This window comes from Carya illinoinensis, chromosome 13 (assembly GCF_018687715.1).
Source record: "Carya illinoinensis cultivar Pawnee chromosome 13, C.illinoinensisPawnee_v1, whole genome shotgun sequence".
Taxonomy (NCBI): domain Eukaryota; kingdom Viridiplantae; phylum Streptophyta; class Magnoliopsida; order Fagales; family Juglandaceae; genus Carya; species Carya illinoinensis.
In genome coordinates this window covers 12,438,358-12,510,446 of record NC_056764.1, presented here as the reverse complement: position 1 = coordinate 12,510,446, position 72,089 = coordinate 12,438,358, and the positions used below count along the sequence as shown (strand labels likewise).

Genomic DNA, 72,089 nt, shown 5'->3' with positions numbered 1-72,089 from the left:
CTTACATTGGCTGCATTTTCATTCTAATTGTCTTCAATGATTGTACTAATTTGATCCTTTTTGCCAAAAATTTCCAGCGGGACCATTTTCCTTTGGCAATTGACAAATTGAAGGTGGAGGAATTGAAGACAAATTGAGTTTTGATTATTTGCAAAACTACAAAATGGAACAACAAAAGTCACCAAAGAATTTGGATCAGCAATCAAGAATGCTACCAAGGAAAATAGAAAAATGAAAACGCATTTAACCTCATCGGAGTAAATAATGAAAAGGAACCATTAATGGAATGTCTCCTGTTAGATTGTTATTTGACAGATTTCTGCATTTGACATGGAGTGAAGACAATGTCACGTTTTTGTAATGTGCTCGATACTGAGGAAACCCATAACCAAATCCCCCAAAAAAAATAAAAATCAAAATCAAAAATCAAAACGCAAATGCAAGAGCTTCATGTTGTCATTGAAGAACTCTGTTTTCGTGGGTTGAATCTTCACATACTGGTGATGAGGATGTAATGCAACACTGGAGAACACAAAAGAATCTTCACTTACAGGCGATGAGGGAAACTTGTGCTGCTCCTGAAGGCTTTTGCCTTTTTTTACTCTTATGAAAGATAGAACAGGTGAACAGATGCCCTTATTAATTTCTTTTCTTTCTTTTTTTCGCTTAAGTCAACACAACGTACACGCTGGCGAGTGGCCAGAGTGTTAAAAACTAAGGCTGAAGCGTAGCACTCATCTTATTTCCTTATGCATGAATGATAAGCCAATCTACGACAAGTTCCCTTTGGTAATCAAAAAAGGAATAGGATGTATCTTACGAACAGGCCCACAAAACTCTCAGTCCTAAAAATGGTAGGTCAATCCATAACAATGAGCCCCTAAGGGCCCGGTCCCCATAGTTAGAGCAGGGATAAAAATTGCAATTGTACAGTTAATCCTACAAAGCCAGCATAAAGTATTAGATTAGGGTTAAACCTATTAATATAAGATGGGCAATCTAAAAGACGGAAGAATTCATCAACCTTCCCCACTTAAAAACTCCCTACTCATCATGCAAAGTCTATTAGAATTCCTCTTCCAAACTCGTCCCAAAAAATGGACCTTGTGTTGTCCTTAGACTCCACAATATTGTTTCGTCTTTCCTCCAATTCGGAAAATTAGATTCTGTTTATTATGGCAGGTTTAGAAGTAAGATAGTCGTTATAATTTTTTTAAATTCTCCCATAATATCTCATAAATAATTTAATTTTTTTAAATTTTAATTTAATTTTTTTAAAATTTTAAAATAATAATAATATTAAAAAATTAATATTTTAAACTTTTTATTTTAAATTTAAAATTCTCATCCTACTTTCAAACTTGTTAGTGTTTGGCAAGGGTGGAAGATAAAATAAAGCAATTGTCCCAACTCTTTAGACTCATTTATTTTTTAAAATAAGATAAGGTAAATTAAAATTAAAGATACAAATTAAATAAAATGTTACTAAAATATATTATTTTAATATTATTTTTATATTAAGATTTAAAAATTTTGAATTATTTTTTATTTTGTGTAAAAATTTTAAAAAATTATAATGATTAAATAAAACAAAAAAAATTTATGAAAGTGAGAGGCATACCAAAGGAAAATAGAATCATAATTATTCATTTGAAATGTGACATAAGATAAATCTATTGTTTACCGATGATTTAATTGTATTTAAATGACTAGAAAATAATACATATTATTTTAAAAAAAAAATTAGGTCTAGCTCATGTTGAAATAATGAGCACCTGTATGGCCCGACAAACAAATAGAAACGGGTAAATTGCTGAATCAAACACTGGAAATCATATTCCGAACTCAAGACTTGCATACTCTATTCTATTTACTATTTAGGCAGGTTTAGGAGGATGCGAGCATATTTCGGGGAGGGCCGATGAGAACGTCGAGGACATCGTTTCCTGATATCGCCACAAATCGTACAACACCAGGCTTATAAATATATATATATATATGCGCTTAGTTGTAAAAGGCCAAATTCTCAAGGATGATAAAATATTCGTAATGGCCTAGGGGACAATTAAATAGCTTAACATCACTGCCACAAAATCATGCAGTGTGGGAGTTTTGAGAGAGAGAGAATCATACACACAACGACTAATACTTGAATATTATTTCATTGAAGGATCAGTACCACAGAGCATTCTTTCTACCTACCGTTGATCATGTCCAACAAAACAAAGCAATAAACTAACCCCACTTTCATGAATCAACAACTTCCCGAAACCAAGTCTTTCATGAAATCAAAAACAAATAGGATAAGCAAGATGGTGCTGTCACCATCCTTTAGGTCCCATTCTTCCCAATTGCTTAGGCTTCAGCAAATCTGCAAACCAGGGCCAAGATTTCGGTCATACAACTTCACAGTTGCAGAAAATCTTCGAAGGAAACACCCACAATATCCCATAATATCTAAAAACCTGGACACTTACCCGAGCTCGGAGAGCCTCAAGTGGGCCTCTGTATAATCGGCAAAGAATGCATCTTCATCCTGAGAGCAAGTCCAACAGGAATTAGCAAATTGGCAACTATAGTACCATGAGAAATCTAATTGGCAACCTCATAAAACACATGTAGAAGTACATACCGCAGCATATTTATCAACAAGTGGACGGAAGACAGTATCACTGAGAAGTGCCTTGTCAGATGGCAACTGCAGGAGACCTTCCTTCTCACCACTCAGGAGCTCCCTAATAAAATTCAAGAGCAATTTCTAAGATGGATCCTTAGCTTTTTCAAAAATATCATCGTGAACGATACAATGCAATACATTAGACAAACGGAAGAGTCTGGCAGTGTAACTCACGTGAAGTATGTGTTATCAAAGATGAGAGGGTTGATAGTCCAGGGTCCCTCAAAGCCAGATCGCTCCTTGTGGGCCCTTCCCTACAAAAGGAACAAATCCAAAACAGGCAACAATTGAAAATCTTAACATGATAGTTCCGAAGGATAACTAAGGAAACCTCAGGGATCATCCTAACCAAAGTGTGTCCACCAGAAAGCGCAACAATGTCCTGATCACAGAGGCCCATTTGTTGCCCAAATACCACCCTCAAGTGGTCAGAACCTGTATCAATTGAAGAAGAGTCAAGAAACATCCTTCACCCCCAAAACCATATCGCTGAGCTGTGTATGTGTGTTTCTGCAATATATTACCCGATAAAATCTCAATCAGATCATCAAACAGAATACTAACCCAAAGTAGCATTTGGAAGACGTCCTTCAGGAGGCGGTTTGGGCTTGTCCTGAAAATCGGAGAGAGCAACTATCAGTTTCCAAGGAGGACCACATAATTTTACAGTAAAGACTCAATATAGTAAACATGGACTAAATCAAAATCTACATCGACAAATAGTACATAAGAATAAAAATAAACCACCAGAACAACTCATCTAAATTGATGGTTTATTCTGTCTCAGATAAAATACAAAAGGTAATGTTTCGTTTTTCTAATACGAAATACAAAAAGTTGACGTCCTGGGAAATTAACAATACATGCGATGAGCAGCTACTACAAACTATTTCCTCATTCAAGACCAATAAGAAATTCAAACTATAATGAACATGACTAGTTATTGATGTGGACAAACGATAGCTCAACAGTGAAAACATTCCAAGGAACGACAATAAACAGAGCACTAGTACTTCCATAGGCTCCTGACAAGATGCTTTGCCGAGAGTGAAGGGACATTGGCTTAAAATACAAAGGTCCACAAAGCTGCCTAAAAGCTCAATAGTTCACACTTCACACCACAAAGCCGGCCATATCAAATTGAAAACAATTCTTTCGTAGAAAAGCAGAGCTAGTCAAATCCCGTATCAAATATACATGGTTAAACATATCCAACGCGGTCTAGAAAATAATAAAACTCAATACGACACTCTTGACAAGACTATAATAGTCCCGACTAGATAGGTTTGGTGCACACAAGAAATCAATCATGTCAAAAGGAATGAACCATAACCATGAAACAATGGCATGGTAACTAGCATCTCAGGCAGACGAATCAGACTTATAAGACCGAAATATGTAAATGAAAACTCAAATAAACTCCAAAAAATGAAACTAGACCGACCTCCCGTCCAGGGTGGAAGGGGATCTCGGGCCCACCGGTGACTTCAACAGCAACAACGCCGGCTAACTGCATTGAACAAGATAAAAGAAATTAAAAAATTATTTGAGTAAAACAAACAACCAAAATTAGGTTACAGCAAAACAGTGAGAAATAATTAATCATTAATATAAAAAAGAACTTTGTACCTGGTAGAAATCAGCGTAAGAGAGGATGGGGAATTGTTGCTTAATAGGCTCCAAGAGCCTGACGGCGATGTCGAGGCCATTGTTGGCCGCGTGTTCGAGCTCGGCCTCTAGCTTCATCGTACCGAAGGGACCCCCCGTTTTTGTCTTAACGTCAAAGGTCCCAGCAGAGTGCCATCTGCACAAAGGATCATTTTACATACAGAGGTACACAGTTTATGGAGAGAGAAATAAAGAATGCGATCTCAAGAATTATAGAGCTCCTGTTTGAGTTCTTAGCGATAAAAATCAAGCGTCATAATCGAAAGTTGAAGGGACAGATCGTACGCGAGACGGAGCATGAGGGGAGCGCACTTCTTGTCCGCGATGAGGCCCCTCAGTTTTCTCTTGGCCTTCTCGACGGCCTTCTGGTATTCAGCGCTCACGGTGGGGTACTTCTTCACCATTTTCACGACTATTACAACGAAAAAAAATGGATCCGGTTATCGTCAAGACGAGACCAAAATGATTTTAAAAAGAAAACAAAAAACATGATCGGCGTTTGAATCTGCGATCCAAATACGCAAGCAAGAGTGAATCGATCGGAGTCTCCGAGATCCCCAAAAAATAAAAAAAGAGTAAGAAACGAACCTTGGAAGCAGAGAAGCTGAAGGATAAAAGTAAGATGGAGAGAGAAACCCTAGTTGGAGAGAGTGGCACGAGGAGGCCACAGGCTGGGATGCACAGAGAGCTTATAAAGGGGTGAAAGATAAAATGGGTGAGCTTTGTGGAGGAACAGAAAGTTCTAGTAATTCAATTTTGGGGCGTTGGATTAGTGAGGGCGTGTGGACATTGACGGTTGTGTGGACAGCTTTTTTTCTATTTAATTTTAGGGCGACAAGTCCTTCTTCACTGCTTCTGCTTCGCGGGGTAGGTGGAAGATTTTAAAGAAAATGATGGGCGACTAAAAAGTAAGCACGAATGAAGGTCAGGATGGTGCGTGGGTGACGATAACGATTCCACACACACAACATATTCTCGGATTTGCATTTCGGTTTTCGAGGAGTGCTATACGGTTCCTATGAAATGCCCAAAATAACCTCTTAATTCTGGATAAAAATTAAGGGATTGCAATTTTTTAATTCAACCAAAATCCGCATATTTCTTTGTTTTAAGTGATCACACTAGTGAACAATAGGAAAATTAGGGAAAGAATGGGAATAACACATCTAATTTTTATAGGGCTGGTTGTTCACGAATTATTAACTTCTGACATTTTTTTATTTTAATTTATGGAAAATTATATTATAAGTTTTAAAGTGTGCAACTTTTGTATATATTTTTTTAAAAATAAATTTAAAATTTATATAAAAAAATTTATTTAATAATAAATTCTATTTTTCTTCAAAATTGATGCACGTAACTTATCTATCCTAATATTGTATATGATATTATTTTTAATTTATTTGAAATTTTTATAATTTTCCTTATGTAGAAAGAGAGAAAATAATAAAAATCTTACAATATTAATGTTACCTCGAGTATTTACACCAACCACATTCATAATTTTTTAAAATTAAATTAAATCTCTAAAAATATTTTCCTTGAATATTGGGGTGGGATGGCTGGAAACATCATGCCAAACGTAAGGTTACTTTAGTCCTTTTATCTCCAGCCAAGTGAGGAAACTTTTCTAGAGTTCCAAAAATAGGCCGCTCGCCATGGTGTGAACGCGTTCGGCGTCAGAAGATTCGCTTCGAGCTTTGATTGAATCACATGCATACCATACCCATGTTTGTCACCGCTTCTAATTTGATTGGTCCACGAAGATACCTAGGTCGTTCAACAATCACGGGCCAGCCTATATTATCATCGGCTATTAGACAGATAGTCCAATAAAGACGTCCCACGTGCGTGGTGACTATTGACGAAGCTGTTACATTTCTCTCTTTTTTTTCTTTTTTTCTTTTTTCAGTTCCCACGTTGACATGGTTAGCAACGCACTTCGCGCCAGATTTATGCCGCTCCATACGTTGATTCGTTCAACTTCAATTAAATTCTCTCTTAAAACATAAAAATAACATAAACACAAAAATATTACTGTTCTCTTTATGTTTTTTTTAATTCTCAATTACATTGATTATTATAAATAAAAGATTTTACTTACATCTCCTCTACTATATATTAATATATAATTTATTATTTATTATTTTTTTATTTAAACATATATTTTTACACATCAATATATATTTAAATAAAATAATAAATATAATAGATTTTTCTCATCATCATTATCTGAGACTAAAAGTAGCACCAGAAATATAATTTATTAGGAATATTTTATATATTATATTATTATTTTATTTATATTTTATTAAATAAGATGTGATATATTTATTATTATTAAATAATTATTTATTAAATATTTTTTATTATTAAATAGTAATAAATATATAATATTATATATAATAAAATATTAATAATATAATAATATAGTGCATAGTATTAATATATTTATTAATAACCAAAGCAAATAAGCATATTTGTAAATGAAAGGAATATACGAAAAGCCGAAAAGGAAAGTTTGAATCGCTTTTATTATATTTATTGTCATCTGAAAGAGCCAGCAGAAAAAAAGCGTGGGATCCACCTGACTTGGCCTTTCGATTTTCGAAACCTAGTGACTAGTGAGACTTGAAAAAGTCTTTGTACTCCTCTAAAGAAAAAGGTATGTGGACCCTCGAGGCGGCCAAGGAGAAAGAAAACGAAAAAAAAAAAATATTTGATTTCCTTTCTTTTTTGTTAAAGTATAATAAATAATTTAATTTTTTAAATTTTTTTAAATAAAATTAGTATTAAAAAATTATATTATAATAATATTTTATTTAATTTTTAATAAAATATCTTATCTTATCTGAATTTTATAATCAAATAAAATGTAAAAACTAATCAATTTGAAGTAGGTAAAAAAATTAAAAATTATCTGGATATAATTTTCTTTTAGAAGTATTCTAAGAATCTATATTATGACTTTTGAAAGAATGCAAGCAGATGATATTGTGTAGATAAAGTTTGCTCGAGAGAAAAATTATTATGGTTTGTCTCGTTAAAAGAAAATTTGATAATTTTTTGTAGTTGTATTGGTTATTGGATTTTTTAAAAATGTTTTGTACGTAAATTTAAGAAAGTGGGTAAATGTTAGGTAGAATTTAAAAAAGTTATATATAATTTTTTAGGATAGTTTTTCTTTTCTTCTTTTTTATTTTTGTAAAAATTCTTTTAGTCTTTGTGTTTTTTACTTTTCACTTAAACTTAGGCAACTAATCAAATGAGAAATTGAAATCGAATTTTTTTTTATATGAAAAGATGTTTAGATGTTTATATTAATGTTGAATGTTTTGAGAAAAATAAAAAAATAAAACTTACTTTAGAGGTGAAAAAAAGGATAAATCGGACTAAACTAATGGATTAGATCTGGTTTCGGTTCTTTTTTTTTTTTTAAATTGGTCAAAATTGAACTGGTTCTAATTTTTTTTCTTCTAATCTCGGACCAGACCTGGCCGATTTATATATATATTTTAATTTTTTATATTGTATAAAATATTTTTATATGATTTTTTATATTAATATATATAATTATATATAAAATAATTTTGTATATTATGCTAAATTACTAATTAATATAATATGAAATTTTTAAAATCCTATATAAATAACTATATATCTTCATTATAGTCTATAATATAATTATAATATATAGAACACTCCCAATGGATTCTCCATCCTATCCTTTAAAATATATCACCAAAACTCATTTTTTATATTTTACATACTGACTTTTACAATATATTATCTATCAACTTATATTTTTTTTCTCTATATCATTTAAATATTATTTTTTATTCTTTTCAAATATTTCCTTTCTACCAATAAATTTATAATATCCATATATTTTTTTATATTTTAAATTTATTTTTATATATAATGTAAAATAATTCAGTCCTATACACGTAAAACAAAAATATATAAGCCAAATTAAAAATAAAAAATAAAATCAAAACATGAAAAAATTGGTTTAAAAATATTTCCAATATATTTTTTTAGAAGAAAATGAAATATATACATATATATATATATATATGTATATATGTGTGTGTGTTTTAAATTATGAACAATAAAAAGAATTTGCTTACATGGTAAAAATCAAAATAAAAGAAAATGAGAGAATAAATAAAATATAAATAATAATAATAATAATTTACAGGATAAACAGTAATTGCTACATGTAGTGAGTTATCGTAGCTAATTGTATTTTATAATTCATTTTACATAATCGGATGGAACTCCTTTTTAGAGTAATTCTTCAAATAATTTATATTTTTTGTATAATACAAAAGCCATTAAGAGTATTCTAATATATTACAATATATTATTATATAATATAATATATACTATATATATAATATACCGAAAAAACCGAACCGAAATTAGTAAAACTGAAAGTACCAGGTTAAATGTGTAACCAGTGCAGTATCGATTTTTTAAATCTCAATACCGATAGATACCGATTCAATTATAAAATATGTCCAAAACCAAATTGAATCAATCCTATTACACCCCTAATTGACTTAGCCAAACAAGAACTTCATAGTCTTGCAAAAATTATATAATTAATATTCATATTCTATCACAAAATATCATACCATTAAAACTATTTAAATCATTTTTACAATTAGGGGTGTACATAAACTAACGCAACCGGTCGCCACTAATAGGAATCGATCGGCTGGGTTAGGACCCGGCGGGAACCTATGATGAATCGATCGGCGTACAATGGCATTTCTTCAAAACTGACCTACATCGATTTTGCAATAGTTTGACCTTGGTTCAAACTGTTGAATTGGCCGATCCCATAAATCTTTTTTTTAATATAAATTTTCAAAACGACGTCGTTTCACTTAAATTTAAATAAAATAACGTTGTTTTCTGCATATAGTATACAACAGATAATTGAAAGACGTCGCGTCGTTTCATGTAAGATGTATGGAAAAAAAAAAACTAAATGAGGTCATTTTTAGATGAGACCATCTTCAACTTCGAGTTTCTTCTTCCTCGCATCCATTGCACCAGCTCTCTCTTCCTCTTTCTTCCCTCTGCAACATTCTCTCTCTATTCTCTCAGGCGAACTAAGCCTCTAGGAAAATTGAAAACCGGCCAAGAATCGAGAGAGAACCGTCTGACTCGATACGATTGGTTTTCCTCCTCTCCATTAACCAGTTATAGTTGGTGGCTCCTCCCTCTTAAACGACATCAATTTTATTGTCTAAAAAACGTGTCGAGTACGTCAGTTTTTACCTTTAATTACAACAATAAGTGTTGAACCCAAGATTTCAAGTTTTGTGTAATTATATATTTACACATGAATTTTGATGATAACAAATGAATTCAAAGAATAAAGAAGTCTCAAACTCAAGTTGTCTACACAATGAAGTTAAGCACATCAAGGAAACAAGCATGAGCAAGAAAGGAACAAGTTCACATTAAAATTATAGAGTAATGTTGTAAATCTCTTCAAAATTCGAAATTAGGATTAATGCTCAAAATTAATATTTTATCATAAAGCATTAAAATAGATTTTCCACATGTGCATGAATATTTTTAAAAATTAAATTTGAAAATTTTGAAAGATGATTGATTGTCATCTTTTGCATGTGCATGCCTTGATTAAAGGGTTGAACTTTGAAAATATTAAAAATGATTGATTGTCATCTTTCACATGTGCATGTTTTATTTGAATATTTTCAAAAGTGATTGATACTTTTTTTTTGACTTATACAAAAAGTAGATGATTTTGTTTGAAAAATTTGAAAAATAAAGTGTGCTCATTTTGTCATATGCAAAAAGTAAAAGATTAGGTTTGAATTTTTTAAAAAGGAAAGTGTGCTCATTTTGTCATATGCCAAAAGTAAAAGATTAGGTTTGATTTTTTAAAAAAGTGAATGATGTTGTCTTTGACAATTGAAAAAGAAGAACCTTTTATTTGAATTTTTTGAAAAAGTGAATGATGTTGTCTTTGATATGTGAATCTTTTTAAATTTGAATATGATGTCTCATATGCCTATAAATATATCATTTGAGAGCTTCACATTCACAACACCAAGAACATACAACATTCATTCCAAACTTTCATTCTCTCTTCTTTAAGTATTGAGCCTTAATCCTTGTTCATTTTGAGAGATATAGTTTGCGCTGTATTGTTCTTATTTCACTCATTGAGGAGTGTTTTCTGATAACCTATCCACTATCAGCTTTTGTATCAGAAAAAGGGTGTGTATAACCCTTGTGCGTGTAGAAAGTATTCTATACGGAGAATAGTTGAATCACCACGTGTAAGGTGATTGCAAGTGTAGAGGGTGTTCTACATGGATCCTTTGTAGCGGTGTTGTTCAAAGATGTAATAGGTTTCTATCTCCATCTGAAGGAGGTTGAATAGTGAATTTGGAAATCTTCAAGGGGTAGCTTGAGGCGAGGACGTAGGCAGTGGGGTCGAATTTCGTTAACATACTGAGTTTGCTTCTCTCTTACCCTTACTCTTTATATTTATTGTTATTTCATATTTTGTTTATATTTTATATTATATATTTGATTTATAATTGTTATTTTTTTTAATACAACTCAATTCACCTCCCTTCTTGTGTTAGTCATCTGGGCAACAATAAGGATATGGAATAGTAACTAAAGAAAATTATTTATTTATTATCAATTTTTTTATATAAAAATAAATATTTTTTATCGAAATGAATATATACACGTAATAAATAGTCATTTTTGATTAACAAATGCTTCTTTTCTTGTACCGAGTGTTGGTTTAAACAACTACGAACTCTCTCCTAACAAAATCAACACCTTCTTAATTTGGTGAATCACCATTTGCAAAATCCAACTTGCATATGTCCATATTTCGAACCTATTTCATAATTGCTACATCAAAATAGATAAAACCAATTTCCAGTTAAAGACCGACAATGATAATAGATTGGACCAATTCCAAGACTAGTTATGGTATGTGGCCATTTCAGATTTTTCCGATATACATGAAACATTAAATGGAAATGAAAACAGCACTTAGTGGTCCTTCACAAGAAATAAAATCATGAATAAAAAAAACAGGAAGTTCCAATTTTTATGCACTAATTTATAGGTTAATTAGAAAGTGAAGAAATGTTTCAAGTATACATACAAAAAGGTCCTAGAAATTCGGAAGAGGGGAAGGGTCCATTCCCGACCCTCTGAGGTAGTCTTGAGACTAGATCGGTATTGTGTGAGCTTTCGGTAGTGGTTTGGTGCAGTCTTATGGTGCTCATTTGTATATCTATGGCAATAGATAGTAAATAAATGCAGGAGAATAAATAGAGGGAGATATACAGATTTACGTGGTTCGATAAGAGGAGAATTCACTATAATAAGTTTATTTTATAGTCTCTCATGGTCTTTTATCTTCATTATACAATAGATCCCGAATGTCTGTCTTCTGGTGAAGATCTCATTGCTAGAACCCTAGTCGTGAGATTGAATAAGCCTTTTTGGAGAAGTATGGCCAAAAGTTTCTGAAGTCGTATGTATCCGTACCTTTTATCTCCTGTTTTTCTTTTGCTTTACGTTATGTCACCCCTCTTTTATGTCTCTTCCCCTCTTTTCCTCCTAACACCCTGCATTCTCTTCTCTCTTTGTTTGTTTTATCCCTCTCTTCCTTTGTCTTCTAATGATGGCCCTTTGATGGGATAAGTCTTGATAACCATTTTAGACTTGGTGTATTTTAACCCCCTACACTAATCATGATAAATAAAAAGGAAATTAGTTGTTGTCATCTAATCTGTTATTTTGAGAAAATATTGTAAATGGTTGAAGCTTGTTATTAGATGCTGGTTGCTAATTAAATGGAAGCAAGAATATTTAGACCATTAAAGGGACACATGCATGTAACCTCAATGAGCCAGAAAGTATACAAAATTAGTGAAAAATGTCTCATATTGTTTAAAAACGAGAAATTCTTATTTCAATTATAATATTAACTAATTATTTTGAAATATAGGCATAGATGAGATTTGTGTAATCAATAACTTGTTATAAACAACATCAAAGCCAATCATATGGACTTACAAAATAATGGGAAGCGCTTATGTTAGTTAATGCATAGAGGCATGTAAATAAAAACTTGATAAAACTATTGACTTTGAAAGGGTTGTTCTATTTTCAAGTGGATGTGTAAAGCACAACATCAACACTATTTAAATAGTAAATTTTGATTTATAAGATTATTATTTATTTTTAAAATTAAATTATATCATATAATCACGTTACTAAATATGCTCTACACACCAGCTCCATAATAGAATTTTTCATTTGGATATCATAGACAACTCAAAACCAACGATTATAAGATAAGACCCATATACTAGGTTAAAGTTGTGAGGCCAATTGGTTGCATCGTTTGCTATAATTTCACAAGGAGTCATGCTACACTTATGGACAGTGTTGATTTTGGATGATCAATGCATTAAACAACTTTTTGAATTTAAAACAATATCATATATATATGAAATGTGAAAAACGAATATTGCTATATAAGTTTTGTACTAATTTTTTTGTAACAATTTGGAATCCATCAAGAAAAAATAAAATTTTCACTTTTCCGTTATAGAATCTTTTTTTTTTTTAATCACGAATCTTGTCCATTTGAGAGATATATATATATATATATATTTATATAATTTTTCTTTAGAAAAAAAAAAAAAAAATTCATGTACGCTGAGGCAACATTAAATGATGTTGCAGTTTATAGTCGGCCACAATTTTTGGGATGGAAAGCACAGGTTTTTATTATTTGTTTTGCCAAAAGAAGGGAACCACCTCCAACATTTTATTAAAGACTTTCTCATTTATAATAAAAGAAAATCGTGATTACAACCTAATATTTTTTTTTAAACCTTAAAAGAAATACATCAATGTCAAATATAAAGAATATATAACTTGTCCATGCGAATTAATCTCCAAATACATCCTTACAATGACTCTAATAGAATAAAATCTGAAACAGTAACTTGAGTTTCCTATTTGGCCAACTTTACAACCATATTAACTTCTATAAAGATATGTCAAAATCGAACATTTATAACCGAAAAAGTAATCAAATCATCATTTAATGCACACAGCACATATACAACTACCTTAATTATATTTAGACAGCAACCTAAATCTATTTGGCTAAAAATCAAGTCATATAGTATTGGGATCACCTCTGCTTATAATGCTTATCAAAAATTTTATGTAGAGTTATTCTTAAATAATTTTTATATATTCTATAAATGTAATTCATCATATTATTTTTTAATATAAAATAATTATTTTAATCAATCTATAAAAATATATTAAAAAATTGAGTATACATTTAATGTGTCGATTATATAGTCATTCCTCTAGAGTTCCTGAAAAGGGAGCCACGATTTTTTTATTTTTTTTGTTTTTAGGAAGGAATCTTTTTCTATTTAATTCCATTTTCAATAATCTTTAAGTGGCATGCGTTGACCAATTGGATAACGATCACCTCTATTTCATTGAAAATAATTTATTTTGGATATCACTTCCCATTTCTATTTTTTTTTTTTTTTACTCTCTTTTATTCATATAAGTTTAATATTTTCCCCTTTCAACATGGACAAGTAATAAAAACAAAAAAGTTAAAAATAAAACTAGATTTTTAAAATAATAATAATAAAAGAGGTGGAAGCAGTGGGTGAATCAAGAAGGAGTTAGACCATAGGGTCCCTCACTTTTTTTTTTTCTTTTGGAATAAGGAGAGTCCCTCATTTATTAAAGAGAAATATTTGAAATTCAGGCTTTTAAAATAAAATTTTAATTATGGGTCCACCATAAATGAGCTCAATGATTATATGCTTGGAACCTTATAAAGGAAAAAGGTAATGTCTCCTCTTTTCCGTGCTTCTCTCGACTTTCTATAAGTTTTATCTTTTTCCCTTATTCTATATTTTTCCCCCACTGATGATAATATATTGTAGACTTATCTCGGAGACTTTATGAGTAGGTTTAAAAAGTGAGATGGGATAAAAATTTTTATAAATAATAATAAAATAATTTTTAAATAATAATAAAATCTTTTGAATTGATTATTTTTTAAGTTTAGAAAATGAGAGAAAAATTTAATGAAAAATATTATAAAATTAAAAGATTGTAAAAATATAATTTTATAATATTATTTTTATTTAGAGATTGGAAAAAATTGAAATTAATTTTTATTTTTTATTTAAAAATTTGAAAAAGTTATAATGATTAGCTTCAAAATTTTGTATTTAAATTATATTTAAAAATAAGATGAGATAACATAAAATGAGATCAGACAAAAATTTTATATCTCATCTTATATCCCAAACCTACCCTATATTTTTTTGCAATATTCCTAGCGATAAATTTATGACTTATGTTGAATAATCCAACTTGTTAAGAATCCATTACGATTTTTTGTAAGTTTTCAATGAGGCTTCGATTGATAATTTTTTGTACGTTTGGACTTAATCCGACCTGACACTTTAGATAACGATTGCTATATACAGATACACACACACACACACACATATATATATATATACTAGTAGAGGCAATGTCCTTTGGACGTTTGCCTAGTGGGGGTATAATTTAGACTGTAAAATAAATTTTCATGTTGTTATAACCTTTGAGAAAATAAAATTGGGATGTTTACTTAGTGCTAGAGTGTAAGTTTAGTTGTTAATCAAACAAAATAATCAAAATAAAAAATTGTATAACCTTTGACACTATGTTGCTAAAATAAATATTAACAAAAAGAAATCTAAGAATTTTTGTGAGACCAAAAAACCATAAATGTCAAATCTGATATCTTCGATAAAAGAAATAAAAGTATAGATGAAATCTTGTAAGAAGCTAGTATTGAAAATCAAAAAATTGAGAACCAAATAGATTTCAACATAAATAACTTCATAAATTATACTAATCCATATAAATAGTAAACCAACAATTTTCAAAGTGATCAAAATGGTACACAAATTAACTCAAGCAAACCAATCATAATATGTCCAAAAATCTCTTTGAAAGTTGATGCAAAAAATAATATAGATAAAATAAAATCCAAACTCATTCAAAAGCTGATCAACAATAACTAAAAGAGGCTAATCACACCCAGAAGTGCCTAAACATTATCAACAACTAACACCAGCTAAAATGATAATATTTGTATTATTAATTTAATAAAATTAAAAATTAAAATTTTTTTCACCTAGTTTTAATTTATTTTCTATTTATCTATCTATATATGCTAAGGGCAATATGTACATAATGTATAACAAAATGATACATATAAAAAAGATAAGAAAATCTTATTTTCTTTTATATTTCAATTTAGCCTATATACAATTTCTTTTTTCTATTTTCCCCTACTGCACAGCAAGTCCCAACTTACACATTATTTTTAATATTTTTTCATAACAAATCACTGAATTAATTTTTTTTTATAAATATTATTATTAAATTTGCAAAAACTACTATTGTATAAATCAAAACAAATAGAATTTTAAAACATTTAACTTTTTATTTTTACATTTTAAATTCTCAACAGAATTTTATTTATAACCCATATATTAGGCATAAATATTTAAACGAACTGTGTGCTAATATCTAGATAATGAAAATTTTTTATAAACATTATTATTAAATTTTGAGTCATTATTGATGTATAAATTAAAACAAATAAAAATTTACAGCAATTTAAATTTTATTTATTTATATTTTTAATTATTAATATAATTTTATATAAAATTCATATATGAATTGAAACAATTTAAATGAACAATTTGCTAATACTTAAATAATGAAATTTTTTATAAACATTATCATTAAATTTACAATAATTATTAATATATAAATTAAAACAAATAAAATTTTACAATATTTCAAATTTTTTTTAACTTTTTAAATTCTTAATATAATTTTATGTAGAATTGATATATTAGGTTGAAAAATTCAAAACTTAAATTTAAGAGAAAAAAAAATTTTAAATTGTTAAAAAAATTTATGTAGATTTCATACATTAAATGAAAAAATTTAAGGGAACTATATACTAATACATAAGTAATGAAAATTTTTCATAAACATTATTATTAAATTCATAATTAATTATTAATATATAAATCAAGACAAATAAAATTTGACAACATTTTAAATTTAATTTTTCATGTTTTATATTGTTAATACAATTATATGTAAAATTGAAATATTAAGTGAAAAAAATTGGATGAACTATGTCCTAATAGCTAAATAAACAAACATATAACAATGTATTTGTTTTATTTAAAAAAAACCTCAATTCATCTAAGCCTAAAATTAATCATGTCTAATAACTCAATAATTAAAATGGCACCGTTTTAAGCAACTACCCCTTCCCACAAATATATATATATATATATATATATATATATATATATATGTATATATATATAATTATAAGTGAGAAATTTATATAAATTTAAAAGTAAACACAAATTTTATATATAATATTAAGTGAAAAAACATTTTAAATTTCATTTTTTTATATTTTAAATTCTTAATACAATTTTATGTAAAATTGATATATTAAATGAAAAAAATTAAATGAATTATGTGCTAATAGCTAAGTAATGAAAACTTTTTATAAACATTATTATTAAATTTGCAATAATTATTAATGTATAAATTTGCAATATGTTATAAAAAAATATAAAAATAGAATATAATAAAAATATAATTTTATTTATTGAGCTTAACTATATTAACATATTAAGGATGATAATAAATACAATAAATTGGAACATATTATTTATTTTGTGATACACATATGAATTGATTTGAATTATCAATAAACTATATTTCTATATGTTATTAAGTTTTATGAATATAATTAAATATATAATGTTTTAATTTTAAACGTGGACATGATATTAATAAATCTAAATAAAGCACCTCATTAAGAATTTTTGAACTTCTAGAATACTATTAATAATGTTGGATAAATTATTAAAGTATAAATTAAATGGAATTAAATATTAATAGAACTATTATTTGTTTTATTAACTGTAAGCAATAATGTTAGTAAGGACATGGACATCTTTATTAATTTTAAATTTGTTAATACTTTTATTTATTTAATAAAAATTAAAAAAACATTATTCAATAAATATTTATAAAAAAATTAAAAATTTTACTAAATAAATTATTACAATAAATAAACTTTTTATTAATGTAATAACTTCGTTGATAATATTATGAATATTAGATTTATTTTCATTATAATATTATGTTTAATCCTAGTGATTAAAATGTCAAGTGAGAAAAATATCTCTCCACACTCAATCTCCACCGTCCATACAAGCAAATGACTAAAAACTTAAGTTTTTGACCAAAAATTCAAGCCTCACCCCCTTACCCGTCGGTTTTATCCAGTTATCTAACAAAGAGACAAAACTTTTTCTCCATCTTCCATCTTCCGTCGATCTTATCTTCCATTTCTCTCCAAGAACCTAGAACCAACTCACCTTCCTCTATTCTTCTCCTCCCTTCTCATCTTCAACAAACCAATTCTCCTCATCTCTCTCTCTCTCTCTCTCTCTCTCTCTCTCTCTCTCTCTCTCTCTCTCTCTCTCTCTCCATCTTCCCTAGATATGCCCCTGCTAGCAACACACCGTGACTGATGGTCCATGGAGTTGTGTGTGCGGCTGGTGTGGCAACGGTGCTCGGTTGAGAAACAGGTTTGAACACATCTACAAAGATCTGAAGAAATCTATTTTTGGTTAATTTTCTTGCGTTTATTTCAGATTTGTTTGTAAAAAGTTTATTCAAGTTTTTTTTTTTTTTCTTTCGTTTGATTTCTTTCACTTTTTTTTTTATTGTTCTTCTGTATATTTACCTTTGTATTTTTCACATCTACAAAACATTTTTTTTTCTTTCCTTCTGTGTTCCTATTCTTTTTCTGTTTTCAGTTCTAAAGTATTTTTTTCTTCGCGTTTGATTTCCTTTTTTTTTTCTTGTCAGTCGGCATTTTTTTTTCACACTAATGTGGTCGTTTTTGTTGGGATATTTTCTGTAAACTACAAATAAAGAATGTGCAAACATTGATCTTATTCTGTTTCTATTTTTATTTATGCTGTGATGCATATGCATATGCATACCCATATAATGTAATTATATATACTGAAATATTTCACTCATGCAATACTGAAAGAATAAAGAATAAGAAGCATACCTACAACTACTGTTGAGATTGACGAGTGCACGAATCCGGAAGACACGGGCAATTTTATTTGTTTTTGGAGAAAGTGAGAATATAGAACACAAATTGAAATGAAATGGAAATCTGAAGTTTTAAACTTGTGGCAGACGAAATGATAATATTTTAAGTGTAAAAAGACAATAATATTTAGGCGGTTAAGAAAAATGACAGCAAGTATAGCGAATTAAACGATAGAATGAAAGGGCAAAATCGAAAATAGAATAGTGGAAAAAAAGTCAGGCGGTAACAATGTAAAAAGACCAAAACCTCTTGTCGGCAAAAAAGAACAAAGTAAAACGAAAGTCATTGTCAAATAAAACAAAGGGTAAAATTGGAAAAAAAAAGTTAGACGAAAATACTGTTTTTAAGCTATCAACACTTTATATATACTTATAGATAATTATCACGTTTGTACTTAATCCAACCTGACACTCTAAATAACGATTGCTCTATATATACACACACACACATATATATGTATATGTGTGTATATATATTGTATTATTCCTTATATGGCCCTCGACTACTGTCCTGTCACACTATATATGCTTATCATTTGAAGTAAAAAAAAAAAAAATTATAACTCCATAGACATTGGCATATTGTCGAACTATAAAAATATTGTGTCATTTGTGATTAATTTCACTTTTTTATTTTTTTTCCTCTTATTATTCCTAACTTTCTATAATTTTTATATTTTTACGAAGAGATGACACATTCACTATAGTTAAAATCCACGACCTTACCCTCTTTTTTATTTGTTGACAAATTATGCTCCTTTTTAGTCCCACACCGGTGGGTTAGTAAATGAGGGGCAAATCTTAAGGCTATAAATAAGAGGCTTAGCCTCTTAGTTTAAGTGCACTAGTTGAAAGCTTATCTAGTAAGTTTTAACTTTAGTTAAATTCCTCTATTAACCTTTTGTAAAAGGGGAAGAGGTGTAAAGTTAAAATTTTATTAGTGGGATAGCTTTGTGGGTGTGGTGAGGAGAAAAATTGTGTGATTGTAACAATTTTTCACATAGTGAATTTTCTTCTCTGGGTTTGGTGATTGTTCTCCTGTTTTGGAGTTTCCACGTAAATTTCTTGTGTTGTTATTATTTCTCTATTTTTCTTGTTATTCCTGTAAATGGTAGATTTTAAGGGAGGTGAATTTAGGAGGTCCAAATTTTCAACAATTGGTATCAGAGCCACCAGGTTCTTTTTGTGGGGTGAAGTTTTGGTGTGGTAGTGTGGATACGTATAGTCTAAGGAGGTTCTGTTTAGGAGATTGGAAATTTTAAGTGTGTCCACTATGACCCTCCAATCTTTCATGGGAACTGAATTAGTGAGGTACCATTCATTTCTACAGTAAAATTCATCAAAGCAATGTCAGAAAGTAGGCCTTCAAATCTTGTCAAATTTGAGATGGAAAAATTTGATGAGAGAATTAATTTTGGCTTGTGGCAAGTATAAGTCAAGGATGTATTGTTCAATCATGATTACACAAGGAATTGAAGGGCAGACCAACACATGAAGTCAGCACTGGTACTAGTGTGACTGATGAAATGAGTAGATCTAAAATAAGCGATGAAGATTGGGAGGATCTGGATTTGAGAACAGCAAGTGCGACACGTCTGTGCTTGGCCAAAAATGTTCTTGCAAATGTGCATGGAATATCTACGGCAAAGAAATTCTGGGAAAAACTTGAAGAGTTGTATCAGACAAATGGCGTCTCAAATCGTGTGTACCTGAAGGAGCAGTTTCATACACTGCGGATGAGTGAATGTACAACTATTTCAGATCATTTAAGCGTTCTCAATTGCATTGTCGCTGAGCTAGAAGCTATTGGAGTTAAAATTAATAATGAGGATCAAGCCTTGAGATTCATCTGGTCTCTTCCACCTTCTTATGAGCACATGAAGCCTATTTTGATACATGGGAAGGAGCAAATAATTTTTTGTCCAAGAACTGGAGCAGGTTCGGCAAGTAGCTCCAAGTCAGTAAATGGAGATACTGGAAATGATGCTAATGTTGTCATGTCTCTCTCCATGGAAGATTTTGATATTTAAAAAGAGACATGTACATCCTCATGACATGCCGCTAATTCCCAAAATTGCCATGATAGAGGATGTGTTAATGTTAGCGGGGTCCACAAGTTTGCACACAGGCATTGGTTTGGCATTGATGTAGGGTGTGTGGTGGAAATTCATGTCGATGGCTGATGAACTTCCAAGAAAGCCAAACGTGAAAGTTACACCATAATTTTCAACAAGGTTCTTTTTCGACATGGGCCGAAGTGAAATACTTGAAATTGGTTTATTCTAAGTGGGTATACTTTTATGGTGAAGCATGATAGCGGAAGTTATGAAGATCTTCATTGAGGTGGAGCTTGACTGTGGGATCAGTCAAAGTCGTAAGGTGGAGATTGTTGACAAATTGTGCTCCTTTTTAGTCCTACGCCGGTGGGTTAGTAAATGAGGGGCAAATCTTAAAGCTATAAATAAGAGGCTTAGCCTCTTAGTTTAAGTACACCAGTTAAAAACTTATCTAGTAACTTTTGACTTTAGTTAAATTCCTCTATTAACCTTTTGTAAAAGGAGAATAGGTGTAAAGTTAAAATTTTATTAGTGGGATAGCTTTGTGGGTGTGGTAAGGAGAAAAATTGTGTGATTGTAACAATTTTTCACATAGTGAATTTTTTTCTCTGAGTCTGGTGGTTTTTCTCCTGTTTTGGAGTTTCCACGTAAATTTCTTGTGTTGTTATTATTTCTCTATTTTTCTTGTTATTCCTGCAAAGGGTAGATTCTAAGGGGGGTGAATTTGGGATGTCCAAATTCCCAACATTATTAATATAAATCAATATACCCTTTAAACTACAAATCAACCTATTGTCTTCTCTTAAATCCCTTCGTCACATGCACTCGACTACCATGCGCATGATCCAAAATAGTGCTCTTACCCTTTCATCGGATAGTAATTATGCTTTGACGAGTAAATGATATGCCATCATAAAAGTTTTGGGCATGCAATTTTGCTATACACGAGGCATATGTTGTCTAGACCCTAGGGTTTTTTTTTTTTTGTTTTTTCAATAAAACAGATTTCATTAGTAAGGAAACACAAGTACGTCATAGTATATAGAATTACAGTTATAAAATAGTATATGATAAAAGTCTAAACTGATGCTACTATTATACATTATGTTTCATAAAATAAGCATGCCTAACAAGTAAGTGAGTTGCTTCATTTTCTTAACAACTAATATGGATAACATCATACACTTCAAACTAATGAAGAAGATTTTGAATTTCTATAATTACATATCCATGTTTAGAAAATTTCTTTTCTATAGAACATGAAATAGCTTCAATAATATCAAAAGAATCCCCTTCTAAAATTAAGTGAGAAACACTCAAATATAAAATCACCTATAAATCCCATAAAGCGGTCAAAGTTTCAAGCAACTAGGGTGCTTTTTAAAAGTAAGTGGAGGTAGTTTTTTTTTTTTTTTTTTAGCAAGCATCAGCTTTATTCAGCAAGGAGATTACATATATTTGTTAGTCCAAATAATTGGCAATATGAAAATTGGGACAAAATACAACCAAACTACAACATTAGTTACATGCAAAGCATGTCGAGCAAGTTTATGAGAGACTACATTTCCCAACCTTCCTATATATTGAATAGTATAGTTCTAAAAATACTTCATCAAGCCAACAGTATCCTTAGATTGCTCAGCAGGGATATGGAGTTGTTACCAAATTGGATTACTTGCACCGTAAAAAAAGTCACCTTTTAAGATGAGATTATTGATCCCCATATGTATGCATAATTCTAATCCTAGGAATAGTGCCATTAATTCAATCTTAATGGGATCATTTACCTCATATTCTTTTCTGCTAGTAGCCAAAATTACATCCCCCTTTATCATCTCAAAGGACTAGGGGTGGGTAGTGGGGCCTCGCACCCTGCTACCCCGCCCCCGTTCACCCCCCCCCCCCCCCCCCCCCGGGGCAGGTAACATTGCCCCTCATGCCCGCTCCGCCCCTAGCGGGGGTAGGGGGCGGGGAGGGCCTAACCCCGCCCTGCTCCCTAAATACATATATATTATATATAAAAACATAAATATTTATATATATTCAAAAGCATAAATATATGTTTATAAATATAAATATATTTTACAAATTGTGTATATATAAATATATATATTACAATTTGTTAGACTTATTTACAAAGTATGCATTGACAAATTTAAAAACTATATTGTTTAAAACTACTACATTACAACTTACATAAAATATGCACTAGCAAATTTAAAAACTACATAATTTTTAAATTATAGTCATATTTAAAAAATTTAAATTTATAATTTGGATCTAAAAATATATTTTTGATCACTTTTAGATTTAGAAATAATTTTTAAATAAAAAAAGTAGTAATTTTTTAAAGGAAAAATGAGGCAGGGCGGGGCGGGTATTCGCTTCGCACCATGCCTAGCGGGGCGGGGGACGGATGGGAAAACCCCACCCCTGCATCATGCGGGGCGGGGTGCAGAGAGGGGAATACCCCGCACCGTATGGTGTGGTAGCACCCATACAAAGGACCACCCCAACCCCTGCACTATGCTGATTTTCAAAAATGGCACATCTATATTGAGCTCTAGTGCACCTACTTGAGGGGGAGACCAACAAAATATCTCAGTTTCTTAGGCTGATTACTAACCTATTTAAACTCCTTTTGCATAGACAAAGCATGCACCACAATTTGTTCAAGTTGAATTTCCTTCCCTTCATATATCTTATAGTTCCTTCTATACCACATACCCTAAGGCATAAGGAAAACCTTCTCCAAATTTGTTTTACATCCTTTATCACGGGCCCAACTAGCAAGATCAGAGAAACTTTATGCTCTGCTTGAAGGTTTTAGACTTGGGACATGTTGACTCCAGCAATCAATAATGGAGGGACAATAGAAGAGTGCACCAAATTCTCTACCTCAATTCCACAAAATATGCACATCTTATCACTTAAATCATGCCTGCTTTTCAGATTTTGTAGAAAATTATGCCTCCTTTTCAGATTTTGTAGAGTTGGTAGTCCATTTTGACATGCTTTCCAAAAAAAAACTTTGACTTTATTAGGGACTTTTAACTTCCAAATTTCTTTCCAAATCCATTTCTAACTTGCTGCTCTTAAATTTTGCCCCTCTTGATTTCCTTTCTTCATATCACAAAGTAATTTGTAGACACTTTTTACATTGTATTCCCTATCTTTCTCCTTCTCCCAGATTAGTCTATCTTCATGATTACTAGGTATGAGTAGAATTTTCAAAACCTTTGCTGTAGCTTAGGTTGGAGAAGAGCTTTTACTTTCTCAAGATCCCACCAATTTGTATTGCAATTAGTGAGACTATCCATTATTATATCACTAGTCCGGGTTGCACCCTCAAGCAAAGTTTGATTCATAGTTTTATGCTCAGGTGTCCAGTAGTCTTTCCAAAACCTTACAGTCTTTCCATTCCCCACCCTCCATCTACAACCTTCTTTCAATAACTGCCTAGATTCCAATATGCCTCGCCAAACATATAAAGGAGATTTGCCAAGCTTAGCATAAAAAAATATGTTTGAGGAAATTACTTTGCTTTAAAGATTTTGTGCAGTAAAGTAGAATCAGTAGTCATAACTCTCCAACGTTGTTTAGCCAGTAATGACCTATTAACATTTTTGAGATCTTTGAAGCTTGTTTCCCCTTCAATTTTAGGTTCACACATTGTCTTCCATTTAACCCAGTGTATCTTGTTCTATTTCTCTTTCTGCCCCTACCAAAATTTAGTTATCGTTTTTTCCAACTCATTACATAAAGTCCCAGGAATCTTGAAACAACTCATAGTGTATGTAGGAATAGACATAACTATAGTCTTTATCAGTATTTTCCCTTCCCCCTTGAGACAACAAACACTCATTCTATCCTTGAAGTTTCTGCCACACCTTATGTCTTTGTTCAGAGAAAAGTTTATGTTTACTACGACCAATCATAGGAGGTAAGCCAAGATACTTATCATACTGTTGAAAGCCACTAACCTTTCATAAAGACATTCCTGCTAAAAACCATAGACATTTTCCCTCTGTTAACTTGCTGACTCGAGGCTTCCTTATATTTCTCCAGCAGTTTCTGTAATGTCACATTATCATCTTTATCAGCTCTATTGAAAACAACAATATCATCTGCAAACAACAGATGATTAATTCTTGGGGCTCCTCTACAAACTTGAATGCCTTTAAGAATTCTTGCTTCTTCTGAGTGATGCAACAGGGAAACCAAACCTTTAGTGCACAATAAAAGAATGTAGGGTGAGAAAAGATCACCTTGTCTCAACCCTCTTAAATGTATAATTGGACCATAGGGCTCTCCATTGATTAATATAGAAAAAGATATAGATTTAACACATAGCATAATCAGATCCACCCATTTGGCATGATATCCTAATTTCAACATGATATTTTCTAGAAACCTCTACTCAACTCTATCACGTGCTTTACTTATGTCTAATTTAATAGGCATATACCCCACTTTCCCATTTCTTTTTGACTTAGAAAATGAACAAGTTCATAAGCAATAAAAATATTGTCAGTAGTCAAGCGGCCAGGTACAAAAGCACTATGTGAACTAGAAATTACATGAGGAAGAACAACCTTAAGCTTATTTGCTAGCACTTTTGATATCAATTTATAGATCACATTACAAAGACTAATGTGTCTATAATCAGAAACAATCTCAGGCTTCTTCTTCTTAGGAATTAGAGTAATTAAAATGTGGTTAAAATCAGCAGGGAACTTACCAGAGTTTAGGGCATGTAACATAGCATAAGTGACATCCTTACCAACTATGCCAATACTTTTGATAGAATATTGGTGCCATGTCATCAGGCCTTGGAGCTTTTGTTGGGTTCCTTTGATGTAAAGCAATGGTCACTTGCTCTTCAGTAAAAATCTATGTGAGTTCTTCATTCATCTAAGGTGTGAATTTGCCATTAAGTCCAACAAGAAAATCCATATTTTTTCTACCTTTTGATGTAGTAAAGAGGTCATTAAAATCATCCAGGATGATTGTGTTCCTTACTTCTTCAGTCTACCAAATCCCTTCTTTGTTTTTCACTCCATGTATGGTATTATTCTTTCTTCTTTGAAAAGCCTTGTTATGAAAAAATTTGGAATTTTGGTCACCTTCTTTGAGCCACAAAGCTTTAGAACTTTGTCTCTACATAATCTTTTCTCTCTCCAACCAAGTCTGTACCTCAGCTCTAGCTTCATTCTGCTCTTGAATCCTAATATATCTTGGGTCATTTTGTTGTAATTATTGAAGTTTAGTTCTAGCAAGCTTTAGCTTTCTATGTACCAGCCCAAAAGTCTTCATGTTCCATGCAATTGCTCACTGCATTTTGAAATTTTCCTCATCACATAATTCATCTCATTGTTACTGACTTCACTCTTCCATGCCCTTGCAATAACTTGTTCATAGTCAGCAGCCTCAACCCACATTACCTCAAATCTGAAAGGTTTTTGACCCCCACCTTGACATCTTTCAATAGCAACATATAACATAATAGAAGAGTGATCCGAATAGGCCACTGTCCCATGTAAGACCTACACCGAGTTAAACAGATTCTTCCACTCAATATTAGCTAAGAACCTATCTAATCTCTCACTAATGTTGTTATTACTCCCTCTTCTATTACACCAAGTATATATAGACCCTGAGTATCCCATATCCTTCAGCTCACAATCATCAATAACTAATATGAAAGATCTCATTTGCTATTTAGGCCTTGCCCTTCCACCCATTTTTTCTTGATTACTCAAGATTTTATTGAAATCCCCAAACACTAACCAAGCCTACACTTGAATGCTTTTCAATGATCTAATCAAACTCCAAGTCTCATGTCTTTTATTAGGGTATGTATTACCATAAATACCAGTGAGTAACCATTCTTTATTCTTACCAGCACAATTTTTAACACTTGCATGAATATGGTATCTGGAAAAACGAACTATTTCCTATAAATAAGTGGAATCACAATCGAGTTTAGCTGAAAATATTAAAAGCTTAATATTAGTTTACCTAATAATTCAACCATTATGAGTCAAGATCATTATGCTAAATTATATTTTTAATAGCTCAATTCATTTGCATTCATTCACGTTGTGTTTGACCAAAACTTTTAGCTAAATTTTAGTTAGGTATAATTTGTCTTTTTAACTAATTTATAAAAATAAAACACATCCATCTCGTATATATTGCACTATCTACATAATTTCTTTTTGAAATACTTAGAAATTCTAATTTCAGCCTTTTTCTTATTGCTAGAAATTTATAATATAAATTAAATAAATAAATTTGCCTCTTATTATGGTTTTAAATTTTTAAAATAAGTGGTGATTTAATAACCTATTAAATAATTATATATATGAAGTGGAGTGTTAAAAGAATATACGTGTGTTGTGGCTTTCAACCCTAATTACGACGATGACTCCATACGATATTAAAAGCCCTATTTGACCTTTGAGTCCGATGTTAATTATAGGGAACACTCGACCATTTCCAATAGTTTTATGCCATGACAATCTTACTTGAAATACATGAACCTAAACATAGCAGATTAATGGGTTTGGATTAACTTCTTTTAAGAGATGAGATAAAATAAGATAAAATCTTTTGAGATATGTTAAGATGAGATGATATTAGATAAAATATGTGTTTATTTTCAAAGATAAGATGAGATTAGTTTGACTTTGTTATAGTTAGTAATATGATGGGATTCACAAGTACTTGTAGTACTTTTTATAGTATTTTATTTGTTTATTTATTTACCAATGGTGCAATTTTTTTTTTCGATGCTTCCTTTTTTTATTTTTATTTTCTTTTATTGAGAGAAACAATTTGGTCAATTTTTTTTCCTACTTTCATTGTTTATTTATTTATCAATGATGCAATTTTTTTGCTGATTTCTTTATTTTATTTTTTTCCTAAGAGAAACCATTTGGTAGATTTTTTTTTTTGCTGCTTTTATTTTTTAAATCATTTGGTCAATTATTTTTGGCTGCTTTCTTTGTTTATATATTTACCAATGGTGCAATTTTTTAATTTTTATTTTTGCTGCTTCCTCTTTTTTTTTTTTTAACCATTTGGACAAATTTTTTTTTGTTTTTTTTTTTTGCTACTTCCTTTATTTATTTATTTATTAATGGTGCAATTTTTTTTTTGCTGCTTTTTTTTTTTTTTTTATTAATAGAAACCATTTGGTCAATTTTTTTTTTTCTACTTTCTTTGTTTATTTATTTACCAATGTTGCAATTTTTTTTATGCTTCCTTTATTTATTTACCTTATGTGTAAATATTTTTTCTTTTAATCAAATATTTTGCTGCACGTTCGGTACAACTTTTACTTTTTTTGCAGTGTGTATTCATGTCAATATACCGTTTATTTAAAATATATTATTGGAGAGAACAATATTGAAATAAGGTGAGATATGGAAAGATGAAAACTTGAGAAGAAACTTAAGATCTTTTGATATGAAAATTGATAGATCAAAATATGTGTTTGTTTTTGTAAAACCTCTGACAGTACGAAAACTTTGATAAGTTTTCAAAATTTTAATTTTCAGAAGCGAAAGCAAACGAGGCTGGATTGGAAGATTGAATTACATACCAATCCAACCTACTTCTTCCATGTGGCAAGTGAAAGCATTGAAAGCAATGTGTCTATAAGTAAATTGGAAATATGAAGGGAACAATGATGTGAATAAAGGCATAAGGGTTGGCTCAAGTGGTAAAGGTCTTGAGTTTGAGGGTTTGCTCCTCCACATCTAGGGTTCAAATCTCCTTCTTAAAAAAAAGGGTTCAAATGATCAAATCTCTTTTGGTGCAAACAACTTCTAGAGGCCCATCAGACTGTCAGATTTTCTCATTGAATTACTCGAGGTGCATTTGCAGGAAACTCATTGTCGATGGCCTGTGTACCTCAAGAATTAGTCGCTTTTAACGTCGTTCGTTTTCACAAAACTTCTTAACTCATCTCATCTAATTATTACAACTTTTTCAAATTCTCATACAAAATAATAAAATAAACCATTTAACGTTTTCAAATCCAAAAATAAAAATAATATTAAAAAATATATTTTAACAATATTTTATTCAATTTTTAACTTTTACTTCAACTCATCTCATCTGCAAAACAAACGAAATATCCGTAATTAATAAAATTGATTGGTTCTATACAAATTGGAACTAAGCCATGTTAAATTTACAAGTCTACTAGTAATTGGCACACAAAATGCATTTCTGACAGGAAAAACTCTTGTGAGAACTCACTTCATAGGAAAGAAAAAAGAAAGAATAAAAGAATAAAAAAAAAGGAAAGAAAACTCATGTTATTATTTTTTCACTCTCACACGTTCTTCATGTCTCTCCATGATGGAAATACTTAATAATTAATGAGTTTTCTGCATTTTTTTAGATCATACTAAAACAACTCGATTCTTTGAGATCACCACGTGAAGCTTTCATCTCTTGGTACTGCATGATATGACATCACTTAGGTTTGGTGTTTTGCCAGCTTACAGATCAATAGATCAACGCAATAAATATTTAACAGTACTACAATCGCATATATAGCGATGATGGGGCATCATAATCATAATTATTTTGAAGGACATATTTGTGGATCTTTGTCATGGGAATTAAGGACAAGTTAGGCTTAAGAGGTTGAAGGTTAGGATGATGTCTTTGTCTATATGCATTGTTGAAAAATGGTCATGATTTTAATTTTAACATCTTGCCATTCAACTCGTATGACGTTCTATAAGGGAAGACTCCTCCAATCAAGCTCAAGATGATTCTACCTGATTTCTAGGCTAAAATTCTGTCTGTTATAGCTGGAAAAATCCTATGTAATTGCCTTACAAATGTTAGGCTCAATTTTAGCTTCTTTCCTAAAACAGATTGTAAATACTTGTATATATCTCTGATTCAAATCAATCGAAAGAGTGTGAGGAAAGTTTTCAAATATAGCAATAAGAAATCTCTGTGAATATTTCTTGAAACTTCATCACGTTCTTTGTTACGGTAAATGAGAGAGTGGGGTCGTGGACTCTTAACTTTTAAATGTATATGGTATCTGTTAACATATATATACATACTTTAAAATCATACAAGGTGCTGAAAATGAGACTGTAAATGCCGTTGGTAAAATTCTAAAACAAATGTGTTTATGTTGGTTCAAGATATATATATTATGAAAAGTATAAAAAAAAAAATTAGTCCCCTAATATTCACTCTTTCTTACCAAGGAGAAGAAGTAAACATAGAAGGTATAAAGATAGAAAGTTCTATAGAAGTCTCCTATTTCTCTGTAAGGTTGGGCTCCGACTTCATCGGATTCAGAATAGTGAACTTTGACCTTCGACTCATACTTGGGTTGGAGGTCATTTTAAATTCCAATTCTGACTTCGATCAAAGTTGCCGGAGTTGGAGGTTGGAGAAACAAAGACGAACAAGACATTCTTTATCTTTACAATTTAGTCTCTCTCTGCACTTTATTGATATTCTTCATTCCCACCCTTACTATGTGAGAGAGAGGATTGCCTAAGTTGTTCATGTTACGTCACCGTCACCACCACAGCCACCCTATCATTAGAGAACCAGAATAGTTGCATCTGTCACCGCTCACTATCAGGTTATGCATAAGCACTCTCCTACGTTTAGCAAAGAAGATGCATCTGGGTTGGGGTGGTACTAGTTGAGTTGTATTTGGGGTTTAAAGCATATTGGTGGTGATAATTTTCTGATTTATTTTCTTCTTTTGGGGTTATGAGAAGTTTTCGGAGCTATAGCCACATCCAACCAAAGATCAGTTACCAAGCATTTCTTACTGCATTAATACCAGTCCTCCTCCATGGCGTGAGTGTCCTTTTTGCTGAGAGAGATATCGATTTTATTTTCTATATAATATAAGAACACCTATGCTAGCTTTTATATATTATCTGCTCAAGTTTTTTAATCTCAACTCTGACTCTGACTTCGAGCTTCAACTCCTACTATTTTTCACCGGCCTCCAACTCTAACTCTGTCTTTGAACTCCGACTGTTTTTCACTCCCAATTCTGACTCCCATTCCAAACTTAAATTTATATGGGTATTGGACAGAGTCAGAATTATAGAGCTTGCCCAGCCCTATTTGTCTGCGCTTAATAAACCACAAAATCCTGACTCTCCTACCCAAATTCAATCTTAAATTTTAGGGCCCAAGATCGAAATTATCAATAAAGAATTCCTCTTAAACAAAAAGCCATTAAGAAAAGATTTATTAAAGCCAGATTATGAGAAACAAAGGAAATGGTTTGTTGTGACCTTCAATGAATTTGAAAAGGACTAAGCTAAGGGGAAAATATTATTATTCATGCAACACAAATATTGATTTTTTCTTAAAAATCTGAAAATCTGCCTCTAAAACTCATAGTATCTAATCCCTGTATTCCTCTTAGAGTCCTCCTCAATACTTCTTTTTGTTATTATATTTTATCTTTTCTACACAATTTTTTTTTTCCAGTTTTTTCATAAATCTTTTCAGTATACTTCTTCGCAATTAATATTTGTCATATAGTTTTTCTTGCTAAAGAGGAAAAATTATTATCTATATTTAGTTATCATGTATATATATATGTGTGTCATATATCCCTATATCGACAAGTATATTAATAACTTGTTTGTATTTTGAATCATTTTTATAATTTCTTTATATTTTCTATGGTCCACTATATATTATGAAAAGTATATTAAAAACCTATTTCACGAGTTTCTAAAATAATTTTTACAATAATATTCGGGCATCATAATCATAACTACTTTTAAAGGATATATATGTATATGTATGGATCTTACAATGGAAATGGGCTTAGAAGGGCCAAGGTAGGTGTAAGAGCTTGAAGGATGAGGCCTTTTTTTATTTTTTTATTTAATGAGTTTGAAGATGACGATGAATTTGTTGATGAATTTGTTGCCTTGTGGAGTTGTTGATGATTGTGTTGGATGGTTTATTTTTCACTGTAGTTGAGAGTCACTTCCATTGTATTATTTTTTGGTAATGATTGGTAGGAATAGACAATTGAAACCGGCTTGAACTTGTTCTTTTGGCGCCACATCCATTAGTTAAATATAAGAAAAATTTGCATTTTTGAATATTAGGTTAAGAGTAAGATGGTGCGAGTGGCCTCTCTCTCTCTCTCTCAAAAAGTCTTAGGCAAACTCTCTCTCAGAGTATTCATCTAGATTCCGGACTGGGTACTTGGCTATACTGGGCCCAAAATCCGGATTTCAAACAGGCTTACGATGAATCCAAGTTTATACAACCTGGAAATTCAGGTTTAGGGGTACAATCTAGGCTTCTTCTTTTTTTTTTTTTCAAAAGCCTATATTTTTGTAATATCTCATATCCAAATCACATTGCAACTAGCTCTACTTGAATCTTCCAAACACCCAAATCTTTCACTCTAGAGCTTTACTCACCCAAGAGTAATATTTCCAACCCAAAATAACAATCCCAACCAATAACTAAAGGAGAAGAGTATTGCTAGATTACATTAGATGAAGAACCACTAGGGAAGAAGGGGGAGAGTGCAAGGCGGTGAAAGAGCAGTCTAAGAAACATAGCTTTTCAATCGGTGAAGATGAGCCAATTCTTTCGGTATTGAGTTATGAAAGTTGTTATTTCTAATGTTTAGTCTAACAAGAAATGAAAGTTTTTCCATTTGTGGAGGAATTGTACCTTCAAGGGCCATATAGGAAAGGAGATTAGTGCTGCATCCTAGAAAAGTGAGGCTTTAATGAGGCTTTCTTTCACGAGATGCTACATAATTGAGGTCCATCTATAGCGAGCTATATCAAAAATTAATATTAATTGTAATGTCAATCATCGACAACCTGGACAATGAAGCTAGTTTTTAAAAAAGACCTGGGTACCAGGTTTTAAACCCATACCCAGACCGAGCAAATCTGGGTTTTGATACGGGTTTAATCCGGCAATTCCAGATTTCAAATCGGGCCAAAGTTTTACCTGGCCTGGATGAACAATGCTACTCCATATCTGAGTTTTATCGAAGGAGGAGGAGAACTCGACTTCCTCCTCCCTCTCCCTCTCCTTCCCTCATTTCTCAATCTTCCCACTTTGTCTATCAAGGTAGTTATCTTTTCTTAGTTTTTCTTTGTTTCCTTTAAAGTCGAAAAAGACAGATTTACAGTTCAACTCTCAAGAGACATGTACAGTACAAGAAGATTCCTAGGCCACAAATCGTTTGGAGGATAGTGGCAGTTTTGCCAAAAATCACCACTCATGGTCCTCATGCGCTGCTCACAATTGTATGTAGTCCTTATGTGCCACTCCTTCTGGCAGCTTTTCTCGTCACACATGCTAGATCAAAGGAATTGTCACCATTAGATCTTTTAGATCTGATTTTTGTACTGAAAAGAGACAAGCGTGGTGTTTTCACAAGCCATCATAGATTCTAAAATCTACTGGAGTTGATCCAAGCTGTAATTAGTCCTTTTTCACATCTATCTTATTACTTTCCTTATGATTTTCCTTATTGTTTAGTAAAAATAAAAAATAAAAAAATGAGTTCATCTCTTAGACTTTTGCTTGTAGAGGTTGAATCCTCTATTTTTATGAAAAGTGAGGTTAAGTCTTTGTTTAACAGAGTGTTGTCTCTTGGATGTTTGTCTGTATAGAGTATCAGTAGTAGTGAAGACCAGACCAGTCACAAAAGGAAATAGTATACTGATGGATTTCCAAATGCATTAATTGGTTTAAAAAGTAATGGTTTATATGAAGATATCCTTGTATGTATCTGGTCATGAATGTAAGTTTCTCTAATGAATTAATGATGATAGTTTCATTTAAAAAAAAAAAGTAAGATAGTACAACATTTTATATAACTATATTTTAAATTAAAGATATTTATGTTAAATGATATTTATTTTACAAGTTATTTTATAAAGATATCCATTATTTTAAATAGGATTGTAAAAATAATTATATGTATATCATTTTACTTAGGTTAATTAAAGTATCGAGTATCTATTGATAGAATAATTAAAGGTTTAAGAACATCTCTAATTAAATGGACTATACTATGTCCATGTATATTTTACCCTTTGTTATTTTTAAAAATATTATTCATTATATTTTTGTCATCTCTTGATGTGACATGAAATTGTTGATAGATCAAATTAAAAATAACAAATAATTTTTTAGTCATATGGTGTTATGGTCGTAGATGACAAAAAGATAATGGTTAAAGAGTATATAAACTTTTGCAACATTTTTTTTACAATTTCATTTTATATTAAAGATAGTTATATAAAATTTGGTATCCAAATACAAAAAAGTTAACACATTTTTTTTAAACGACACTACCATATTGGTTGATTGTAAAATAATTAAATCATTTTGAGGGAACTACTTAATAATATTTTAATCATTTTTCATTTGCTTCTTTCTACGGTTAAAAGAAGAGAGAGATTATTTCTCATCACTTTAATTATTATATTCTTATACATTGGATTATGTAGGCCTGCAACCCGACAAGTCATAATCGGGTTTGTATACGATCCGATCCGACCCATCACATTCAAGGAGCCAACCCAATCCAAACCAGCCCGATTAGAATAAAATCGGGTCGAACCTGTATAACCCGATCCTGCACTCTGTCTTCTTCTTCAAACAAATAAAAGCGTATGAAGATTTTTCAAAACACTACATAAAATTCTTCAAAGATTTTCGAGATTTTGATTCCTAACCCTGCGAAGAACATTAACGAAACTCTCAACTCTTCTATTTCCTTTTATTTTTCAACTCTTCGATGCACCAATACTCCCACCTCTGCTGCCATCTCCGTCTTCGACCTTGAAAAACTTCAAGTCCTTGGCCATGGCAATGGTGGCATCGTCTACAAGGTCCGTCCACCACAAACGCACCCATGATCCTACGCCCACAAGGTCGTTCACGCGGACTCAGACCCCACCCTCTGTCGACAAGGTCCATCCACCACATCTACAAGGTTCGTCGACTCGCTACTCAAGACCCATGGTAGAACTAAAAGAGGCTGCTCAAGACCCATGGAGTACATGAAAAGACTAGGAGAACTGAAAGAGATTGGGGTTCTCATGACCGAGACTGAGGTTCATCTCAATCTAAAGACCAAAAACCTGTGATGGTCCAATCGGATTGGGTAGATGGAGATGGCGACGGAGAACCCCATTGGCTAGGGTTTCTATGGGCAGTGGGGAGAAGAGAAACGGGTTCGATGGTTTTGACTGAAAACAACCCGCTATTATATGTTGACTCGATGAACCCGTTTTTGTTAGGATTGGACGGATCGGTTAGTCGGACGGATCGAGCCCAAGGCGCTTTATGCACAACCCTAGGATTTTGATAGATAAATGAATATAATAATATTTTAGATAGAGTTTCGCTTTGGAGTGGTACTGTTCGTTCTTAAGTGTAAATCAGCACCCAATAGCCAGTTGACACCTTAGCATTGTTGGAAATAAGTCCATAAGGATGACTAAATCCTATTGTTGCCCAAAATAGCCTAAAATCTATATCTTCCCCATTACATGCACGCAACCTAGACCACCTTACGATTGTGCCCCTTTGTTATTCTCCACTAGTTGACACCACCAGCCAACCCACCGACAGCTAGTTTGATGCAGTCCATGGATTGTTTTCTAACAAAAGTATAAGTGCAAATTTAAGGGTTTTCTTGGGTTGAGATGTCTTGCCATGTTCTACAATTTTTTTACAAAATACATTCATCCAATGACTAGAGGATTAGCGGCTGAGATTAATAAACAAGCAAGCGAGAGAAGAAGAAGTAACCCGTTGCACTTCACTCTTGAAAAGAACGGAACCTTTGATCCCCCTTTTGCTTTGATAATGTTATGAACCTTCTTGTAAATCTGTTTAATATGGAATGTAGCTGTTGTAATGTAATAAGGGAACTTGCAGGATGTAATAAACTACTTTAGAAATGAAATTAGAATATGTAGGGAAGGTGTATGATAAAAGTTCTCATAGACTCAGATGTATTGATAAGAAAAGCTTCGAGGGTTTCCAACCTCCATACATTAGAAAAAGTTTTACAAATTTTCCAGAATGGCTTTCCTCTCTCTACTCCCTCTCTCATATTCTCCTATGGAGTAACAAATCCATCCACTAACAGACAACACGTAGACATAAATCGAAACCCATCACTGACTTCCTCACATCTCAAAGCTTCTTGAATTGAAGAAGCTGTATGAGGTGCTTTCTCATCATCCACAGCTTCAGTCTTGTTCTCTTGCAAACCAGGATCTTCCTTAGCATCGATATCTTCCACTACGTCCGAGAATCTCACTAGCCAAAATATATTCTTCTCTTTGGAGAACGAAATGGAAGTCTGACCAGGCTCATTCCTCTCACCCAGTATCTTCTTCCTTTTGGAAGCCGCTGATATCGTTGGAGACATAAACATCTTTAAGCCTTTTGAAGAAGCTAGGGATTGGACAGTCCTTACTTTCACATTCTGGTCTTTTGGATTTTCTTTATCCTCGCAACCTCACAAGGTGGGAGAGAGATCTGGCTTGTGTGCGGTGTGGACACATGCTAGGTCTAATGGGTGGACTACGTGGTAGGATCACATTGATGGCTGATTTTAGCCCTTTAATGGTTGTACCGGTTAGAAGTTATTTTCTTCTAGATAATGACACTTCAATTGGTTCTATTATCCAAGGACATAGAGTGGGAGATCTTCTTCGGTTGAAACTACTTATTTAGAATTGGTGCAAACCCATCTATTAGCGCGCAATAGATACCTTGGGTAGTCCTTCCATTGTGTTTCCAACGGAAAATCACTTCATGGTGACCCATCTCTTGACCTTGTACTGGTCTGTTAGCTAAGTGAACATGAGACTTGGACTATTATGTTAATCTAAACTTCTCCTCCATATGTTTTCTATGATATCTTTAACTGTTAGCACCTAAATTTAAATATTTTAGAGTGATTGTAGAGGTCCTTAACACCTTTTATATCTTAAAATAAAACTAATATTAATATTATAAGATTAAGATATTATGTTGTTTTTCTTATATTCAGGGAATTATTCTTTATCCATGCTAAGGCAACCTTTCACCATCGAACCCTCGTCGATCTAGTAACTTGAGAACATGCACTTAAACCTTGGCCAAAAAAATGTCATGAGACTAAAATTAACATGGATTTAGTCAATTCTCTTTCAATCAAATCGACCGTGGATTGGGGACAATTTTTTCTCCTAGCCTTTGGTCTGGCTCTAGTTGAGGAGTTTTTTCTTTGCCTTGGGCAAAGTTTGGTCTCCTAGTTGTTACTAATGAGGTTTTATGCGTTAACAAATTGTCAGTGATTTTCCTAACTAAAATGTGAGAATAATTACATTGTGGAGTAATCTAAAACTCTTGGATACAGAGAAGCGTGAAGTTGAAGTGATTGAAGTGGAAGAGAAGGCAATGGTGAGACGTGGAAACTTATTTGGTCAAAATGATCATATCAGACAATACAGTAAAAAAGAAAATATTCAAATAAACCATGCTAAGTGTTTTGAAGCTAAAAGGTAGAGTTCAATTTGGTGAGGTAGGAGCTAATCTTTTTCTCATTGAATTTCAATATGAGAAAGATATTTAAAGAGTCTAAATATTTGATAGAAACCTCCACTGTCTAAATTCTTTTGATGGCTCTTGTTCACCAAAAGATATTATATTCTCCAAAGATTCCTTATAGATGTAGATACATAACATGACATCTAGTGGAATGACTCGATGCATAGGAGAGCAAGTAGGAAAAATGATCAGCGACATAGTTGAGGTGGATGTGGACGATAATGGTATAGGATGGGGTCCTTACTATAGGGTCAAAGTTCAGTTGGATATCATCAAACCTCTCCTAAGAGGTAGCCTTGTCAATATTGAAGGCAATAAAACCTGGCTTACTTTTAAATATGAGAGGTTGCCCAATTTTTATTTCAAATGCGGCATTATCAAACATAGAGAATCAGTCTGTTTAAAGGCATCTTTAGCCGTAACTTTACATGATAGAGATCAAAATCAATATGGAGCTTGGGTTTGAGCATCTACTAAAAAAGCTAACACCAATCCCAATACCAATGGCTATGGTAGCAAGGCATACTCTGGTGAAAGGCCAAAAGGTCAATAGGAAAAAGATGCTAATGTGGCAAGGAACTTACACATATATGGTACAAATTCAAAAGGCACGGAAGGCTTGGCTAAATTATCAGCTCTAGTAGAGAAATGTATTAATTACTATATTGAGGACATAATTGAAGATGGAAATAGAATCACTAGAATATTAACGAAAAAGGAAAAAAAAGAACACATACAAAAAAGTTGTTGAATGAATTAGGAATCTGCACCAAGTCAGGAATATGAGTCAAAGACATCAAATATGGAAATTTTCAATACAGAGGAATATCCACATATGCATGAAGATATGATCTACTTAATAACCCTTTATATTGTGGGATTACTAATTCTGAATTTGGGCTGTATCAACATGTGACTCATAATGGGATGTGGCCTAAGTGTATTGAGGACCCCCAAACTGAAATAGAGATAATTAAAAAGACTTAAGAGGCCCCTATCTGCATGAAAGCTCAAGATTGTCCAAAGAGTAAACTAGACTCAACTCTTGAGTGAAAAAGAAGAATAAGAGCTACAAATGAATCTATTAATAATGAAGATGTTGAAAGTGGCGATACTTCAAAAAGGATGATCCCACCTCCCCTGGGGTCAGACAAGGAAAGAGTTCAAATGGGAGAAACTATTACCCCAACAACTAAGAAAGTTAAGTTTTCTTCTACTCTTTAGGAGTTGGACATGTAGATATATTGGCAAAGGCTGATAGCAACCCCACCAGTATCAATAAATCTCTTAAGTTAGAATTGTCGAGGCCTTGAGAATTCTCAAACAGTTCTAGTCCTTAGTCATCTGATTTGTGAAAAAGTGCCCCAACATGATTTTTTCTCATGGAGACTAAATGCACTAAGGTCTAAGGATAAAATGGAGTCTATCAAGAGGAAACTAAACTTTGATAATTGTTTTGCTGTGGCTAGTTTGGGTAGTGGTGGAGGTTTAGATCTACTTTGGACACATGAGACTAAGGTTGCTTTAATTAATTACATCATATGGCACATTATTACATGAGTAACTGAGAAACATTGGGATTTATCTTGGCAGTTGACAAACTTCTATGGTAATTCGAGGACTACTCATAGAGATAACAATTGGAGATTGTTGAAACACTTGAAACTTGAGGAGGATGTGCCTTGGATCTATTTTGGAGATTTTTAATGAGATCACCAACTAGCATGAGAAGTTTGGCGTTGCTGTAAGGCCTTACAAATAAATGGAGGCATTTAGGGATACTTTGATTTCTGCTCACTTAGTGACATTTTTACAACTGGATAGAAGTATACTTGTTCAAACAATTGGAGAGGCTCAAACTTCCCTAAGGAAAGACTTATTAGAGCAGTAGCTAATTCTAGATGGCATCAGAAATTTCATGGTGGAAACTTCTTTGTTATGCCAACTTAGAGATCTGACTACCGTCCTCTCTTTATTTTAGCCTCGAGTACAAATCATAACAATTAGAGATGAGGAAGAATATTCAAATATGAAACTACTTGGGCCTTGAGGGAAGATTGTGCAAGAACCATTTTTAATGCTTGGGACAACAATACTATCACAGAAGCAAACATCCCTAACATCACGACAAGAATTCAAAATTATAGTTAAATGCTTAAAAAATAGAATGTAGGTGTTGTCCTTAATAATCAGAGAGCTATTAAAGGCAAAATCAAGAGTCTAGGAAAACTACAAGATACAGGATTTGGTGATCATTTTGCAGCTATCCAACAGCTACAAAAGGAGGTGGATTTAATGCTAGAGGAGTAAGAATTAAAATGGAAACAAAGGGCTAAGAAAAAATGGCTCCAACATGGTGATCGGAATATCAACTTCTATCACATGTTTGTAAATCAAAGAAGGATGACTAATATGATTACCCATGTTCAGAATAATCAAGGCATTCTTATCAATGATCCAGTGACAAATGAAGTATTCACAATTTTTTTGGCTGATCTCTTTACCACTTATTCTCCTAACAATTTGTTTGATTACTATATGCTATGACTTCTTGAGTAACAAAAGAGATGAATCACAAACTTTTGCAAGATTTCACATACCAAGATATCAAAGAGGCTGTTTTTTCAGATGTCCCCTCTCAGCTCTGTAGGTCCAGATGGTTTTCCAGGTCTTTTTATCAACAAAACTGGGCCACAGTTGGTGAATATGTGATGAGTGTGCGAAAGTGCACTCTATATACCCTATTATTGGACTAAAATGCTAAAATGTGAATAGAAATCATAGGAATTAATGTGTATTCTTAAATTGAATTTCTATTTACGTTGGGATACTCCTAAGCAGTTTTTTTATGTCTAATTTCAGAGTTTATAAAAGAGCAATTCAAGCTCAGTCAAATTCAAAGGAGGACATTCATGGGGTTTGAGAGTAATTTGGAAGAAAAGAAAAAGAAAAAAATCACAAAATGAAACCACAAGAAGTCCAAGTCCGAAATTTGCTAGGAGACAGTCTGGACATACTTTAGTCTTTTGACTATATCTTTTTACTCACATATTAGATTGATACGATTCTTGATGCATTGGAAATCTATCTTAAAGGCCTATAACTTTGTCTCTAATAAGGATTTCCAAATTCGAACTCCTGAAAGCCGTATGTGGCTACCAAGATAAGTCTTAAAATTTAGGTGATTTTTTTATGCGGAAATTAAGAGGACATTAGGATTTCTTTCTTACCCTATATAAGCATATCATTAGCACGAAATGGGGGGAGGAAGAGGCACAAGAGACAGATCTGAAGAGAGGAGAAAATCACTTCCATGGCCACCGTTCGCTTCAGTTTTCTCTGAAGATTTTTATTGTCCAGTTTATTTATGGGTAACTAAATTCTCTAGTAGGGTTAGGGATGAACTTGCACATTAGATGATATTTCTAATTTATTCTTAATTCATGTATTTGATTTTCAATTTCTAAAACTCTTTTGTTTTATCATTCTCAATTCATCGTTGATGTTTTCTTCTCCGAATAATCATAGAATTTATTCTGTTTATGGATTCAATCATACTTTTTCTATTGAATGGATTAGTTCTTTGATTATGTTTGGATCAATTATTTATCTATATTGATTTAGTTTTTTACTGCAATATCGCTTCCTGAGTATATTGTCGTCATTGGATTTTATCAATAGGGGTAGTAATTCACGTTTTTAAAAGTGGTGAATGTTTTTTCAAAGGGTTACATTTTATTTAAGTCTGGTTTATAAATCTATACCTTCCGATTGGGAATTGCGGGAATTGAGTTCCTAATTGAGTTATCCAATGAATTAAGAATAATTAAAATACCAGATTTGTGCAAGGGATTCCCGACGCTCTACTGTTTGTCAAATTTGAGTACTTTTTCTGTTAATCACTTTACTTCATTTTAATTTACATTTAAAATTAATCTTTATTTTTCATTACTTATTTAATATTTTTCTTTAGTTTCTTTGTTCCTCTTGCTATTCTTTTAATTTGTCTCCCTGTGGAATCGACACCCCAAAGCTGTGCTACAACTACCGCGTTATTCTTTGGGCGTAATCAAATTTTGGCGCCATTGCTGGAGAGACGGTAGAAGAATTGTGAGATAGTTTTTCTTTTCAACAGTTTGTAAAGGCGGTAACTTCGTTCCCTATTTTAGCTTGCTGCAATATGTTTGTAAATTTGTGCTGAAATTTCTCAGTTAGGATGGTTCACTACAGAAGGTAAATGACACATTCATCACTCTCATCCCAAAAGTAAAGGATTTAGGCCTCATTTGGTTACACAGTTCAGATAAAATCAGATAAAATGTTTTATTGAAAGTTGAATAAAATATTGTTATAATATAATTTTATTAATGTTATTTTTGTTTTGGGATTTGAAAAAGTTGAGTTATTTATTATATTTTATATATAAATTTGAAAAAGTTGTAATTATTATATGAGATGAGAAGAGATAGTTTGATTTTGTGTAACCAAACTAGCCTTAAAGAAGGTTTAAGACAATAGACCTCTCAACTTGTGCAATGTGATGTACAAGATAGTGTCCAAGGTTCTAGCCAATAGATTAAAACTCATCCTGCCTTATATCATCTCATTCAACTAAAGTGCTTTTGTCTCTAGCAGATTGATATATGATAATATAGATTCTAGTGGCTTATGAAGCTTTGCATAGTATGAGTACTTGAATGGCTAGAAGATCTGGATATATAGCTCTCAAGCTAGACATGAGTAAAGCTTATGATCATGTGAAGTGGAACTTCCTTGTAACAATAAAGAGTAAAATGGGCTTTAATCAGAAGTGGATTGATCAGGTGGTAAAATGCATAAACTCTATATCCTACTCAATCTTTGTTAATGGGAACCCTTAACACTCTTTCAAGCCCTTAAAAAGTATCAAACAAGGGGATCATCTTTCTCCATACATTTTCATATTATGTGTTCCAATCCTCACTTTTTTGCTCAACCAAGCAATGGAAAGAAGAATGATTTTTGGAGTCCAAATTGGAAAGAGTCATTTGTGCATTAACCATCTTCTGTTTATTGATGATAGCTTCCTTTTTCTACAAAGGTAAATTCACAGGAATGGAGTGAACTGTTACACATTCTTGAAGTTTATGAACATGCCTAAAGTCAAATGCTAAACAAAGATAAGACTTCTATCTTTTTTAGATGAAATACTCATTTTGAAGTTCGAAACAATATTGTAAAGATTATAGGAATCAAAAGATTCAAAACCACGGGCTCGTATGAAAAGTATTTAGGATTGCCTGTAGTTGTTGATAGATCAAGAACCTCAGCTTTCCATTCTCTCATTGACAATATCAGGACTCAAATGACCAATTGGAAGACCAAGTTTTTATCTTTAGCAGGAAAAGAAATCATTCTCAAGTTCGTCCTCCAAGATATCCCCACTTACACTATGTGGATATTTTTGCTTCCTTTGTCAATTACAAAGAAAATAGATAGATTAATGAAGAAATTCTTGTGGGGTTACAGTGAAGATCAGTCCAAAATTCACTGAGTGTAATGGAATTAATTGGGGCTTTCCAAAAGCTTATGAGGGTTAGGTTTCAAGAATCTAAGAAGGTTTAACAAGGCTATGCTAGAAAAACAAAGTTGGAGAATACTTCAAAGCCCTGAGTCATTGCCTGCTTGTATCTTCGAACAAAAATATTTTCCAACTTCTGATTTTCTGTATGCAAATATTGGATGTAGACCGTTTCTGGTGTGGAGGAGTACTATGGTAGGCCAACAGTTATTGAAGCAATGATTGATATGGAGAATTGGAAATGGAAAGAAAGTTAAAATTTGGAAGGATAGATGGATTCCAAGACCAACCACTCATTTGATCTAGTCTCCCATATTTGAGTTAGATGCTGATGCAAAGGTTTCTGAATTGATAGGTGCTGACAGTAAATGGTGGAAGGAGCATTTGATTCAAAGGATTTTCTCATCTCAAGATACTGAATTAATAAAAAAGTATCCCCATCAATCTAAAAGATAGAGAGGACCAACTAGTATGATATTATACTAATAATGGTCAATTTTCGATGAAAAGTGCATACCATTTACACAGGATGCCATCAACTCGAGCTGCAGGTGAACCTTTAGAAGGAAGTAATGCTAAAGGGACATGGAAAGCCATTTGGAGATTAAAAGTTCCTAATGCAATTAAAATATTCATACGGAGAGCTTGCAAAAATGTTCTCACCACTGCATCCAATCTGAGTAGAAGGAACGTTATTAAGGATGATACATGCACCATATGCAAAAAGGTAGCTGTAACTGTGGGTCATGTCCTACGGTGCTGCATAGCTTCTAAGGATGTTTAGAATCAAAGTTGCTGATGACTTTGCAAAGGGAAATTTCTGGAGATATGGGATCAATGGCTTCACAAACTGATGAGAATGAATTAACAAAGGCAACCATAACTACTAGATTGCTCTGGATAAGAAGGAATTCGGTTCCTCATGGGAAAGGCTTTAATCATTCAAGCTTCATTATCAAGCAGGCTAGGGAGGATCTTCGAGATTTCTAAAGCTCCCAACCCCTGCAATCTACTCAAGTACGGGAAAAGCCTCCTGCATGGTTCTATAAAGTGAATTGTGATGCATCAATTGACAAAGCTAGAGGTAAAATTGGCATTAGAGTTATTATCAGGAATATTATAGGTCAAATAACTGGTAGTCTTCGAGCAACCAGGGTGCTAATTGCCACTACTCTTCTAGCCGAAACTTATATTTGAATGGAATGCGCTTCAGGTTATGAATGGTTTTATCAAGGAGACTAGCAATTGGAGTCAAGTTGGCTTTGCTAACTGAGGATACAAAAGCTTTATTAAAGTTGTCGTCATACTGGTCAATTTAGCATGGAAAACGTGAGGCAAACTCTGTTGCTGATAGGCTAGCCAATGAAACTTTAAACTTTCATGAATATTTGTTAGATATTGAGGAAATTCTTGATTGTATTTTTATATTATTTTGAAAGAAATGCTGTAATTCTTTCAATAAAACTATTTGTTTCTAAACAAAAAATTAACATGGGTTCATTCTCGCTTCCGATATTTCTCAATCAACGTGTAAATGTCCGGCAAATAATCAATCGCTGTCGCCGACTCGCCGGGAATCCAACACAGTGACGTGGCACGCATCCGAGGTGGCTGAGTAGTTGAAAGTTGGAGAGATCCGACCCTGGAGAACTCGGTTCCTGGACCCGACAAAACCGAAACCACATACCCGGAATTAAGCCAAAACCCAAGGGCATTTAAGTGGAAAAGTTGTGTTATAATTATATTTATAATGGACAGCGACGCAGAGCAGAACAGAAAGAAAAAGCCATCCAAACACAGCAGCACTCTCTCTCTCTCTTCGATACGCTTCTCTTGTGGTTCCTTCTTTCTCTATCGTGCTCTTCTTACACAATCTCATCCTCGCAGATTCGTTCCTCTTCTCGATCCCTCAACTGTGTAAGTCTTTCAGCTCGAATCTCAAACCCCTAGTTCCTGGATCCTTCCTTTTCCTTTCTAAGATCCCCAATTTTTATCCTTTTTTTTTTTTTTTGTAATCCAAACCTCAATCTGCTTTCATCTATATATTTTGGGGGCAATTGGAGATGTTTGTATGTTACACTCACTTCCAGATTTGTGTCCGTTTGCTTGTTTGGTTCGGATTATGTATTCTGCATGCCAACGTTTCTGATTAGAACGTCGGTCTTTTTTTTTTTTTTTTGGTATCTAAATACTTATTTAATATAGATTAATCTGTGGGGATTTTTCCTTTTTGATTTCTTTTAATGATATGTGGAACCTTTGTGGTGATGCTTATTTGATCGATTTCTAGATTGTCGTTCATTTTTTTAATTTTTAACAGTTAGCCGCTAAATGCTAATACCTTGAATGGATAGGGCTTTTAGGATGTGAATTTGGATTTTTTCAAAGGAGCGTCACAAGTGGCTTGGAAATGTATTTTGGTTAGATTGGATTTTTTCTACTGTTTTTGTAACTTTTGGGTTGGTTTCACTCCTTTTTTTATTTTTTATTTTTTTAATGTTTCTGTGAAGTTTTTATTGCTTGATGAGTAGTATGTATTGGTAATTTCCGGCTTTCAAATTTTGCCTTCTAGTTTCGTTAATACTTTATAAAACTATTAAAGAGGAAGGGAAGTAAGAGTTTAAATTGTGTTTTAATTTATATCGTTTTTAAGACGGAAGATAAAGACTTGGGCTGTTGCCCATCCTTATTATCAGTAAAAGTTTGTTTATTGATCCAAAAAAAGAGTAAGATTGACGTTGGACCCTTGGTCTTTTGAAGGTTTTAAATTTCACTTGTTACCCTCTATCAAAACAACCTTAATGATTTTATTTGCATATATACTACGTTCCTTTAATATTTGGTCTGGGCATGCTGGTAAACTTGATGCTGATTCCACAGTATCATTTTGTGCTTTCTCCAGATTGTTTCAGGTAATCATGAGTGATGAGGGAGAAAAGACTTGTCCTCTCTGCGCAGAAGAGATGGATTTGACTGATCAGCAGTTGAAGCCATGTAAATGTGGTTATGAGGTTTGAGACTATATATTACTTCTTTGTAGACAATTTTAGACTGAGTAGATTAACTAACTATATTTATTTGAGTCTGTATTTTATTAAGTATATCGAGTTGTTTTTCCTTTTCTAATCCCTGTTCACGACAGAGGCACAACCATGTGCATATTTATCCTGTGCTCTTGCTAAACATTTTCCTTTTATCATCTTCCCAACAGAGTCAGAAATAAATGAAGTATACCCTGGATGAGTTTGAAGAATATGTTGCACTTTCTTTATTCTCTTGGTCTTGGTTGCAATACTATAAAATTGCTGCTTTGTAATTCTCATAGTATGAAAAGTTTATTCTAAATATGTGCTTAATTTTGTAAATCAACTAGCTGTGTCAACCATATAATTTTTTTTAATGCTTCTATTAATATTTGTTTTTCTTAATTCTGTACTGAAGTTTTGTCCGCTTACATACAGATATGTGTTTGGTGCTGGCATCACATCCTGGAGATGGCTGAAAAGGTTGAGACGGAGGGGCGGTGTCCTGCCTGTCGTGCCCCTTATGACAAGGAAAAGATTGTTGGGATGGCTGCAAACTGTGAGAGGTGGTTATTCTATGAAGAGTATTTGCTGCTGGCTTGGAATCATTATTAATATTTTTAAGATTGTTTTCATTTTATTTTCTTCAACAGGATGGTGGCTGAAATCAGTCTGGATAGAAAAAAGTGCCAGAAGGTTAAATCCAAACCATCCGAGGGACGGAAGCAACTCAGCAGTGTCCGTGTGATTCAACGGAACCTTGTATACATAGTCGGCTTGCCTCTAAATCTGGCTGACGAAGATGTAGCCTCTCTGTCCCTCTCTCTAATCTACATCTCATTATGTTTGGTTGACTTCTTTTGAGGAGTGAATGAGTATTCTTTAATGTTTTATGCAGCTTCTCCAAAACCGTGAATATTTTGGGCAGTATGGCAAGGTTCTAAAAGTGTCCATGTCTCGGACAGCAGCTGGTGTAATTCAACAATTTCCAAACAGTACATGTAGTGTGTAAGTTTCATATCTTTTGTTTTCGCTTGGTTACTCAACACCGCGTAAATTTAGAACTGTAATCGATCCAAGCTGAGGCAATCTTTTGGGTTTGAGTCGAGCTTGACTTAAATAACTCAAGCTCAAGCAAAGTCAAGTTTTTTTCAAGCTTTGCTCATGATCTTTTTGAATATTTTCTATTTAATTTATTTTTGAATGAAATTGTATAATTAAAATTACAAAATTGCGAAAAGATTATGAAATTTAATGAAATTTTTATAACTAATATATAGGCCATATATTGAATTATAAGATTTTAAAAATTTTATGAATGAATAAAAAGTTGGAACTAAAAAAATTTCCTTACACCTTTTTAAATCTCAACCTAGGGAATTACAAATGGGATAACAATAATAAAAATTAGATGGAAGAGAAACAAAATTCCATAATATGTAACTACACACTGTAGACTAATTATAAGCATTTTATATAATTTATTCGTTGCAATATGTAACTGGTCGGTATTTATCCCTAATAACCTTATGTTATATGTCTACATAAGTTACTTGTTAGTAATATATATATAATCTCTATATATTAGTTTTGCAATGGTGATATGGTGTGTATGTACAACAACATATCATATATCAACATTTCTTATATGGTTCTTATAGCAACATACATGAAACTAGTCCTACCTACTAATTTTTATACATAAAAGTAGCCACTTTTATTTAATCACTTAAGTACTTAACTAACTAACGTATAACGATAGACTACATTCAATATTTATGCATAAATGACTAGGCATAAGTAACTAGGTTATATGCTATATATTTAAGTATAAAGTTTACTATACTATATCATTAAATTAATATGTATACATACATCTAGTTAAAAATATTATATAACAACGTATGAACGAGCTCTAATTGAGTCGAGCTTAATTAAGTATGGTATCATTTACTAATCGAGTGGGTTTATGCTTTCACCATCAATTTTTTTTTTTTTTTTTTAACAAGTTGAGCTCAGTTCAAGTTTAACTGAGTGCATATCGGGCAAACAATCATATGGACTGGTTCATTTACAGCCCTAATCATGTAATGAATGTTCTGTGTAGTTAGATATTTTTAATTTTGTGTTACTTTCGAAGTGTGAAATGATGTTTCAATTTAATTGCATATGTTTCTACTATTATTTCTCTTTCCTTATATTATGCTTTTCTAGTTTTTGCCTTTTCCATTTTTCAGGTTTATAGGGTTTTTTTTGAGTTATTTGGTTTGTAACATTGTTTTATTTACCTTTGTTCACAGTTTAGTAGTATTGTTCTAACTAAATGCTCATATATCCAGATATATTACCTATTCAAAAGAGGAGGAAGCGATTCGTTGTATTCAAAATGTACATGGGTTTATTTTGGATGGTAGATCCTTAAGGTATATGCATATGTTTTTTGAAAAGTATTTCTGTTATCAATGGGTAGCATGAGGATGCATCATTTTAGTTTTAATCTCAATAACACTTGGAGTATGTGCTAGGGCTTGCTTTGGAACCACAAAGTATTGTCATGCTTGGCTAAGAAATGTGGTATGCATCGTTACTTGGTTTTTTAGGTCTTATAGCTTGCTTTTTAGTTATCACTTAAGCCTAAATCTTCATCTAATTGAGTACGGTACATCAATTTGATGCAGCCTTGTAGCAATTCTGATTGTCTCTATTTGCATGAGATTGGTCCCCAAGAGGATAGCTTCTCTAAAGATGAAATAATTTCAGCATATACGAGGTAAATGTATAAGTTGTGCATGTGATATTTCTGTTTTCAGAAACCCTGTTCTTGTTATTAGCTTGGTGTCACTTAGGTAATGTCCATTTATTGTGATTTTCTGAGGGTACGGCGGCAAGAGATAATTGAGTGTGAGCGTGCATCTGCAACTTTCTTTCTCTTTGATAAAAATTGTGATTGACAATGCACAATGGAATTTCATGTGATTGGTTATAAGCACCTTCGTCTTGACAGAAATCTCACCTCTAGTCTCATCCCATGATGCAGCCCAGTGTCTTTTGAAACCTTCCTCATTATTGTAATAACTATATATGTGAAACCTAAACGTCAGAAAAGATGGGGATGCTAGACCATTTCTGGACTTGGTTAATTGACACAATTGGAAATTTAATGGGATGCATGCTAAAATAAGATTAGCATCTGGAGAATTTGTGTTAACGGGTCATGCTTTTTGTTGTTTATTAAATAGAAATTGCACAATATTGTTAAACATAGCAGATGAAGTTGGAATTTCGATGTTTGAAGAGAAAATTTATAGTATGAAATGGCTTGTAATGGACTTGAAAATTTGATATCACCTGTATTGGGTATTGATTTTACAAAAATATTTTGAATGAGGTTTTTTGCTTTATGCCGTTTGATCTTTATGTGGTGTCTTTATTGGACGATTAATTAACTTACATGGTGGTTTTAAAGGAGTCGAGTTCAACAAATTACTGGTGCCACAAATAATTTGCAGCGACGTTCTGGGAATTTGTTACCACCACCAGCAGATGAATATTATATTAACAGTTCCACTTCAACTGGAAAGCCCATTGTCAAAACTACTAGTGTAAGACCAGATGCCATAAGTTACGCATTTCACTTTACTGCTGTTATCATGAAGTCATAGGCATTTTGCTTTACACTAAGTAACATATTGCAGAGGGAATTTGCTTTATTGTTGTCATTATTACATTGATCTATGTTAGTTACACCAATACATGTGGAAGGACTGCTTTTGCATGCCATTATATCATGATTTGGTGTATCAGATGTTCCCAACAAGCCCATTGTTGGACTGGTACCCATTTCTGGTGTATGAGAGAATAAGAGTTGTGACTTCCCATTTGTAATGATCATTCCTATAGTAATGCATGGGTGTGAGAATTTTTCACTCCTTACTTTTTCGTTGGATGGATGTCTCTCTAAGATCGGTTAGACACATTATACCACACAGTACATGTACACTTTATTTTCTTCAAGGAAATGGAAGATGACTTATCGAGACACTCATGGCATCCAACACATACCTAAGTGCGTATAACAAATTGCATAGGATTGGTGATGCTACTTTTGCTTTTTCAGAATAACGGTGGACCAAAATCCTGTAGAGATACAAATGCATGCGTTCTATCTAATATTTTGTGATATCCAGTTTTTACATAAAAAATAATATGAAAATATCCTGTTTTCTGAATGAGATGTATGAGTCTCCCCTCAAGTCCATGCAACACGGGAATAAGTGAATAGTTCCATGTACAATATTGTCTACATTTGGATATGTAGAACCCAGGCCCTATGAAGTGACATTTTAACTTGCTGTATCTTGAATATTAGGCTATATAATTATCATGATTTGATTACATTTTACCAGCAGAATATTGCGAGTGTTGTTAGAAGTTCTCCACCAAATGGAAGTTCTGGTAGATCCATAGCTCTTCCTGCTGCAGCCTCATGGTATGCACCAATTATTGTCCTTTATTTTGTTGGTGACAATTACTAGGACTAAAGTCTGTATTATTTGTTCCAGGGGAATGCGTGCTACTAATGGCCATCTGCCAGCTTCCAGTATATCAAGTACAAACGGACCTTCTAAGCAGAAACCTGACACAATTGCTAGTACATTGGCATTTCCATCGGCAGTTACAGGCTTAGCTCAGACTTCCACATTAAATATTGATGTTGGCAAGAGGCCAACACCGAATGAAGATATTCAAACTATGAACCAAACAAGTAAGGAATCATTAAACCCTTTGAAACAGCATATAATTATGGATTCTCCAACCAACCTGTCCAAGAAACTTGCCACACCGGATGGAACTTGTGCTTTTTTAACATTGAGCAGTGACTTCGCTTGTCCACCAGCATCTGCGGACAATGATAGAGGTATTAGTCTGCCACCAGAGATTACAAATTCTGCTTATAGTGAGGAGTCCTGCGGTTCTACCACTGAAAAATTAGGGGTTGAAAGTTATAGACAGATCCAGAACTTATGCTCTGATATGTCGTTAATAAGTATTGATAGAATTGCCAGAGATGAACATGCTGTTGCAGTCAGACCTAATGATTCACTTTTTGATCCGATCTTGATTAAAGAACCTGGAAATCAAGGGTTGCATCAAGATTATGCTGAGCAAAATAGAGAACCTTTAATCTCAACAGTTGGTAAAGCTACTGCCATGAATGGGGTGTATGTATCAAGAGAACAATATGACTGTAAATCAGATTCACGTACTCGAGTAATACAAGATACATCTCCTGCAGTTGAAGATGATATACTATCTTTTGAGAGTCAAAGACTCAAGGATCCAGAAGTTGGAAGCAGGTCTACTTATCTAACCAATTTGGGTAATTCATTCCATGTTTCAAGGTCTCATCCTCTTCAGCATGATGAGGATTATGGTGCACTTAGTTTAAATGCCGATCGTCCGATATCTGTGGATAATAGAGTTAACGATGGTTCGCTTCTACATTCATCTAGCATTTCAGTGATTTCTAGTGCTTTCCCTGAGAACTTGGTCAACAATGCCTCTGGTTTGGATATGACCTTGGAGCATTCCTTTTTGCATCCAAATGACAATAAAGGGAAGCAAATGGGAAGTTTCCTGGGTGTTGTGACGAATAATGAGGGCAATGCTCCTGGTGTAGATAAAGGAGAGAGCAGTATAATCTCAAATATATTATCAATGGATGGTGACACATGGGGTGAGTCATTGGCATCCCCTCAGAATCTGGCTAATTTGTTTAGGGAAAGTGATAAACAGTCTGGTTCTTGCATAATATCAGGTTCCTGGAAAGCACAAAACAACAATCAGTCCAGGTTTTCTTTTGCAAGGCATGAGGAATCGAGAAGTCAACCTTTTGATGTACAGAAATCTTTCGATGCCTTTGAGCAATTGCCAATGAGCCGACCATTCAGCCAGTATGGTGGTGGAAGAGATTTGTATTTGGACAAACAAGGGATTGGCAATGGCTTCTCTTCCCGAAATTTTGACGAATCTGAGAATCTTGCCAACATTCATCCCATTTTCTCTCCTAATAAGCTTTCTGGTGAGTCTTATTTAGTTTCCTGAACTTTTGATTTACTTTCTGTTATTTATATTGGTGGGTTTCAGTCATCTAATTACAGCTTCTGCTTTTGTGCAATCTTCTATTGATTACATTCCGTGTTGTCTAAGGTTTGGGGTTGGAAATCAACTAAATGACGAGCTTAATTTACCAATATTTTTCAGGTGTTTCTAGAGCACAAATTTCAGCCCCTCCTGGATTCTCTGTGCCAAGCAGGGCACCGCCACCAGGTTTTTCCTCTAGCAAGAGAATGGACCAGGCATTTGACCCCATGACTGGTTAGTTTTATATGTTGTTTGTCCTGATCTTTAACTAGGTTTTTCACATCTCTCTTCCATGTTCATATGATTTGGTAATTTACTTCTGTCTTTTACTTGTCAGGGAATCATTTGCTTGACACATCCTCCTTGTTGAGAAACTCATATCAGACGATGCCCACTGGAAATATTTTTAATACTGGGGATATTGAGTTTATGGATCCTGCAATTTTGGCTGTGGGTGAAGGGAGACTCCAAGGTGGGCTTAACAATTCAGGCTTAGACATGAGATCAACTTTCCCTCCACAATTAAGTGCCTTTGAAAGTGACTCCAGATTTCAGGTATTGATGCAAAGCTCGCTCTCCCCGCAGCAGAACAGGAGATTTGCTGACATTGATGATAATTTTTCACATCGTAGCAATTCTTATGGCCTTTCTACAAGGCTTGCGGATCAATCACAAGCGAGCAACCTATCTCCTTTTGCTGCACAGCTGTCCCTCCAACAGTCTAGAAATGCACTTATGTCTAATGGCCACTGGGACAGTTGGAATGAAGTTCAAGGTGGGAATGGTCTGGGTATGACAGAGCTCCTAAGAAATGATAGACTGGGTTATAATAAATTTTATACTGGCTATGAAGATTCAAAGTATCGGATGCCGAGCTCTGGTGATCTCTATAACAGGACATTTGGGATGTGATTCTTGTCAGTATTATACTTCTTGCATGGCTGGCAGTGCTTAAACTAAAAACAAATGAAAATAATCTTGTGCAATTTGGTAGCGCCATATTGAGGGGATGGCACTGACTCACAATTCATAACCGATCTCAACAGTCCAATGAAGTGCCAAAAACTCCTGAAAGATATGGGGTCTGGCTGCGATCGGGTAAGTACTAAACTCTTTAAAACCCTGGGTATATCTGTCTTAGAGTGGCTACATGTTTTGTGGCAGAGTTTGTGAGCATGTACTGTCTCTCTTCCCTGTCATGCATTTTCCTTCCTCTCTCCCCCCTCTTAGGTCTTGTATTCAGAAAATTGTTGGCAGCAGATGTGTCTGCAGCCTACTTTTAAGTTGCAAAATCTGATCTCAAAATTTTTAAACGGAATGAAGACTGATTTCTAAGTTATGGCTTGAATGCTTGCCAATTATCTGGTATTATCTGCCGGGGATTATGTTATTGTATACAACTTAGGCTCCGTTTGGTTTAACAGATAGTGTCAATCCAACTCATTGCATCACATCTCAACATCCAAACACAATTTAAATACACACTTTTCAATTTCAAAATTTTCATCTAATCATTACCTAATTATTACAACTTCTCCGAACTTCTAAACAAAACACAAAAAACAATTCAACTTTTTCAAATTTCAAAACAAAAATGATATTAAAAAATTATATTCTGACAATATTTTGATTTGATAATATTTTTATTCAACATTTTCTCTTTCATTTCTTAAAACTTCATAAAACATCTTAACTCAAATCATTTCATTTGTATCTTAATAATATTAATAGATTTCCCATTTCATCTCTTCCATAACCAAACGAGATTTTAGTATTATTTGTTATTGTCAGTTGGTAACATCTGATAGATTTGCTTTTATTGCGTCGGTTTATTTATGTGCAGGTGAATTAAGCTGCGATTGTACAAGTCGTATGAAATCATGACATTGATGGATAGAATAGATTTTTGGTGCTGGCTGAATGCTTCAATGATCAAATAGGCTGGCAGATGCTCCAGATGTTCCAAGAGTGTTGCTCCCAAAATACATAGATGGAATCTGAACTTTTCTTTTCTCTGACCCTTGATATTCACTGCCTCCTCAATTCTAACAAAATGTGAAATTGGGGGGCGGCCGAGGCCCTCAGGGTTTCGACTTTCTAGGGACAAGAAATGCCCCCTCAATACAGTACAAGAATATAACCATCATCTACTCATGTTTCATTTGCATTTTTGTTTCCCGGATGCGTGTACATGTCTTAAATTATTTTGACTTTGCGAGACTTTCTTTTTGTCCGAAGAAATGTTGAAAATATCTATTGATGAATTTTTGTCGAGTAATTTTATATACAACTGTGAAGTGCATAAATATTACGTAATTGTTTTGAAAAAAAAGTAGGATTTACTATTTAAATTTTTTTTTTTTTTAATGTGGATCTCATATTTTATTTACTTTTTTTTAAGTGATTATGTGGAAGTTGTATAATTTACAGTTGTAAATATTTTTTCTCGTATTTGTATTAAAAGTGGGTTGTTTGTGTTGTTGGAACAAAGCCCCGCGCTCCTTTAGCATCCAATTTCGTTTCATTTATGGCTAATAAAATGCTATCCATTTTTTGAAAAAGTTTTGTTACATATAAGTAAAATCGTGTACTAATTTATGTATCAATACTGATTTTTTTATATTTAAAATTTAAATTATTTTTTTTAATAAAATTTATTTTTTGACTAATTCAATTAGATTGATCGACATATTAATATGCAGTTATACTTGTAATTAGATTTTTCTTTTTGAAAATATCGTTCAGTTGATTTCTTTGTAACTTGCCAGGATGTGCCAAATGTAAATCTATTTGTCAAGATGTCAACGGTGAGAAACCTTAATGGTGGAAGAGAAGATGCATTGAGAGAAGGGTGTGTAGTGAAATGAAGATAGTTAAAGCCTTAAGTGAGAAGTGGGAATGATGTCGTGTGCGTGTGTGTTAGGGATCTCAGTTTTGTCCATAATACTAAAAACCATGAGCTTGCCTAGTGAGGATGATGTTCGAGTGACTTTGTCAATTTACTTGGCCTTTTACTAAGGGTTGGTGTTTGGGTGATGAAATGACGAAAATGATGATGATGTAGTAGTAGGATAATCTAAATGATGATTTGATGCAATGTGGAACGATTTGATAGTTGCCTTTGATGTTGTTGCCACTTACGAAATTGGGAAGTTGTGGATTAGGATTGGAATGTAGGATAGATTGCTCATTGATTTTAGGAATTGGCTAAAGTAAGATGAGGAATGTAGGATTTGGACATGATAAGAGGATGAGATTAGATAGTGTTTGAATGAATCTAGGGTTGTTCATAGAATTTAGGAATTTGGAAATGATAGGATTTGAATATGGCAAACGGATGAAGATCTTTGGTATGATTTGAAAAGATAAAGATGATTGAGGGAGAATTCTTAAGTTGTAGGAATCTGTCAAGGAAAGATAGGGTTTCGGTTTTAGCAAGTGGAAAGGAAACAGTGGCTTACCTATTGTTTTGGAGTCGTTTAAGATCCATCCAACTTTTCATGTGTCTTGCTTGAAAAGGAAACTCGACTCACAGATACAAGTATTTCTGTCACTACCATCAACCAACAACAAGGGAGAATTAGAGTCAAAACCTGAATAAATAATTGAAAGACGTATGATAAAGTAAGGAGACAAGACTGTTACCGAAGTTCTTGTGAAATGGGTCGGATTGCCTAGGGAGGACATCAACTGGGAGCTCTTATGGCGTTTGAAAGACCTTTACCCACACCTTGTGGGCAATGTGTTTTGAGGGGCGAAGCCTTGTTATGATGCCGATGGTGAGAAACCCTAATGGTGGAAAAGAAGACACGCCAGGGGAAGACGGTGAATTGGCAAGTGAACTGAAGTGTGTGTGTAGTGAAGTGAAGATAAGTGAAGCCTTAAGTAAGAAGTGGGAACGACATCGTGTGCGTGTGTTTAAGTGAAATGATGCAGTGTGTGTGTGTTCAGCAATGAGTAAGGCGTGGAGGATTTATCCAAAACGCAGCATATCAAGTAACGTGGGAATGAGGAGAATAATTGTAATACATACCGTTTGGGAATTAAAGATTCCAAACGGTGCGCTCTGAGAATTAATGTGTAGTAGCAATTACTTAGTCTTTCATGTCTGTTATTTTGTTACAGGTCTATTATTTCATCTACAAGTTCAACTGGTCATCTTAGTCTTTCTTAAGAGAGTTCGTTACATGTCAGAAATGAGAGAATAAGAGGAGAGAGGAAAAAGGGAGATGCATTGAAAAACTGAAATATTGTATAACTCTTTAGAATTTTGGAGGTTGGGAGCCCTCGAAGTTACTCCCGTAGCAATGCATGGTATTGAACTTCTTTTCTAGCAATTTCTACAAACATTTGGTGTGCACTCTTTCTCCCTTGGTTTGACAGCGTCATCTCCATTCTTTCCCAAGCTAACCTGTTACAACCATCACCATTATCAATTGCTATTCAGTAGTAATTCATCGGCATTACAATTAGAAGCTTGACTTTCTAACACTATTTATCTATAATAAAAAGGTCTCAATAACCCGTCACTGTTGTCGGATAAAACCGAATTGAATTGGATTTTCTTTATGATCGGTTGGTTTTGGTTTTGAATATCAAAGTTTTCGGTTTGATTCTCGAAATATGCCTTCAGAATTGAAATGATTTATTATTTTTGTAATATATATAAATAGAAAAAATCTATTCATCATCTATTTGTTATCATCTTCTTATCATTTCATAATGTAACATTAGATGATATATTTATAAGTGAAATATAATAAATAGTCTCTAATTATTTAATGTTACATTATGAAAAGATGAGAATTGAAATGATAAATAGTATTATTAATATAAATATACACTATAAAAATGAAACGTATTATAAAGCTATCAGTACAACTTACTATTGTGCATAAATATTAATATTGAGTTATTTGTTTTATTCTAAGTATATAATATATTGGTATATTATGAAAAAGTTATATAGCATCATTGTAAATATTGTATGATATGAATAAGGGCATGTTTGGACAGACTCGAAATTTTTAAAATTCTTAAAATTTTTTAAAATACATGTAAGTATAAAATATTTTTTATTTTTTATTTTTTATTTTTTATCTAATCATTATTTAAGCACAACAAATATAACTTTTACAAACTTTAAAATAAAAAATAAAAAATAAAATAAAATAATTATATTCAAATAATTACTAAATTGTATAATATTTTTATTCAATTTTTTCTTTTATTGCCCAAATTTTAATAAAATATTTTATTCAAATCACTTTACTACTATTCACAAAATTCTAATATCCAAACATGCCCTATATCGAACCGGTTAATTTGGTTTATCAACATGCTACAAAACAAACCAAACTAAACGAAATCTCGATTTCACTCATATTTGTCGGGAATCAAATTACAATTAGGGGTGCTCGACCCCATCCTTGATAGGTAGGTGCCCCAATCCGTATGCTGAGGGGTGATGGACAAGACAAAATCATTGTCTAAAACCAATCCAAAAATATAAAAATCTAAAATCATTCAAAGCCAAGCTATGGTAGAGAGAGATACCTAAGAAGGTTGAGAGAGAGAGAGAGAGAGAGAGAGAGAGAGAGAGAGAGAGAGAGAGAGAGAGAGAGAGAGAGAGAGAGAGAGAGAGGCTGTGGGGGGAGAGGTTAAGTTTTTAAACAAAACCTAATAAGAAACAACATCGAGAGTTCTCTTCAAAACGATACTGTCTTATTAAAAAGTTATTTTTTAAATATATATATGTATATATATACATATATAAAAGAGCAATGCTACATCCGAGGAAGTAGCACAAGCTCGGTCCCGAGAAGAGCAAAAAAATTTTTTATTCTTTTTTATTTTTTTCATTCATTTTTTTATTCTTAAATATTTTTTAAGAAAAATCACAACTTCACTAAAAAACACACTTCCTTAATTACTAAATTTGAAAAAAAAAAATTAATCAAGACTCAATAGCGACCCATTTGTTAGTGGGTGTAGCATTTTTGTATATAAAATGGACTAGGCTGGCAGGCTTGAGTTCCGCCCTTGGGATAGATGCCCTGCAGTCCACATGGGATGGCCCCCGCCCAGCTGGGAGTCGGACCGGGGGCAGTGGCATCGAAGGCTTATCCGTGAAGGTTGGAGATAGGGGTGGGCAGATTTTCGAGATTTCCGACTCTGGCCGACCTCCGCTCCAACTCCGATTATATCAGAGTCGGAGTTTCAAAAATCAGAGTTGGAAATCGGAGTGGATTCCGCAAGTCGAGCAGACTCGGAGTCAGAGTCGTTTTGCATCTATGTTTTATGTTTATTTTACTTCTTTACTGTCTTAAACGACGCCATTCCAATTAAATAGGAACAACGTCATTTTGCTCCGTGAGGGCCAAACCGCTTGAGCCCTTTCTTCTTGCATCAGTCTCGAACCACTCGGCACTCAGGCACTCACAGTCCACAACACTCTCTTCATCTCTCGCACACATCGTCGTTGACTCGCACGGCTCACGGGGCACCGTCACAGGCTCGCATGCCTAATGACCCCAACCAACCACCAGGTTTCTGTTGTCACGCTACCGTATTCACAATTCACGCCGCCATCAACCGATAAGTTTTGGGATTTAAATTCATGCCTTTTAGTAGAGAATCAGAAATTGTGGATTTGTATTCTGTGAATCTGTATAACTATATGGCTATCGATTTTGGATTGTGTAGATTGTAGGAAATTAGGAATATGTTTGTATCATAGTGTGAATATGTGTTAAATTTTATCATGGTGTTTGTGGTTGGACAGTGAACAGAATGTGTTTGTGAAAATGTCCCTAAGAAAAAACCAATGATTTTCTGTTCGGAATCACTTCGAACAAGGCTTAAATAACTTCTAAATTCAATCCAGGGTCATTTAGCTTTTGTTTCAAAACTAGTTTCTTAAACAAAAACCAATTTTGACTTGTTTATATTCTTCCTCTTAAAATATGTCTCTCTGTCAACATTACCAAACAAAATATTTATATATGATATATACACACACACACATACTGACACTGAGTGGGTACATACACACACACATACTAACTGATATATATACACATAAACCATAATTATGCCCAAAGGAGGCCCAGCATGCAAGTCACGATCCCTATACTGTCTGCCCATAATTTGTTCAATCTTATTGCCTTGTTCACAAAGTCATACATATCATCTATATAATGATCTCCATCATTGGAATAGAAAAAAATAAAAAATAAAAAATAAAAAGGAAGGAAACTAATCATCAGAAATAAATAAATCCTAGTAGTTAGTTTGCTATAGATATGCCTAGCTACTTGCATGCATATACAATGAATAATGTAACTTTTGTTTGTGGGGTGAGTTTACATGCCATTTGCAAAATCAATTTACTTGTATTTAGAGCCTAAAAGTAACCCAGTCTAAATTCAAATATTTGGGGAAGCAACTCAAATATTGGGCTCACCTCCAAAGCTTATTTTCTGCATGCTCCTGCATGTGAATACATTTACTTTCCCCAATGGCTCACCACCAAAATCTTCTCTCTTTCCAGAGGTCCATTTTCATGGTCTACAATTTTGCTATCCCATTGCATTACATATTTATATATTTATATATCATATAAATAAACTTTATATATTTATATATCATATATAACACACATATATGTATGTGTGTTAATTAATAGGCCAAACTTTATATATTGTACATATGCAATCTATACATGCACACAAACTCTATGGAAATGACCGTGGCATTTATATATTTATATATATATATATAGTTAATTACTTATTCACAACTATTTAAAATAATGGTAATTACTTATTCACAACTATTCAATATTAGTTATTTGCTTAAAGAAACCAACAACTTGGATTTAATTAAGAGCATATACTTACTTGCTCTAATTTTATTTTATTTACAGTATTTACATTTTTTATTTTAGCAACTAACTTCCTACTTTTAATTTGATTTTTCAGGTTCTTTGATTTCAAATAGTATGAATTCTACTGCTAGTGGAAGTAGAGATTGTGGAGACAAGACTAGTACTCCTACACTGGCAGAGGCTTCCACCCCAACAACGGCGTGTATTTTCACTCCTAGAGCCCCATTTAGGGCCGCATCTAGACCAATATCTAGAGCAGCTACTTCCTATGCATCCAGTCGACTCCTAGTAGATATAGAAGGAGAAGATGAAGATATGTTCAATGAAGAGGAGGAGATGACAAATGTGCCCATTGAGCAAGATCAACCACTACGGCCTTCTAAAAAACGGTCGTGGACGTGGGAACATTTCACTAAAATTTCTGGTGATCATGTGAACCCTCAAGCAAGATGTAACCATTGTAGGCAACTTTGTGGTTGCCATTCGAAGAAGCAAGGCACCAATGTATTGATAGCACATCTTACTGGTTGCCAGCGGTATAAGATTGCGAAGGGATTGGCGGCCACTAGCACTGATCAAACCAAGTTGAGTTACAAAACTCAAATAGCAACTGATGCTGGCGGATCACATGTTAAGAAACTTATAATCCCTCAATATAGTGAGAAGATGTTGCGAGAATTACTTGTAGAGATATCATTACTGATGAGATGCATTTTACCACAGTTGATAAGAAAGGCTTCAACAAATTTATGCGCTGTCTTGAACCACGTTTTCTTATCCCTTCACGGTATACGGTTATGCGTGATTGTTTAAAGAGGCATCTGAAGGAGAAAACGAAAATGAAGGAGATGTTTCTCGGACTGGCCAGAGAGTGTCATTCACTACTGATACATGGACATCCATACAAAATGTGGGCTACATGTGTATCACAACCCACTTTATTGATAGTGAGTTGACACTACATAAATAGACAATTGGATTTAAAGAGATTGTTGATCACAAGGGTGCATCCACTGGTGCAATGATAGACGATTGTATTCAAGACTGGGAAATTGAAAAAGTCCTTTACATCACAGTTGACAATGCCAGTGCTAATGATACTGCAATTGAGTGGTTCAAAAGGAATACAACGGTAAAAGAAGATATCATTCGTGGATACGAATTTATACATGTCCGATGTTGTGCTCATATCATCAACATCATTGTTTCAGAGGGGTTGAAGGATGTTGATGATTCAATTACCAAAATCCACAATATTGTGAGATATGTGAGGGCTTCCCTCCAAAGGCTTGGCAAGTTTAAGGCGATAGCAGAATAGTTTCAGATTCCATGTTCTGTCATGTTGTGCTTGGATATTCCGACTCAATGGAACTTCACATATATGATGTTGGCGGTGGCGCAAAAGTACAAAAGAGCGTTCCAGCGAATGGAGGTCGAGGATAGGGGTCTAAGGTATGCTTTGATGGAGTCTACTGGGGGGAGAAGGGGACTCGGTGTGCCGAATGCAGTTGATTGGGATCGTGTGAAGTCTTTCATTGATTTTTTGAAGTTATTTTATGATACAACTATGTGGATATCTGAATCCAAATATTGTACTGCAAACTTGTACTTCGACGAGCTTTCAAGGATTCATGAACACTTGCAACAGAGTTATGCTAATAGTGAGGGATTGTTATTTGCTATGGCTATGAGGATAAAATCAAAATATGAAAAATATTAGGGAGATATTGTGAAAATAAATAGATTATTACTTGTGGCTGGAATCCTTGACCCCGATATAAGTTGGAAATTATACAATTTTTCTTTATTGACATCATTGGAGAAGAGAAGGTTGAAGAGTTTATTAGAGAGCTGAGAAAGGATATTGACGACTTATATGGCCACTACAACAATAATAGTCATCCTACTCCAGCAAGTGGTAGCCGTAGCTCCTCACACCTGACCAATTCGACATCTTTCGGTGATTACACTGTTTTTGCTGTAGCTCTTTCATCACCATTGGTGCAGCGATATCATCAAAGGCGTGCATCAAGGAATATTATGTAGTGTAGATCTGAGATTGAACACTATTTGATGGAAGATGTTAAGGCAACTAGTGATGCATTTCAGTTATTAACTTGGTGGAAGGTTCATTCCACCAAGTTTCCTATTTGTTGAACCCAAGTTTTCAAGTTTTGTGTAATTATCTATCTACACATAAATTTTGATGATAACAAATGAATTCAAAGAATAAAGGAGTCTCAAAACTCAAGTTATCTACACAATGGAGTCAAGCACATCAAAGAAACAAGAATGGGTAAGAAGGGAATAAGTTCACATTAAAGTCATAGAGTAATGTTGTAAATCTTTTAAAAATTCGAAATTAGAATTAAGGCTCAAAATTAATATTTTATCATAAAGCATTAAAATACATTTTCAACATGTGCATGAATATTTTGAAAATTAAATTTGAAAATTATGAAAGATGATTGATTGTCATATCTCACATGTGCATTACATGATTAAATGTTTGAACTTTGAAAATATTAAAGATGATTGATTATTATCTTTCACATGTGTATGTTTTATTTGAATATTTTCAAAAGTGATTGATACTTTTTTTGACTTATGCAAAAGGTAGATGTTTTTGTTTGAAAATTTTGAAAAATAAAGTATGCTACTTTTGTCATATTCCAAAATTAAAAAGATTAGATTTGAATTTTTTGAAGAAAAGTAAAGTGTGCTCCTTTTATCATATGTAAAAAGTAAAAGATTAGGTTTGAATTTTTTTTAAAAGTAAAATGTGCTCATTTTGTCATATATCAAAAGTAAAAGATTGAGTTTGAAGTATTTGAAAAATGAATGATATTGTCTTTGACAATTGAAAAAGAATAACCTTTTATTTGAATTTTTTGAAAAAGTGAATGATATTGTCTTTGACATGTGAATCTTTTTAAATTTGAATATGAAATCTTATATGCGTATAAATAGATCATTTGAGAGTTTCATCTTTACAACACCAAGAGCATACAACATTCATTCTCTCTTCTCTAACCATTGAGTCTTAATTCTTGTTCATTTTGAGAGAGATATAGTTTGCGCTATATTGTTCTTATTTCACTCATTGAAAAATGTTTTCTGATAATCTACCCAATATTAGCTCTTATATCAGTAAAAGGGTGTGTATAACCCTTATGCTTGTAGAAAGTGTTCTACACATGGAATAGTTAAATCACTACATATAAGGTGATTGCAAGTGTAGAGGGTGTTCTACACGAATCCTTTGTAGCGATATTGTTCAAAAGTGTAATAGACTTCTATCTCCACCTGAAAGAGGTTGAATAGTGAATTTGGAATCCTCAAGGGGTAGCTTGAGGCGAGGAGGTAGATAGTAGGACCGAACCTCGTTAAGATACTGAGTTTGCTTCTCTCTTACCCTTACTCTTTATATTTATTGTTGTTTTGTATGTTGTTTATATTTTATATTGTATATTTGATTTATAATTGTTATTTTTTTAAATACAACTCAATTCACTCATTCTTGTGTTAGTCATTTGGGCAACAATTGGTATCAGAGCTGAGAGCTCTATTATAAGATTAACTATCTTTTGAGTTAAGATCTTATGGCTAACATTGTAGTTTCATTTAGTGAAGGTCAATCTAACAGTCGGCCTCCACTCTTTTGTGGAGACAATTATTCATTCTGAAAAGTTAGAATGAGAATATTTTTTCATACTCAAGGTCGAAAAATTTGGAAATGTATTGTAAATGAGCCTTATATTCCAACAAAAGTAGTTGATGGAGTAAAGGTCAAAAAAGAAAAAGAAGAGTTTGATCGTGAAAATGATAGACTTCATACTTTGAATTTAACTGCTATGAATTTATTATTTAATGCTCTCAATGGAAATGAGTTTAATAGAATAATGACTTGCGCTACGGGAAAAAAAATTTATGATAACTTAGAAGTTACTTATGAAGGAATTTCGCAAGTCAAGAAATCAAAAATTTATATTTTTACTCATGAATATGAAATGTTTAAGATGAATGATGATGAATTTATTTCTAGTATGCACACCCGTTTTACTAACATCATAAACAGTTTGACAGCTCTTGGCAAAGTTTATTCTAAGGTGAAAATAGTAAGAAAAATTCTTAATTCTCTACCAAAACGTTGGGAATCAAAACTGACAGCGATTCTTGAAGCTAGAGACCTTAAAAAGCTCGAAGTGAATGAACTCATCGGGTCACTTATCACCCATGAGTACACATTCAAAAGAGGAGAAGAAGAAGGAAAGCCAAAGAAGAGTTTGGCACTTAAAGCTGTTCCTGATGAAAGTGAAAGTGATGAAAATGAGGAAAATGAAGACAAAGATGAAAAAGTTGCGATAATAACAAGAAGAATTCAGAATTTCTTAAAGAAAAATAAAACTCCTCCAAAGAAATCTTTCAAAAAGTTTTCCAAAAAAGATTCGAGTAAAAATGACACTTTAATTTGTTATAAATGCAATACGCCTTCTCATATCAAACCAGATTATCTTCTGCTAAAAACAGATCGAAACAAGGGCAAGAAAGTAATGAAAATTACATGGGATGATGATTCAAGTAGCTCAGATAGTAAAGCAAGCAATGGAGAATCAGTAAATTTTTGTCTTATAGTTAAAGATGACATTTAGATAACAAATCTTGATAATATTAAAGACCCTTCATACGAAGAATTGTAAACTGTTTTAGAAGAGGTATATGAGAAATTTAAAAAATTAGGTATCAAGTATATTGTTTTGAAAAAGAAAAATTCTTTTTTAACAAACGAAATTGATATTTTAAGAAAAGAAAGTATTGTTTTGAAAAATAAAAATCTTGAGTTGAATAAAAAGAAAACTGATTTAAAAAAAATATTGTTAAAAATTTTACGAATGGAAAAAGAAATTTTGAAAAACTTTTTAGTAGTCAAAGATGTGTTTTTGACAAGGCAGACTTGGGATATATGCCAAAACAAAAATACAAACCTTATAAAAAAAATTTTGGTAATCCTTCTACATCAAAGATTAATATTCAAAATTCTTTTCCTAAAAATAATTTTGTCAAAAAAAGATATTATTATAATTATTCAAGTTCTTCATATATGTCATATGTTATTTGCAATTTTTGTAATATAAATTATCATAATTATCATGCTTGTCCTATTAGAAGAAATCATACAATAACTATTAGGGCCATATGGGTACCTAAAAATCTTATTTCTTCTAATACTAATAAATAAAGGACCCAAAGAACTTGGGTACCAAGAAAAATCATTTTAACTGTTTTTATAGGTATGCATGAAGTCATCCATGAGTAAAAACAAATGGTTTTTAGATAGTGGATGTTCAAGACACATGACGAAAGACAATACTAAGTTCTTTGATTTTAGATTTAGAGAAGAAGGACACGTGACATTTAGAGACAACTCGAAAGGGAAGATCGTGGGAATAGGTAAAATTGATAATGAATCTTCTCTCATAATTGAAGATGTTCTACTTGTTGAAAGTCTAAAATATAATCTTTTGAACATAAGTCAATTATGTGATAAAAGATTTACAGTTACTTTCAAAATGAATAAGTGCATTATTTTGAGTGATCATGATTGTTGTATTTGTTTTATTACTTTTAGAAGTAACAATATTTATACAATCGATTTTGAAAAAATTACCTCACAAGATGCTATTTGTTTTTCATGTCAAAATGAAACTAGTTGGCTATGGCATAGAAGACTAGGTCATACTAATATGGAACTTATTTCTAAATTTTCAAAAAATGATTTTGTGAGAGGTTTACTAAAAATAAATTTTCTTAAAAATAAAATTTGTGATACATGCCAATTTAGTAAACAAACAAAAACTTTTTTTAAAATCAAGAAATATATTTTCACAACTAGACCATTGCAACTAATACAAATGGATCTTTTTGGACCAAATAGAGTTGCAAATATAGGAGAAAAATATTATGCATTTGTTATTGTTAATGATTTCTCTAGATATACTTGAGTCATCTTTCTTGCTCATAAAGATGAGGCACATAATATCTTTACCAAATTATGCAAGAGAATTCAAAATGAAAAGGTCTATACTATTTCAAGTATCCGAAGTGATAGGGAAAAAGAGTTTGTTAATAAAAATATTGAAACATTTTATGATGAAAATAATTTTGTGCATAATTTTTCTACTTCTTGAACTCCTCAACAAAATGGGGTAGTAGAGAGGAAAAATGGATCTCTTCAAGAAATGGCAAGAACAATGCTCAATGAGAACAACTTGCCTAGTTATTTTTGGACCAAAGCGGTAAGTACTGCATGTTATGTTATAAATAGAGTTATGCTAAGGTCTAAATTAGATAAAACCCCATATGAGCTTTGGAATGAGAAAAACCCAAATATTGATTACTTTCATGTATTTGAATGCAAATATTTTATTTTGAATGACAGGGATAATTTACGCAAGTTTAATGCAAAATTTGATAAATGTATCTTTCTCAAGTATTCTATAAAAAGACTTTGACTGTACAAAAATCTATGCATGTATTATTTAATAAATCTAATTCTCCACTTGACAAGAAATCTATTGATGAAGAAATAGGAGTTTTAAATAACACGGAAAGTCTCAATATCAACAAAGAGAACACAATAGAGGAAGTTTAACATGGAACCATCAGGAAAGATCATCAAAATTTAATACAATATGCAACCAAACAGTGAAAATTTGTGAAAAATATCCAGTAGAACGAATTTTGGGAGAACTTTCACGATGTGTAAGTACTCGATCATCTCTTAGAAATATTTGCAATCATACTGCTTTTCTATCTCAGATTGAGCCCAAAAATATTAATGAAACACTTCTTGATAAATCTTGGATTTTAGATATGCAAGAAGAGTTGAATCAATTTGAAAGAAATGATATTTGGACACTTATTTATAGACCTAAAAATTATGCTATTATTGAAACAAAATGGGTTTTTAGAAACAAGAAAGATGAGTCCGGAATCATTACTAGAAATAAAGTTCGACTTGTAACCCAATGTTTTAATCAAGAAAAAGGAATCGATTATGATGAGATATATGTACCAGTTGCAAGATTAGAAGTTATTCGAATACTAGTTACATATGCTTATTATAAAGATTTCAAACTTTTTCAAATGGATGTTAAAAGTGTTTTCTTAAATAATTTTATAAATGAAGAGGTATATGTTGCGCAACCTCCAGGTTTTGAAAATCATATTTCTCCAAATCATGTTTTCAAACTCACAAAATCACTATATGAACTCAAACAAACTCCTAGAGGTTGGTATGAGAGACTCAATGGTTTCTTGATTGAAACAGATTTTTCAAGAGGAAAAATCGACATAATTTTTTTCATTAAATATGAAAATGATGATATTATTTTGATTCAGATTTATGTTGATGATATAATATTCGGTGCTACTAATGAAAATATGTTTCAAGTTTTTGCTAAGACTATGCAAGAAGAATTTGAGATGAGTATGATGAGAGAATTTACATTCTTTCTCGGATTACAAATTAAGCAAGTAAAAATTGGGACATTCATCAATCAATCAAAATATATTAAGAAATTACTGAAGAAGTTTGGGATGGAAGGTGCTAAGAAAATTGAAACACCAACGAGCCCATCAACTAAACTTGATAAAGATGAATCCGGTAAGTCAGTTGACTCGAAGATATATCAAGGTATGATTGGTAGTTTATTATATTTAACAGCTAGTAGACTAAATATTATGTTTAGTGTGTGCTTATATGCACGCTTTCAATCATGTCCAAATGAATCACATTTAATTACAGTTAAGTGCTTTCTTAGATATCTTAGTAGTACAATTAACCTAGGGTTATGGTACCCTAAGCATACATCTTTCGATCTAATCAGCTACACAGATGCAGATTATGCTGACTGTAAAATAGATCGAAAAAGCACTAGTGGAACATGTCATTTCTTAGGTCATGCACTAGTTTTTTAGTTTAGTAAAAAATAAAATTCTGTTACACTATCTACTGCTGAGGCAGAATATGTTGTTGCGGGTAGTTGTTGTGCTCAAATTTTCTACAAGAAGCAACAACTTGAAGATTTTAAACTCATGTATAATCACATTCCAATCAAATGTGATAATATAAGTGTTATAAATCTTTTAAAGAACCCAATACAAGTGTTATAAATCTTTTAAAGAACCCAATACAACATTCTAGCACTAATCATATTGAAATAAGATATCATTTTCTTCAAGATCATGTGCAGAAAGGCGATATAGTATTAGAGTTCACAAACACACATGATCAATTAGCAAATATTTTCACAAAACCTTTACCAGAAGATAGATTATGTATGATCAGAAGAGAACTAGGTATGATGCATGCTATGAATATCTCTTAAAAGATAGACCAAAATCAATAAAAATAGAGAGATTTTTTAAATACTTTTACATAAATTTAATATTCTTAGCCTTATGTTTGAGACGCTCATTCTCTTCATACAATATCATGTTATCCCTATCCATGGGAACTGGCAAGCAGAATGAAGAATCTAATAGAGATTTCAACTGTTTATTCTTCTGCCGAATTATTCATTCCCTTATGTGAGACTCTTGAACAATTCGTTGAAGTACACCAATTTGTTTTTTAAGCTTTTCAACCTCATGGTTTCTGACTTGTAGCCGCTGTGAAAAAGCAACAATAGATGAGGAGTAGCGAGTCCTAAGACTCACCAAGTCGTAGATAGCATCAGAATCTGACTTATTAGCCAAATTATTATTTTCTTATTGCAACATGATACCAATGGCAGCTGCAGAAAGGACAGGAGGTTGAAGTGCAGAATATCTCATGGATGGATCTACAGAAATGTTAGAAGAATGAGCAATTGAGAAAAGAATTGAAGGCTTAAAGTGAGAATGTTGAAAGAATGCAGATGAGTTATAGAGATGAGAATAAAATTTGATGCAAATTGGATGAACCTTAAAACTGATTTTATAGGATATCAGACAGGTGAAAATGATCATTTTTTTAGAAATTCGGAGCCCTCAATCTCGTTTGTCAATAACATCAGATGATTTTTTCAAATCTCCAGCCACACTTGTCGAGTCACGAACGGATCCATTTTTTCAACTATCTACAATTTCTACTAACGCATTGCTTTCTTCAGTCCATTTACTTGCTGCGGATTCTTTTTAATGATGCCAAAAGGGGGAGAATTGCTAAACTTATTATATATGCTTGGAATTATATTTATACTTTTACTTGAAAAACTAACGCACATTCTCAGGGGGAGTTTAAGTATTAATACAGGTTTCAGGTTCTATCAAGTATTTGTCATCATCAAAAAGGTGGAGATTGTTAAACTCAAGATTTCAAGTTTTGTGTAATTATATATCTACACATGAATTTTGATGATAACAAATGAATTCAAAAAATAAAAGAGTCTCAAGTTTAAGTTGTCTACACAATAGAGTCAAGCATATTAAAGAAACAAGCATGAGCAAGAAGAGAACAAGTTCACATTAAAATCATATAGTAATTTTGTAAATCTCTTAAAAATTCAAAATTAGGATTAATGATCAAAATTAATATTTTATCATAAAGCATAAAAATACATCTTCAACATGTGCATGAATATTTTGAAAATTAAATTTGAAAATTATGAAAGATGATTGATTGTCATCTTTCACATGTGCATTACATGATTAAATGTTTGAATTTTGAAAATATTAAAAATGATTTATTGTCATCTTTCACATGTGCATGTTTTATTTGAATATTTTCAAAAGTGATTGAATACTTTTTTTGACTTATGCAAAAGGTAGATCTTTTTGTTTGAAAAATTTTAAAAGTAAAGTGTGCTCATTTTGTCATATGCAAAAAGTAAAAAGATTAGGTTTGAATTATTTGAAAAGTAAAGTGTGCTCCTTTTGTCATATGCAAAAAGTAAAAGATTAGGTTTGAATTTTTTTTAAAAAGTATAGTGTGCTCATTTTGTCATATGCCAAAAGTAAAAGATTAGGTTTGAAATATTTGAAAAATGAATGATGTTGTCTTTGACAATTGAAAAATAAGAATCTTTTATTTGAATTTTTTGAAAAAGTAAATGATGTTGTCTTTGACATGTGAATCTTTTTAAATTTCATATGCCTATAAATAGATCATTTGAGAGTTTCACATTTACAACACTAAGAGCATATAACATTTATTCAAAACTTTCATTCTCTCTTCTCTAAGCATTGAGCCTTAATCCTCGTTCATTTTGAGAGATATATAATTTGCATTGTATTGTTCTTATTTCACTCATTGAAGAGTGTTTTCTGATAACCTACCCAATATCAGCTCTTGTATCAGTAAAAGGGTGTGTATAACCCTTGTGCGTGTAGAAAGTGTTCTACACAGAAAATAGTTGAATCACCACGTATAAGGTAATTGCAAGTGTAAAGGGTATTCTATACGGATCCTTTGTAGCGGTATTGTTCAAAAGTATAATAGGTTTCTATCTCCACCTGAATGAGATTGAATAATGAATTTAGAATCTTCAAGGGATAGCTTGAGGCGAGGAAGTAGGTAGTGGGTCCGAACCTCGTTAACATACTGAATTTGCTTCTCTCTTACCTTTACTCTTTATATTTATTGTTGTTTCGTATTTTTTTTATATTTTATATTATATGTTTGATTTATAATTATTATTATTTTTAGATACAACTCAATTCACCTCTCCTCTTATATTAGTCATTTGAGCAACACTATTCTTTCCCGAATAGCCCGAGATTTGTTGGCTATTCCTATCACTACGGTTATCTTTGAGCCAGCGTTTAGTACTGGAGGTCTTGTGTTGAATGCTTATCGGAGTTCTGATGCAAGGGGATCCGAGACAGATGATGCTGAACTGTCAGATTGCACCTTGATGGCGCTGAGATACCATGAGTTGGTAGATCAGCGCAAAGGCGTGAATTGATTGTGATATGTTCCTCATTGGGGCCGTTTTGAGTGTGTTTCAGTCTTTTGGCCATAACTTTGGCTACGGGTGTCGGAATCGCACATAAGACCCCAATTCGGAAAGCTCTTTTCAGCGCGCACGCTGTCCACATGGCTCCATGTGCCTTTTTTTCGACCTCAAATTCTGCTGTTTTTCCCTCCGAATCACTAGTTTTAATTATTCTTTTCTATTTATGGTAATATTTCGTTTGTCAGTTAGGAAGTCATTTTAAACCCGATTTGGGCCGGATTTTTTACAAATTGCTTATTTTATTTCGAATTTCAATTTGGAGTGATTTTCGATATTTTGCTATTTTTGGCAAAATTCGGATAAACACGATTTTTGGCTATAACAGTCCGGCTTGTGGGCTAATTTTCATTATTGCTTGATTTTATAATATTCAGTTAAACCCTAGAGACGTTTCTCTCTGGTTTTGGGCGATTTTTTTCTCTTGTGAATCATCTGTTGGAACTAGCCTGCAGGATAATCGCTATTCTGTCCGGCGTCAGTTGGCATCAGAGCTTCAACATCTTCCTGGGAAATTTCACCAGTTTCAATGGCCGGTGGTCGTGGTCATCGTGGGCAGATTCCGAATGAGGAAGCCCATCGCCGTGATCGTAGCGTTCAGGATGCGATGATTGAGGATTTGCAGAGGCAAATCGCAGAATTAACCCAACGCCTGGTGGCGCAGGATTTCGAGGATCGTGAGGCCTCTGATCACGATTCTAATTCCACTTTTGAAAACCCATATCATAATCGTGCTCTATTCCGGGAGCATCGTGGTCGGGAGGAGCGTCATGGAGACCTCGGTTTTCGGGTGGATCTGCCCGAGTTTTCTGGTACGTTACAGGCCGAGGGATTCGTGGATTGGATTAACGAAGTGGAGCGTATTTTTTATTATAAGGAAGTCCCCGATCGTGTGAAAGTGAAACTAATCGCCATTAAACTCAAGGGCAGAGCATCTGCGTGGTGGGAGCAGTTGCGACGTTCACGAGACAGGCAGGGCAAGGCCAAGATCACTGATTGGGAGAAGATGAAGAAGAAGATGAAGGGTCACTTCCTTCCCTTCGGCTACACGCAAACCTTGTTTCAGCGACTTCATGCGTTGAGGCAGGGCACACGATCAGTCGATGATTACACGGAGGAGTTTTACCAATTGGTCGCCCGGA

At 32.8% G+C, this 72,089-nt stretch overlaps 2 protein-coding genes across 4 annotated transcripts; one reads left to right on the top strand and one right to left on the bottom strand.

The window, feature by feature from the left end:
- Positions 1-2,130: 2,130 nt before the first annotated feature.
- On the bottom strand, positions 2,131-5,096 carry LOC122292426 (L-ascorbate peroxidase, cytosolic). The gene is made up of 10 exons (XM_043100773.1): positions 4,934-5,096; positions 4,631-4,757; positions 4,307-4,481; positions 4,122-4,187; positions 3,242-3,290; positions 3,027-3,112; positions 2,852-2,931; positions 2,633-2,735; positions 2,478-2,536; positions 2,131-2,371 (listed from the first exon to the last, which is right to left on the bottom strand). Exons 2-10 carry the CDS (start codon positions 4,747-4,749, stop codon positions 2,356-2,358), a joined length of 753 nt encoding a protein of 250 aa, XP_042956707.1. The 5' UTR covers positions 4,750-4,757; positions 4,934-5,096; the 3' UTR covers positions 2,131-2,355.
- A 39,534-nt stretch (positions 5,097-44,630) lies between these two features.
- LOC122291893 lies at positions 44,631-54,340 on the top strand. Of its 3 annotated transcripts, XM_043099930.1 has the most exons (15): positions 44,631-44,812; positions 45,798-45,906; positions 46,357-46,484; positions 46,572-46,722; positions 46,817-46,926; positions 48,258-48,341; positions 48,444-48,492; positions 48,597-48,688; positions 49,385-49,520; positions 50,325-50,407; positions 50,481-50,683; positions 50,816-52,000; positions 52,183-52,296; positions 52,400-53,160; positions 53,906-54,340. In XM_043099930.1, the coding sequence occupies exons 1-14, from the start codon at positions 44,646-44,648 to the stop codon at positions 52,972-52,974; spliced, it is 3,186 nt and encodes a 1,061-aa protein (XP_042955864.1). In that variant the 5' UTR covers positions 44,631-44,645; the 3' UTR covers positions 52,975-53,160; positions 53,906-54,340. The 3 variants fall into 3 exon arrangements, with proteins under 3 accessions (XP_042955864.1, XP_042955863.1, XP_042955862.1); XM_043099929.1 differs by having other exon boundaries at positions 50,328-50,407; positions 50,481-52,000; XM_043099928.1 differs by having other exon boundaries at positions 50,481-52,000.
- Positions 54,341-72,089: the final 17,749 nt, after the last annotated feature.

Bases quoted from the DNA above. Each gene is read 5' to 3' on its own strand.
- LOC122292426 (XM_043100773.1), bottom strand. From the start codon at position 4,749: ATGGTGAAGAAGTACCCCACCGTGAGCGCTGAATACCAGAAGGCCGTC. The intron at 3,291-4,121 runs GTCGGTCTAGTT...TCCGATTTTCAG, and splicing joins CCTTCCACCCTGGACGGGAG to GACAAGCCCAAACCGCCTCC. The intron at 2,537-2,632 runs GTATGTACTTCT...ACTTGCTCTCAG, and splicing joins TTGTTGATAAATATGCTGCG to GATGAAGATGCATTCTTTGC.
- LOC122291893 (XM_043099928.1), top strand. From the start codon at position 44,646: ATGGACAGCGACGCAGAGCAGAACAGAAAGAAAAAGCCATCCAAACAC. The intron at 48,342-48,443 runs GTATATGCATAT...AGTATGTGCTAG, and splicing joins TTGGATGGTAGATCCTTAAG to GGCTTGCTTTGGAACCACAA. The intron at 49,521-50,324 runs GTAAGACCAGAT...ACATTTTACCAG, and splicing joins CCATTGTCAAAACTACTAGT to CAGAATATTGCGAGTGTTGT.